The sequence below is a fragment of the Vicugna pacos genome, chromosome 3 (genome assembly GCF_048564905.1).
Source record: "Vicugna pacos chromosome 3, VicPac4, whole genome shotgun sequence".
NCBI lineage: Eukaryota > Metazoa > Chordata > Mammalia > Artiodactyla > Camelidae > Vicugna > Vicugna pacos.
The window spans coordinates 100,448,780-100,520,868 of NC_132989.1; the positions used below are offsets into that span (position 1 = coordinate 100,448,780).

A 72,089-nucleotide genomic window follows, 5' to 3' on the forward strand; every position below is an offset into this window, starting at 1 on the left:
TTCTAATTGGCACTTATGTGGAGGAGAAACAAACTTGGCAGTGGTGCAAGCTGAAACATGACATCCTCCAGTTAAGCTGTTATCCTCCCACAGGGCCAGGAGAGTGAGAATTACCTCCCTGAATGTTTGCATTTCAAAGAGACAGCTTTCAAGTCATTGAGGATACAGTTCTGGGTGATAAATTTACATTTCAAAGGTCAAAGGATTTATAATTGTAAAAAGTAACTGCTCTAAGGGAACTCAGGGGTTTGCTTATCACCAGGTTTTGGCTGGAACAAACAGTAAACTCTCCTGGGTGCATGGAGCATTCTCAAGCAAGCATGTTAGGGGCTGTGGGTTATTTTAGGAATATGGCTTTATGCTGGTAGAAGCCATGTTAGTGTTAGGGATAGTGAGACCCCTAAATTAGGAGGCCCACCAAAGCGTGGTTCATTGTGGCTGGCTATAAAAGAATTTGAAGCAAAGGCAGAGAGACAAAGTGAAAAATCTGCTTTATTTCGCAAAAGAGGAAAAGAAAAGAAAGTGATCAAGCAGGAAGAATGAAAGAAAAGTGCTCAAGCAAGGAAAGGAAGCTCTCGAGCAGGGAACTATCAGCCAAGATGGCCTGTAGACACAGCTCCCAATGCAACGCAAGCCACGTGGACTCTTATGGGAGGCTTCCACCATCATGTCTTCCCTCCTGGTGTCCTGGAGCCAACTGCCTTTCTCTTCCATTCTTGTATGGGCATTTCCAGTTGTTGTTGTGGCAATCATCAACCGTCATGATGCTGGTGGTTCTGTCACTTAGCATGCTAATATATTACAATGATCATATAATGTATAATGAGGTTCAAGGCCCACTGGAAGTCAAATCTTCAGCCATCTTGGGCTTTGCAGGTGTCGACTGAAATGCGCAGCCTAACAGTTGAGAGCTATGTTTTATTTTGCTTGAGGACTCGAGCCGGGATGACAGCCTCTCAGATCTCTCTGAGGGACTGCTCCAAAGAGGCAGGGGAGGAGCTAGGATATATAGGAGCTTTCAACAAAGACCAGGTAGTTGGAATAATAAAAGATTACTTGGTATCTAAAGAAAACCAGGCATCTCAAGTTAAAGAATTTAGTGCTTTTCTATGTAGGGAGGAAGCAAACATTTGGGCTCATTGAATTCACTCCTTTGACAAGCACCAACCTATCTAGGGCCAGTATCCTATCCTTTCTTATTCTGAGTCCGCTCAGGGTGCACCATTGTGAGTGGCTGCCGAGGCTGGGCTGCAGGCTTGTCTTCACTAGGGGTTAGCGGCAGCCGCTGATGACTTGATGGTTTCAGCATTCTTTGTTTACTGATATAATTTGTAATATTTTTCATTCACACAGGTTCTAACAAGCTCTGTTTCTTCTCTTTGCAGCTACCTCCTGAGTCTTAAATAAGAGTAATTGGTTTCTATTCGAGGGAAGGGCAGGGGTATGATCCTGAGGGCAATGGTCTTCATAACAAAAAGGAAAGTTGCTTTTAATCAGAATGCCGGCAATCTGCTGGATGCAGTTTTCCCCCCAAAAGCCATCTCAAAAGATTCTGCTCAGCCATAAATAAGAGACCGGGTTGGGTGCTTCAGTTCCTGCAGAAGAACTTAAAGGTATTATTATGTATATTCCTTGAGCAGAAACCAGCACTTTGCCCCAGGGTTGCGCTGTTGTTTCTTGATTGCTTCTCCCCTGTTTATCCATTCCTTCCCTCCCCTGATTAGCAACTGTTTAACTCTGCCCTGTGGAACTCAGGGAGGGGCAAGGAGGCTGAATTAAGTCTACTTCTTTCAAAGAAGAAATGCAGCACAGAAAGGACTTGTACCAGGGAGGGCCCCATAGGATCCTGCTTAGTATCACTAGAGTTTGGCTAAGTCCTTTGATGAAGCTGTTTGAATGGAATTATTTGCTGAGAGTTCTGTAGTTCGCATGAGTAAGCAATTTTCTGATTTTTCACTTAGATTCCAATGCATATTACTGTCAACTTACGGAAAAGGGCACACAACAAAAAAGTTGAGTTTAAGTTCTTTTCAGGGTCTTAGAGGACTAAAGCCTCAGAGATAGCCTCTCAGTTAGCTCTGAGAAAACTGCTCTGAAGAGGTAAGGAGAAGCCAGTGTACATGCATTTTTTTGGCTAGGAAGTCCCTGAGGATACATTTTGGTATATAATTTCAGATGCATGTGACAAAAGAAAAAAAAGATTACTGCTAATCATAAAGAACAGATGTCTCAGGTTAATATTTTTAGTGTGTTTCTATGTATGGGAAGATGTAAGAATCTGAGGTCATTTAAATTCTTCCTGAGATACACATCTAACCACCTTTGGGGCCTACCTGTTCATGTGCATCTGAAGCACAGAGTGCCTCATCTTGTTTTTGAGGCAAACTCTTCTCAGAGTGCAACTGTTGGTCAGCACTGCAACGGATTCCAACTGAACCCTTGTAGAACTCAGTTAGTGAGCAATGCTCTTTGTCTTAGTGACCCTAAGTTTTTCTGCATTCACTTTACCCTGGGAATATAATGTGCTGCCCAAAGAGTTTAAGTATTTGGTCATTTTGTCAGATTTACTTCCAGATTATATTACTCAATTGATATTCAAAGTGTTTTAAAATGATATTTGATAACAAACTCCTTATATTGATTAATTTACACTTTACATGAAAATATTCATGTAAACTATTAAAAAATTCCACCAGCAAATGGTGAATTAAAGAAGAAGTTCCAAGATGCACACAAACTGATGAAATTAAATTGATAAACACAACCACAGGCCTATTCTTGGTAATATGCCTGGAGACAGGAAGATCACGTGTCCTCCATCATGCTTTCCTTTTCCTAAAACAGTAAGAATCTTAACCAGCTAGAAAACGGATGCTATTATTGAAGTTTCCAGAAAAACTACTGGGCAGAAATAAAATGTTTTGACAGTTGAGCCTTCTTCTGGAGACACGTAATGCCCACAGGCTATGGAGGCAGAAGGCACTTAGGGGTCCCGTTTTCAGGGGCTTCAGCTGGAGACTGAATATAATCTCATCTCAAGTCCCTTCAGGCTCAGTAGGTGAAGCAGCATAACATATCAAAACTGGGCAAAAAGTGATGCAATTCCCCTGCACTCCAGCTACAGGTGTTGAGGAAGAGACTGACCTAATCCTGAAGATGAAGAATAACCTGAACTTCGATATCCCTTAACACCCTGCTCCAGACAGAACTTTCTTATGTCAGAATAAATTAAAGAATTGAAGAAGGGAAAAAAGAAAAGTAGAAGGAGGGAAAGGAGGGAGGGATAGAGGGACAGAGAGATGGAAGGGAGAGAGAGGAAGAGAAAAAAATATTGTAGACAAACACAAATAATAAATAAACTTGAAGATTCCAAAGACTTCCCCTTTAAACATGTGCTTTATAAAAACTAGGGGAAAAAAATCTTGTAAGGAAGACTTCCACGAAATATAGTATAGATTGAAAAGACAACAAAACAAGATAAAAATAGAAATGAATAGGATACAAAAAATATAGCATAAAAAACATAAAGTACAAAAGTGAAATAATATTTCAAACAATATGGAAGAAAACTTACAGTGTAAAATGTGTAGCAATGCAGGGGGCAAATCTGAGAAGAAATCCTACTTTTGAGAAAATAAAGAATGAGAAATAGAGTATATGACATAGAGGTTAGGCAATAATGTTTAATTAATATTACCATTAGATAAAATGAACAGAAGCTATACTCAAAGAAATAATGGAGGGAAACTTTTTGAGCATGGGAAAAATTAAACCTGTAAAATTAAGACTAATTTTAAAAATACAAATATGTATTTTCAAGGTCTGTCAGGGAAGAGCAATGAAAATAAATCAATTTTCCTGGAATGCCAGGAAAAGGAAGTATGTTCTGTTTCAATAAATTGTACCCTAAAGTCCTAAGTTCTCCAGAGTCTTTTTTTTTTTTAATGTAGAAAATAGCCTCTTTTAAAATTTTTTCTTTAATTAATGCAGTGGAAGTTGTGTTTCTTTAGTTTGAATAACAATGGAGGAGGTGTTTGAGGGGAGGCATTTGGAACAATGTGGGGTATAACTGCTGTATGCATGACCTTTCATTAAATTCCATTGTTTGGTCTCATTCCACTTCTGCCTAGGAGTTTAGAATTTTATATTGTTGTCATGATTCTTGCTTTTTCTTCAGTTGCAAATTCCATATATTCTTGGTTGCTGATGACTTGTTTCAAATTTGAGCTGTCAACAGGCTTTCATTTACTTTTTGTGTTTCATTCTTAAAAATAACCTTGAATTTTCTTAACTTCTAAGGGATTTTGTTCTATCTTTCTAATGAGATCTTGCAAGGAAATGGAGATAAGATAAACATTTAGTTTATTATCCTAAAATTTTCTTGAATTGTTAACTAAAACAGCATACAGATATAATTGAGGGACAAAGTATAAAAACATAAATCTTTATAACATGGCAGGAAAAGTAAGCAACAGAGCATATGAGAAGGAAAAGGGAGAAAGAGTGGTGGAGAGACATGTAAGTGTGCTAGTTGCTTAAACTAACAGTGCTAATCTGGAAATGTTTAAAGTCTTTTGGACAAAAAATAGACTTTTAAGTGTATGTAAGGAGAAAATTCTCCTTTAATGTTTTGTATATCTTTTGAGCAAAAACATTAACAGATTTTTCGCTCTTGACAATCTTTTCAAGGATGTTGGTATAGTAAGCAACCCTGGAAGATAGAGAATGTCTCCCTCTGAGCAGAATTAACTCTCTAGGATAATAAATAGAATAGCTCTCACAGGCACAAAGATTGGCAGGTTTGCTAGTAGCTCCTTACGCCTGGTGGGGCTTCCTAATGTCAGAGTTCATCTCCTATAAAGCACCTCTACTGTGTGTGAAAGCATTTTTGGGCCCTCACTGTGTTGCCCTGCAGGAATTGGCGCTAAGGGAACGGGCAAATATAATGTCTGGGGTTACTCTTATTACTTTAACAAATACATTTTCCTTTGTCTTTGGCAAAGTTATCTATGAATTTGCTGCAAGAGAATTTATTAATTCACAAGTAAGCTAAAATCCTAGACCCTTCATAGGGGGTTCTTCACAAAATGTTATTTAAAAATACAACAATCATCAACACAACATAATCACATACCAAAAATGTGAAGTGTGGGCAGGAAAGTGTAGATAATAATCTAAATGATTGTATCTCTCAGGAGCAGTCAGTAAATAATATCATATCTATTAATCAACACATAGTATTGCAATCATACTATTAGTGTTAGGGAGGTAACAGCAACAATAACAAAAGACCAAAGGAAGTAATATTTAAACATACTTGTCTGTGAGAAGTCTTAGATTGGGACAATAAGAGAACAATGTAGTTTCTCATGAGAAGATTTTCCCCCCTTTTTCATGAATTATATGATAACTAAAGCTGGAAATACAGTCCTTCATAGTATCCTGGTAGAGTAATTTAAAAATAGTTACTAAAAGACAGTAATAAACATAGTATGATGTAGGTCTTTTCCTCCGTATATTAAGTGCCAGAAAGCAACTGGAGTAACTTATGTAGAATTTAAGAAGAATTAAGAACTCCAAGACAACATAACTAGGATATTCCTTTCTTCATTCTCAGATATGAAGAATTCTGTAGCTGTGTTACACATATAGCTTTCTTGAAAGTATTTCTTAGATACTTAGCAAAAGTTAATCAAAACAAAAAACTTCAAGAATGGGGAACATGTAGTGTAAAAAATCTGACAGGTCACCATAAGAGATTATCAACACATAATTTGCAACATGTTTGAAGATTCCTTCGGACATCTATTTGCTCAAAAAACCATACTTAATCTATGCACAAATGATTATGTAAAGAAACGGACATGGTGATAGGGTCCCTTCATAAAGGCAAATTAATTAAAGCTTAGCAAGAACTGGTTCACTATGATTTCATATTCCTTAGAAAATTAATAGAGGAGATTGGAGAAATCTCTCCTCAAAGGGTTTGAGAACACATGGAGAACTCTAATTAATATTACACTGTTTTAAAGCAAAATTATATTCATATATGTATCCTTTCAAAATCTTTGTATTTTCTACAGTTAAAGCATTACATGTGCATTAATTTAACGAAATATGATACAGCAAATAAATATGAGGTCTTTCTGGTTTATAATTTCCATTTTCTTATGGATATCCTTGGGTTAAGCCAGATCCTTAGGTCCTAGGCATTCTTTATATCTGGCAACATCAATTATCTGGATGTGCAGTACGGAAGTCCTTCATAGAACGCATCACCAATCTTAAAACACCTGATAAGAATTATATTGTCGTCCAGTTAAAAACAAAATAGTTTTTGTAAAGTACTCTTGAAATAAAAATCCATGGTGAAATGGAGTATAAGTTTCACACAGAAGACACTTCAATTCCAGAAAATAGCAGACAACATTTTCTTCACCTCTCTTTGCTTTCAAAGATAACTGGAGGAAAATCAAGTTATTCATGTCTCCAATTTCTTCCAATTTGGTAGGAAACGAAAATATGATTTATTAAATTTGATTTGTGGCAATGTTTAGAATGAGGATTGTGCTCTAGGACATGGGCTTATATTTGTGGAAATCTAAAATTTATTAAAAATTTAAGGGACATTTTGCTTAAGGGGAAAAATAAATCACGTACTGTCTTTCATTGAACAGTTCATACTTATAAATTAGGTCACATACATGAGGAAATAGTTTTCCAAAAATATTTTTGTACTTGAATTCCAGTGATCACTGTAATGGCAAGAGAAGCAAGTGTGAGAATAAACTCTGTATTTCAAGATGCCCTAATAATTTCCTCAGGGTTGTTGTTCTCCATACTGAGGTACTATGCCACCATAAGATGTTCTATTTCCAATGCATAGTTCTAAAACTAGTTGATTATGAAAGTCTTTTTTAAGTGCTTTAAGAAAACACCAAAGTCATATATATGTATGTGTATATATGTATATATCTGCATATATTTATGATTTCAGATTGTTGGGGCAAATTTTTTGTGTTACATGTATGACTATACCTCTACAGGAGTCAATTCCCCACACTTTATATTGTGATGGCTTAATGAACATTTTTTAAATTGGCATGCTATATGAAAAAAAAAAACTCACCTTTTGTATAGTGAGTATTTAAACAAAATGTTGCTTTTAATAATTTCTCTTAAAAGCTGAACAATCATAAAGTTAGAATTTAACACTGGTGCTCAGTACAGAATTTTTATTATTCCGTTGTCTATTTGTAGATACTAATAACACCATATGGTCTATTGATGCTAACACCTGTCACCCAGCCAATTATTGACTAAATCACATGGAATTACCTGAGACACATGGGGTGTTAAAGGAGATATGATTACACATTTATATATGTTTGATTCAAAAATGTTCTTTAATCTAGTAGAACTTGAAGCAAATATTAAAACAGGGAGTGTTTTTCTCACAGGAAAAAGTATTTCTCACTCCTCTGCATTTATATACTGAATTTTTTTAACAGTTTAGATATATATGCAAGACATACAATTTCATTTTATCTATTTGAATACCTTTAGGCATTCAAATATAATCTTGCCACTTGTTGCCCAGGGTAATTTTAATTGGCAGCAGGAAGAGGATTTTCCATAGAAGTGAAGACTTCTCTTCTTGGAAAAATGCCAGGATTTTTATTTAAATTGCCCCAGTTCCCAAAATTTCCAAGTAAATATCATTGGTTTATGGATGCCTGCATGTTAGGTTACATGGAATTGTTGTATATTTCATCATTCATGGGTCTACATACCAAAGTAGTATTTTCACATTTGCCATGTACTTTAATGAGGCAAAAGTATTTAACTACCCAAATGTCCAACTGACAAATAAAAAAAAAAAAAACTTAAAGTTATCAAATTGCTAGGACTCAAATCTTACCTATAATCTAGCTGTATGGAATTCATGAATAATGGTACACACTAGTATAAATTAGCTTATGTCACTTATGCTGGCATTACCCTGAAAATAATAGGAAAAGTAGATTATTAGATATTTTTCTGGCCATAAATCCAACCATTTACTAATGATCACCAACTATATCACAAATATTTTCTATTGCTACTATAATGTGAACCTAAATAAAATTATAAAAGCATTATAGTTTTTAAAGCAATATACACATATTACATTTCTGGCAAAAATCATAGCATGCACTGATGTACAGATAATAATATGACTTTAATTCATTTTCAGGATATTATTAGTTCATAATTAATAATGATAGGAAAAAATGTTAATAATGGAGGTTAAGCCCAAATTTAGGTTTAGATTAAGATAAAAGTGTCTTGTCTATATTTGTTGCCTTCTAAATAGCACAACAACAATTGAGGAAATATTCAAGTATTTTAAAATTACTGTCCAATTGGGAAAAAAGTCATTGACGAATTCATGAAGATCTGACGTATTTCTGTTGTTTTCCTTTTGTCTTATTTGTCAACATAACCAAAACATACATGAAAATATCAACTAAAATTGTGAGGACAAAAATGCAAATATTTGTTTCTCATATTACTTTCAACAAAAAGCATCGATTGAAGAGGTGAGTCTGAAACACTGTAACTGTTTTGTAGATGTCAGTTAGTCTCTCTTATTGTCATGCCAATGTTTGCTTTCCCAGTGCTTCCATTAGCAGCGTGATGAGGTTAACACGTGGACATGATCACTCTTTCCAAGTCTGATCAAGTTACTACCCCTGCTGAACTCTCAAACTTCCCAAGGCATAGGCTGAATATCTGGCAACTCCATTGTCTTAGAAGCAGCAAGTTATCCCTCTAAGAATCAGTGCATACTCTGTGTATGGCTTGACTTTCCTCTCTGATACTAGTTTTCTATTGCTGCTTTTGCAAATCATCAACAAACTAGAGCTTTAAGATGGGATAAATGTATCACCTTACAGTTCTGTAGCTCAGAAGTGTGATGCAGGGCTTCAGTCTGCACCAGGTTAAAATCAAGGTGCAGCCAGGGCCCCATTCGTTTCTGCAGTCTCGAGAGAAGGACTAGGTTCCTTGCTTATTCAGGTTGTTGGCAGAATCCTGTCCTTTGTGGTGGTCACAGTGAAATCTCTGTTTTCTTGCAGGCTGTGACTTCAAGACTGTTCTGTACTTCTAGAGGTCACATACATTTCTAGACCTCCTCTCCCCATCTTCAAATCTTCAAATTTTATACTCAGATCAAAGCCAGCCACAAGTCAAGTCCTTGTCAAACTCTGAATCTCTACTCCTTCTTCTGTCTCATCTTTGTGACCTCGTTAGGAAAGGCTGTCCACTTTTAAGAAATCAAAGAATCTACAACAATAATAACCCTACCTCCAGTTCCTTAAGCTTAATCACATCCGCAAAGTTCCATTTGCCTTGTAAGGAAAGATAGTTAACATGCTCTGAGAATTAGGGCATGAGCATCTTTGGGTAGGAGCAAGCTTCTGCCTCGCACATGCTCGTAGTCTCTCATTAGCACCTCCACACATGTGCTTACAGGATTCATGAACATGGTGTCACACAAAAATGTCCTAGGACAAAACCACCACCTTCGTGGCAAAGCAGACATACTGATGGCATTAATATTGTGAAATATCCTAGTTTTACAGAATACCCTATTATCTTAATCCATTTGGACTGCTGTAACTATCACAGGTAGTGCTCATAAAACAGAGAAATTTATTATTTTTCACATTTATGGAGGATGAAGTCTTATGTCAGGGATACCACCAGCATTGTCAGGTGAGAGCCCTCTTCTGGATTTTTGTATCCTCATGCAGTGGACGGGGTGAGCTAGCTTTCTGGGGCCAATTTTGTAGAAGCACTATTCTCATTCATGAGAGCACCACCCTCATGACCTAATCACCACCCCAAGTCCTTACCTCCTAATACCAACACCGTAAGCATTAAGTTTTTAATATATTACTTTTGGAAGGGTCACAAATATTCAGTCCACAGCATCTGTATCTTGTAAGCAGTGTTATGCTGTTTTCCAGGATCATGTTACATGCAAAGTCTATACCTCATACATGGTGGTGTGTCTCCCATAATTAAAATACCTGAACCTGGGAAACAAAGGATGTAAGTAGAATTGATCCTCTTCACTTTCAACTACAGTAACTCATTTCTATAATTTTTTCTTTCTGTTCAAGAAATCTTAAGAGTTTGCCATGCTAAAGGAATTAATTTGCACCTCCTCCTATGAGGAGGAAATAATGGCATCTTGATTTTATACCAGATCTGTGTACCATAAGACAGTAAGATCACCAGTGGTCCTGAGTCATCTTTGACCTAGTTTATCTGTCCCAAGGAACTGTTTGGCCTCATATTACAATCCCACTCCTTGAATTCTTTTTCAGGATAGAGTGATCCTAGTAATGACTCAAAATCATTCCTGGGATTAGAAAATCACTCATTTTTCATACCACTGCTACTATCACAGATTAAGGTGCTCCCACGCTCTGCATCAAATGAAAAAAAGAGACCACCCTGCCTAAGCACTGGGTAAATGGGACTCATTAATATCTGGCTTCCAAGGGGATTTCTGGAGAGACATGGGGACATATTCAAAGATGCAGGGGAATTAATTCCAGTAGAACAGGCTTTGACCAATGAGACACAGAAAACTGGCTGCATTCAGTGGATCATTTTTCCATTCTTTTTCCTTCTCAAAAGACCATTCCAAATTGTCATGGTTTCATGCAGTACAGTCACCCTTCCCCTTGCCCCTCATGAGAGTCAGCCACCAGTTGTGTTTACTGCAAAGTAGCAGATGATTTGGTAAAGTATCTTTGTTGTTTTTGCTCTTTCCTACTTCACTTCATTTCCCCTCGTTCTTACTTCCCTGAGATTGTATCACTTTCCATAAAATATTAGAGCATATGACTCTTTTCTAGAAAAACAAGAAGATTGGTTAATGTGGTAAAAGATATGATGCATTTGATACTGAACTATTCAAACAGTCCTGTAATGAACACCATTTGGTAAAACATACACTGTTTTATTTTGTTATCTGATTTACTTTGCCAATATTTAAGATTTTGACACATATACACATATTTGACATATATATATATGTCTGCAGCTTTTTGTTTTGTTTTTTTGGTGGTAAACCTGACCACATACTTTATTTTGTCTGTGGTGATTAGCATTTTAATTCTGTTCTTCTCTACAGTGTTGTTTTGGTGAAACTAAGTTTCCAAGAAAAAAATATTTAGTTAATTTATATTTTCAAATTAATTTGTCTTTAATACTATGTGTCTGTATATATCTCAACTCCAATGGCTATTTTACTCATGTTATATTTATGTTATATTATTTTGTGTGCTTATTGTATTACTAATAATAGTTTGTCTAGTTGTTTCTCTATTTTTTATTCATTTTAATTTTGTTCAACTAAAATTTTATATATAATTATAATTTTTAATTAATATTAAATTATTAAATTGAATCAAAAAATTAAGTATTAGGCCTGCAATTTTCCTATTTTAACATCAACTTATGCTTTTAACTCTATTATACTTTTTATGTTTTTAGCTTATCTTCATATAATTAATTCTTACTATTTTTAATTTATATTAACAAGAATTTTTTCCCTTGAATATTATTTTATTATGACTTTTTTCATATTCCACAAATTGATTGTAGTGTTTTTATTATCATTCTTTGAAGAAACTACATTCAAAGAATTTCTTCATTAATGTAAGAGTTTATAAAAAGTTTCAGTATTTCCATATGGAAATTTTGTTATTTTATTAATAGTTTTCAATTGTGCTCTTTGTAATCACATATATGTATATGTATATACTATACTATATAAGATATATGCATTAATTTTAAAAGTAGTATTTGTTATCTGATGTATGAAGATTTTTATAAATGCAATGTCAATTGTGGACAAACATTTTAATAATTATTGATAAGCTTTATTTTGTGTAGTTTGAATTTTTATAAGTATTCTAAAATTTTCTGTATAGATTTATTAGAGATGTGCAAATGTTATTATTCACGTTTTCCTAGTTCTTCTTTCCAGCCTCTATTATCTATCATTTATTTTCTGAAAGTTGTATTTACTTGCACATAAATATTTATATCTTGATAATTATTATTTTTAGCGTGGTAAAGTGTCTTTGATCTTATTTATTATACATTGGCTTGAATTACACCTAGACTAATATCAAGATCTTTACTACTTTTCTTATTTGTGTTTATTTTTTATAATTTAACTTATCATCTTATTTTTCACCATGTGAATAACCTCCATGAGTACGCACACACACACACACAGACACACACACACACAAGCATGTGCATACATGGTACCATAATTACCATAAATGACAACATTTTTAACAAAATAAATTATTCACGGGCTTTTATAATCTAATCTTAATTTATTTATTATTTTAAGTCTTTTGGGGTGTAGACTGGCATAGATACTTTGCCTTCAAATGCTATTTTGCATCACATTTTCTGCTTCCTCCCAAAGTTATTGCAGATTCTATGAAAGGAATTCTCAGCATTCACTTTCTTTCTGCTCACTGATAGAACACCAAATTTGTTCATAAGTCCCACTAAAATATTCATCTTTCCAGGCTTCCATGTATTTAAAGTAAGTGATTCAACTTTGACAAATAACATGACATTTGGTAGGCCTAGGGACAAAAATTTTAAAAGTTTCCCACCCATTTCTCTTGATCGTGAACCACAAGTAAATTAGTAATTTACTACTGTAAGGAAAAAGAAAGAAAGAAAGAAAAACTAAAACAAAACCAAACAAAAACAGGCTTAATTAGACTGTTGGCGCAGAAACTCTAGAACAAACTCTATTCTTTGAAGACTTCCTTTAGTTGCTGTCCCAATCACAGAAAGCCTAGCTCCAAATCTAACCACGTGGGGGAAATAGCCTCCTAATGAGTTACACCACTATTGTCAGATGTTTGTTACTTGTGCTTCAGCACCATGGTAACTGATACAGAGCTGTTGAAGGTACTGAAATTGTGTTCTCCTTTGACTGTTGGACACCACTGACTGCATTATTTTAATGCTTTTTGTAACAAAATTACCATTTACTGAGTACTTGCTCTGGGCCAGATACTGAGCTTACCAAAGACTTTTTACATAGGCATTGAGGATTATAAAAACTAAGTAATTTAACTAATTAAGATTACACAACTGAAAAGTTTCAAGCAGGAAACTGAATCCTGTTTGAGTTTTTCAAAGTCTGCTTATAAATATGTATCTCGAAAGTTCTGCGCTATTTTTTCAATTGCAGACAAGAATTTTTTTTCTAAAGAAGCAACTGATATATTTTCGTGCAAGTATGATGATAAACTATGTTTTTCAAATCATGACAGCATAGCAAACATAAATACAAGAAAATCCAAAAATATTATTCTTAAATTAATAACTAATCTTTATTCAAATCTGTTTTTATTTAACATAGCATTAAAAAAACAGACAATTTAAAAAATACAATAAAAGACATACTGCTTATATTTTACATGTAGTTAATATTCTATCATTATTACTTACATCTTTAAACCAGTGGAGTTAATAGTATATTATCAGTTCAGGTAAAAAAAGATATGCTTTTGTGATTATTTAAGAAGTAAATTTCTGATATTTCATTTTATTATTTCTAATCTCTGTTGAAATTCTTCTTATCTGTGATTAAAATGTGACCATGTATAATTTAAACATCTCTACTTTAATGATTTAGTTCAAATGGGCATTTAGTTAAAGCTTTACAACTGAGAAGAACGATAACTAATCAGATTTTATGAGCTTAGAAGAATGGGATGTGGTTGAGCCTCACCAAAAAGATCTGCTGGAAACAACAGATGTATCAGTGAAGTCTAGATAAAAAAGGTGAGCCAAACTTATAAAATGCAAAACAAGTGTTAAAACTTGCTGCCTTTATAAGCCAACAAATATGACCTATTATATGTGACAGATAACTATTTTTTCCAGTGAAATGTGAACAACCAAATCAGCAGCGCATAAATTTTATGTTGTGTACGGGTTCACAAGGGGCTAGCTATGTGATTTTATCTGAGAATTGTAAATGCAAATGCATTTGTTTTATTTTATAAATATAATTCATTGAATTTATCCAAATAATTGGAGCAGATTCACTGTTTTGTTAAAAAGGGGAAAAAAAAAAGACTAGGATGACAAAAGAGGGTTGCTTATGAGGAAGAAGAGATGGAAACTAAACTTGGTGATGAAAGAGTCAAGGAGAGAAAGATAGAGACCAAGTTTAAACAGTTGCCCAGAGGCAGAAGGGATTCTAGGGAGTATCAGATACTACATCAAACTTGGGAACATGTAATTCTTCTAGATGTTAAAGCAGTCACTCATCTTCATATTATTGCTGCTATATGGGTGTGAGAGCCTGGTACTGCCAATTATTTTAATTTTCAATAGGTTTTCCATGTGTCATATTTCACTAAAACATGGTGGGTGTCAAACTAACATGTCTATGGACCAACTGTGTGTCTGCAAGTCTATTATGGAAATATTATGTATCCAGTATTCAATTTCATTTGAAATAAAACATTAACTTTTTATGATTGTGTATTGAATTTGAAATACAAGACAGTATCTTACCTCATCAATTAAAAAAAAGATAATGGGGATAAAGTTTATAATAGAAAGAGAGGAGACAAGCATAAACTTAGGTTTTGTCGTAAGCAAATAAAATAATAAAATAGATCTGAGTGAGTGAGGGAAAAGAGAACAGCAGAGAAGTTGGTTCAAGAGGTTTGTTTGTATCACTGTCCTCATTCTTGCAATTTCATATAAGATGTAATTTCTGAATTATAACTTATTTCATATCCTTTACTTGTACTATCAACATTAATGTATTTTAAGAGTTACTTATTTAAAAAATGACATCAGAAATAACGTACTCATTTCAATAATAAAACCCTCTTTCTATAATTTTTTGGACTACTTTTTGAAGTTTAAGTCTGCTTCAGTAGTAATTAAAGAAAATACATTCATAATTGTCATATTATGAGATTTCACATGTATACTGGGTGCATGCTTTGCACTGATTTGCATTTGAGTGTCTTTAGGATTTATATCTACCTTATCCATTAGAAAGAACATGTTGATAAATCAAACGAAATACTAATGTTCAAGTAAAATAATCTGTATCTAAATTTTTAAATCTTAGACATGATTAAATGACTTACGCATCTCCTTTTCATCTTCTTTCTTACTGAGTGATTGCAAAATGACTAAGTTCTGGAATTAAAAAAAATCATGAATACTATAACATATTTGTGATAAAAATTGATAAGACCACTCACTCACAGGTAATAAGCTATATTTTTAAAGCCTACATCCAATAGTGTCTATTAAGCTTTAAAATGCACACATTCTATGAACCAGCAGGTGAACTTTTCCATAGCTACTCCTATTTCTTAATAGCATTCCTTCCTTGTGTTGACTTTTTGTTTTCTAATTTAAAATGCTCTGAGGACACAAATGTCAAGTAAGTTGCCTATAATTGCATTCATACTTGTTGTTAAATGCAATTAATAAGTATACTCTAAATATATATGAAAATGAAAGTATGCATTCAGGCTTTAATTTTCGTGCTAATCTTTTGCTTATTTTTTAATCAATGTTGAAAAAAAAAAAAAAGCCTTAGGATGCTCTTCAGCTTCAACTTGGAGGTCAACAAGGACAGTGAGAGCAAAGAGCTGATAAAACGGAGGGTGCCAGGCAGAGCGAGCCACTGTGATTATTTCCTCAGTGTCTGTTTTGCAGAAAGGTCTTGTTATCTCAAAACTCAAGAAGATTATAAAGGTTATTTTTTCAAGGCAGAAGGTGTGTCAAAGAAAACTACTCAATCATGCTGTCCAAGATGTGTGTAGTTGAAATTAGAATTTATATTAGAAAATATATTTCTCTTCTATATCAGATAAAACAGAGGATTCAAATTGATAATTAAATCTGTTTCCTAAATTTGAGACAGCCAATCAACTAAGGAATCTAAACACAGTTTTGAACAAGATGTGTAATTATTTTTGAAAGTAATGAAATAAAGTAAGAATGAACATACCACATCACAGAAACTAAAACAGAATGGAGAGTTAGTTTCATGTTTTGTACTAATTTCTAATTAATTTCTAATTATTAATAGCATGGCTCTATCACAGATTTCTAAATCTGAAACATATACTTACTACTATATAGTATCTATCTGAACCTATCTCTCCACATAATTAAAGACATTTAAAATATCTGGGGTTCTTGCAATGTATGTGTTTGTGTGTATGCTTTAAAAGAGAAAGGCATAAAAAATGTTGATATATCAGTAGCATTGTAAGCAACTCTTTGAATTTCAAATAAGGGCTTCCATATTACATTTTTAAGTAATAATTCAAAATTCATTTGCATTTTTTCTTTCCTAAGATTCTACTTCATGATTCCAAACTGTTGTGGAAGAAAAGACTCTAAGGGGCAATTTATTGATGAACTTCAGTAGTGAAAAGTTATGATAATAAAAAACAAGAAAGGGCACTTAACATTCATCTTCTGTTACTTTTCTAATAAATAAAACATATACTGATTGAGCTATCTATAAACAAGTCTTTCAAAGAGTAATTTTTATACCACACACAATATTAGAGATGCTGATTACATATATGGATTAAAATATTTTAAAAAGCACAATAAGTGACAACTGCCATTTGAAAATACTTATAATTCATTTTGGATTAAAATATTTTAAAGGAGTATGTAATTGACAATCACCACATGATGCTATTTATAATTCATATATGTTCATATTTACCTGATAATTTCAGGCAATCTAAAATTTTGTAACTTATACATATTTCACAATTACGTGCAGTCACAAAGTCCAGAAAATCAATAAAGCGATCCAACATGCTCATTTAAAAATAAAAAATTGTTCCAAGAATAGTTGATAAAATAATTACTGATATTAATGTTTTCATTTATCTCTGATAGTTCTATATTTTCACATCTATTCTCAATTTAGATTTGTGAAGAGTTGTATCACTTTAATTGTGGATAAGAGGAGCTATTCCAGTTCTTCAATTGATATAATTTTCTGTTATTACCTTCCAGAAGTACAAAATGAGTTTCACTAATGTAGAAATCCAAAAATAATATATTGGACAATGTCATCTATAACAGGGGTACACAAGAAAATAAGCTTTTCTCTGGAACAGTTTCATCTGGATTTTTTCCCCCTTATTTCTATACCAAATGTTAGCTGGATATTTAGCACTGAATAATTTATTAATCAAATACTTAGCAGAATTACATGCCATATACTGTGCTAGATACTGAATAAGACATGTATGTTTTGTCCTTTTTGAAGGTTTTTCAAAGCTTGAATTCCCCACAATAACGCAAACTTCAAAAAGGAAAAAACATACATGTGCTGAATGTTACCAAAGAGAAGAGTATCACAAATTGACTTAAGAAAACCCAGAGAAATGGATCCTCAATATGGTTTGAGGAAAGGAGACTGTTTGCCTGTAACAGGTCAATTTATGTCCTTTATCCAGAAGTAACTGTCAGTAATAGCTCATTTCACTATCAAAATTGTCACAATTGTATAAACCATAAATGATATAGTTTCTCTGCTTAAGACTATCTTAACTATAACTTTCTCTCAATTTCATTTTGGCTTCTATTAAATAACAAATATTCCCAAACTGGGTTTTTCAGAAATTGACCAAAACGTATACTGTTGATTGAAAAGAGTAGCTTTGAAAAGAAAAATCAGACAATATAATTAGGAGGCAAAGCTATGGTGATCTTATGATAAACCCACCTGGATAGGTGGTTAAATTTTGTTACCATGAAATGCCCTTTGGGAGTATGCAAAAAAAAAAAATCTAAATTACCCTGTAAAGTGGGGATCATTTTTTATAAAGTGATTAGATACTTAGTTGTGATTTACAACTAAGGAGGAATGAAAATAAGATCAATCTGGTAAATTACTTAGCAGCAAGTTGTACTTAAAATTGCCTAAAATACAGAATGCTTCTAAATGTATTTGAGCTTTTGTTTTCATTTTATAGAAAATTTCCAATGTCATGAAGAGAAATCCAACATCTTAAATTTTCTGATTTCCTTCATAGGAGTGGCCTCTTATTTACCCAAAGACACACTTTCTATGAGAACTACTTTCCAGACAAGAATTTGTTTAGAAGTTTCTCTACTGTTTGCCATGCATAGCCCGATACTCATCTCTTGATCTTCACTCTTTTTAATGCTGCAAACTCAGATGTCCACTCCCAGGTTTCCCTATTCCTATTTCTGATCTATTGCTTCCATTCAGTCCAAGTACTGTCCCACTGTTACTTACTGGTTGCAAGCAATAGAAACCACTTTTGGTTAAGTGAGATTGGTGTATTCAAGAGTTTCTAGAATCAATGGGAAAGCAGAAGCAGTAGATCTGGACAAGAACTAAGAAAGACAGGGCACAGCCAAAGTCTTTCCACAGGAACAATCAGCTTAGGCTAGCATTGCTGCCATCATTGTGAGTTAATGCCCCCCGTCCTCATGGCTTTAGGACTCTGGCTGGCAGGCAGCTACACTGTGCCACTTGGGTTCATTTGCTTTCCCTATTCTCTTGTGTCCCACTGAATGTTACTTACTTATGCCTTTGAAAGACTTGGCAAATAAATAAGAACCTATGAAAAAGCTAAGAAAGGACAATTTATAAAGTACAATGAGGACAAGGAGAGGGGGTCACATTGGAAAACTGAAGTGAGAAACTGAGGTAGAGTTTATGTCAATAATATCCAAAGAATTATTAAAAAAATTATATACATATATTAAATATGCCATATATTAAATAGTCCATGACCTTCTGAAACCTTTATCCTATCGGTTGCATAGTTCTATTTTTCTTTTTCATCTCTACCATTTTCCCTTTAAATATGTCTTCCTTCTTTTTTTTATTATCTAATATAATGATACTTGTCTCTCACCCATAATGGTTTTGTTATCATGCATTATGCAGTACAGAATATTATTTTCACGTGAGTAAAAGCATGTTTCATGTTATAATTTATTTTGTTTGTAAATCATAAACTGATGGTGTAATATGTCCATAATATAACTGTGAGTTGTTTATTGATCCTTAACAAACCATACCAAAACACAGCAGCTTAAAACAATGCCATTTTAATTGCTCATGATGTTGTAGGTAGGAAACGTGAACTGGGCTGAGATGAGGGGCTTTGTAAGAGGTTTCTCCTAGGGTGCTCACATGGTTGCAGTCATAAAACAGCTTGACAGAGGTTGAATGGTCCCACATGTCTTCACTCACATGTGTGACTGATGTGTGTTACAGATGGACTGTGGTTCCTCAATTCTCATTCATGTGTTTCCCCGTCTTCTAGTGGTGTGGCCTTATATAGTGGCCTCATGGTTAAAAGAGGAAGAGAATGGAAGTTAAAGGATTTCTTGAGAAGTCATGAACTCTAAAATGTCATCTGTATACCATTCTATTGATCAAGGGAAGTCATACTTCCCGCTCAGATGTAGTGGATGAGGAACTAAACCCTACTACTTACTTGATAGGAGTATGGCAAAGATATAGCCAAATAGCCTACACATGGGGTCGGAGGAATTATTGAGGCTATTAAAATAAATCAACTCCAACCCCTAACATAAAAAGAATGTAGACAGCTAGTTTAGTTGCAGAGATAATATTTTAATTTATTCTGTTATGGATACTACATTAAGTAGAAAAACATAACCTAGATGAATATAGTAATAAAGGAAAAGTACCCTTTTGAGTGTTTTTGCTCTTTCATAGGGCTACCTTATTCCCAACTCATTCAAATGTGTTTTCAAAAATAGAGCAGAATATTTTCTGAATGCAAAGTATCTTTTGATTCATATTATCTTCTTAGTACAAATACTGAGATAAAAAGAAATATTAAGGGAATAATACATAATTTCAGTAAAATACAATATTCAGAATGAAAAATACATGGCATATTTTAGTATTGAGAGAAATAAGAAATAAATTAATTCAATAAAAATGGTATCATTCCAGCTCCCTTTATATCTTTTATTGGGGTATAGGCGTTTATTGTTCATAACAAAGCACTGCAGTGGGAACAAAGAAACAGTGAATTTACACTGACATTGTCATTAGGATTCATATTAAATAAGGGAGAAAAAAAGAAGTCAAGTATGTGAGAAAGGGAATGAGTACAATAAGACAACCTCTATCCTCCAAGTACAGGGCAATAAGATTTCTGGTTACCTTAACATTTCATGGTTCACCTCCTTGACCTACTTGCAAGAATTCATGGTCACCACAGTAGTTGTAGAATCTAATTTACTTGCAAAGACCTGTATGGAAAAGGAGTTTACAAGTCTCCCTTGGTAGGAGATCTTTTTTAGGGTCTAGTATGAATTTCTGTCAAGTGTATCTTCCTGGCGTCCAATCTAAATCACTCCTGCTGTGATTTAAACATATTTCCATGTCTTCTACTCTCAATGGAAATGAAGAGCAGCTGGTTATAATACTCCTTCATGTACTTGAAGGTTATAGTTTTAAGACACTCATTTAATATGCTCTGAAAAATCTTATAAACTTTGGAATATTTCCTTTACAAGATGATTGAACGGTTTTAAGTGATCACATGCCATAAAAACTCTTAGCTTGTTAACACAGCAATATACAGTAGTCCCTCTATGTATTTCTCTCCTTGTTCACTGCATTTCACTTGTTGGTAGTTTTGACAGCTTTTTCATCCTATGGGGATCACAGTCAGAACTCTAAGTATTTGTTTAAAAGTTGGAATATCAGAAGAAAAATGTATGTATGCAAAAATCTTGACCTATAATTTAAAAAACTAAGAAATCTTTCTAAGTTTAATATATTTAATGAAAGCATCTATATATTCTTAATTTTCAAATGTGAGCAGTGAAAACATGATAATCTAAGGTGGTTTAGGAGTTGGCTGAGTGGTGATGTGTAAAAACTGTTGAATTCCAGGACTGAATTAGATAAATAATTGTGAGTAAACAGGCGAGACATTGTTGGGCGAGATCAAAGTTTATCCAGGTGAAATATGGCACAGTAGTAAATCTTCAAAAAAAAAAACCATGACCAAATGCATAAGTCTTAAATATCTCTTCTCTATTCTGCCTGTTTAATACAACATCCCAGCCTGAATGCCATTTATTTGCAATAGTGTTAGCATCTTGAAGGATTTCTCCCTGGCATAGCCTTTTGATGCATTCAGAACACCCACAGTTCTACATTCACCAGGGTCTCTTTCTATGGATTCAATCCATGTCTTAGCAAAGCTCAATATGGGAATATACTAATGCTACCAAAAGATTATTTTCTCTCTTCATTCTTAATTCACCCTATACACCAGTTAAATTATGTGAAACAAAAGTTGTAACAACCAGGCTGTTAGCTATCTGGAGGATGCAGTGGTTAGGCAATAAAGTAGTATCTTCTCTCCTCTTGGCCAATGGGTGAAACGTTTATTACTTACGAAGTTGTAGCAAACCTGGTGGGACTTGGGTGTAAGAAAATATCTTCATGTTGGAAATCATGTTTTTACCACTTTTTGGATTCTTAATAACTACTTAAGGAAAAGCAGGAAAAAAAGAACTCTTTTGGATATGATACTGTGTCTATAAAAAAAACTGACAGTCAGTGAGGTTGGTGGTGAATTTTCTTATATATTTCTCACGCCATAGGAGAACTATTTGTCTTCCACGAGATTCCACAGATAAAGGGCTTGGTATTAACTTCATCATTTTTTTCAGGCATGAAGTAAGTGCAGTTCAAACGTTGCTGCCCGCAACTGTGATTGGCACACTCAGGTAAAGTCAATGTTCTAATGTTTATTGTTAAATATCCTTTTCCACACTAATTAAGTGGTAAAGAATATTTTAATTTATTTTATCACTGTCTAAATCCACCACAAAAGTCAGCAGCTGTAAACAACAATAATATATTATTGTTTACGCATCTATAGGTCAGCTTGATTGATATAAGATGTTCTCTACTGGGCTATGCTACCCAGTCTGCGCATCCTGGGCAAACTTGCTTGTGACTCTACCAGTCAGCCAGGGAAAAAATGACATATGTTGCTCTGGATTTCATTCTCCTGAGATCACAGAAGTAAGTGAGACACAGTCACATGAGATCAAAGAACAGCAATAGGGCAATAGAAATAGGTCAAGATTTTTTTAGGCCTAAGCTCAAAATCAGTACGATGTCACTTCCATCATACTTGGACTGTGACCTCTTGGCTAAGTCCAGAGTTAAGGTTCAGACGTGTGTGTGTGTGTGTGTGTGTGATGTTTTTTAAAATTTCTGTATCTTCTTATATAAGAATACTTTGTGTTGGTTATAAATATACACATAAATACTTATATATGTCATACATACATATATTTGTACAAAATCAAAATAAACTATTTATTATCAGCTTTGGAACTTTTTTTTTCCATGGTCTATCTTTGTTTTATTAATAATCATAGGAATTACTTTAGCTTTCTCAAAAACTCAGTTTGATTTCCAATTCAGAAGTTAAAAACTATTTCTTTTTTAAATTTGTTTTTAAAAGTGTTTTGCAGTATGCTGTATTATAATTATTTAAAATTCTAGCTATTGGAAAATTATTGGTCAAATATCAGGAGATAAACATTTTTTAGTGCCAGGCCACAAATAATAGATATACTGATTTTTTTTAATGAATTAAAGGTACAAACTCCAAATATAAACATCAGTCAGATGGGTCTGTTTTTTAACTAGTGGTTTTATATGCTATAACAGATACCAAATAAATATACATGATATTAAAATAAATAATAGCTCAGCCTTTGAAACGTAAAACCTTGTGATAGTTAATTTTGTGTGTCAGCTTGACTGGATCACTGATGTCCAGATATCTGGTTAGACATTATTTCTGGGTGTATCTGGGAGAATGTTTCCAAAATAGAATAGCATTTGAATCGGTAGATAGAGTTAGCTAAACTTCCTTCCACATGTGAATGGGCATCATCCAGTAATTTGAGGGCCTGAACTGAACAAAAATTTGGAGGAAGAGATAATTTTCTCTCTCTCTCTCTCTCTGCATGACTGGCTGCCCTGAACAGTGATTTTTTCTCTTCCCTTTGGTGCTCCTGGTTCTCAACTTTCAAACCTAGACGTGGAAAATACACCATTAGCTCCCTTGTTCTCAGACCTTTGAGCTAAATCACTGGCATTCCTTGGGTCTCCAACTTGCAGAAGGCAGACTGTGGGACTTCCAAGCCTGCATAATCAGCCAACTTTATAATAAATCTTTCTATACATACATCTCAATTGTGTTTCTCTGAGAAAACCTGGCTAATACAGATCTCTACTTGATGTCTTTCAAACATTTAAGAGGAAATAGAAACTTCCCAAATTCTACCTGCGTGAATGGTAGGGCAGAGATACACCACTTGTTAAACTCTGTGTATGAGCACCTGGTTACTAATACTCTCTCTGAATGTGTTTTGCCTCCCTCTTTAATATCTATGAAGATTGAAAGTAAAGATATCTTATTACAAATTTTATTTTTTCTCATGTTTATTCATAAGAATCTAGTTACTGCTATTCTCTAATTGAGGGTAACAGTAGGAAGCTTGTAACAGTCCTCATAATATAGTTCAATATATAAATACCACTTAACATTAGTTGTGTAAATGTATGTTAATATTCATTCAGCTTACAAAGTAATTTTTTAATGATTTTTTTTAGCTAAGTGGATGTAAAAGTCCACATGAAATGGCTTAAAAAGAGTGTATGGGAAAGCAGAAAGGAACAGAAATATAGACATCACTTTTAGGTTACAATTTTTGCAATGGACAGCAGAGAATTAGAAAATTCCTAGAAGAAAAGGTTGGGTCAAGGGAACTTTTTTTCTAATATCGACTTAAAAAATAGAACTTTACAAATGATATAGACGAAAAAGAGCTTGATGATAAAGGATGACAGAGGAAAACTGCAGTACTGAAATCCTTGAGTTGATGGAGAGTGTGGCAATCAGATCACAAATGAAAGACTTTTGTCAACCCAAGCTTGTGTGCCTTATACACAGTAAGGCCAAACAACCCAAAATGTCAAAGTCTGGAGCAGAAAGAGGTTTACTGCACGAGCCATTCAAGGAGAATGGCGACTAGTGCTCAGAAAAACCCTGAAATCCCCAATGTGTTTCAGGGAAGCATTTTTAAGGCCAAGTGAGGGAGGGGAGTTGCAGGGTGTGTGATCAGCTTGTGCACAATTCTCTGATTGGCTGAAGGTGAGGTAACAGGGCTGTGTCACAGGGGTTAACATTATCAATCCTTAGGTTCCAGTAGGTCTGAGGGCTATATGCTCATGCTTATTACATAGGTAACTTTTTCCATTTGGTGGGGGTTTAACATCTGTAAAGCAATTCAAGATATGTGCATCAGATACTGTTATTTAGGTACTTCAGGGAGAAACTAAAGATTCTGTGCCTGCCGTACGGCTGATTCACTGTTTAAATTGTTACCAGTTTTCCTGGCCCAATGGCTACTTTTGTCACTACATGTTCACATCCTTTTAACCATTAATTCTTGAGTCAGGATTTGTGACTCAGGAGAGGCCTGGGAGACCATAGCTTTCCTATGAACAACAGGCAGGAAGAGGACACGGTGTCTGGGGAGCAGGGGTCTGTCTCGGGAATGTCCTATTGAGTCCTGGTCAGTTACAAGACCTTAGATAGAAGTAAGGGCATTTCTTTATTTGTCATACGTGTGAAGTCAGAACATAAGTGTTCAGATGAAGAAACACTGTTAGATATGGGAGTAAAAATATGAGGTTTTCTCTTCCAATTGCTTTTTTTCAAACAAAATGTTGGGAAAAGTTTTCTGCTGAGTGTGCAGGGGAAGGTAGATAGGATATAAAATGGCCATACCAGAGAATGGGAATGTGAAGTTAATAGATACATGTAGTAGTACCCATCTGAGATTTGTGTACATACATAAGGTGGGACTATGTAACATTGTTATATTATTTTTCTAGTGATATTCAAGCACTTAGGTGCAAACTCGGGATAGATCAATAACTGCTACGAGGTTTGTCCAGTTGCATATGACAGATGGAGAGAATAGCCTAAGACTTTAGGCGGCGGTATGGTTAAGAAAGGAAGCAAGGAAATGACTGATGCATAGTGAAAACTTGTGGCATCAATGGGTGGGAGTTCTCAGTGCAGTCAAAGGAGTGTTGGAGTCCAGCACTTAGAGTAAGTTAACGTGGGGAGAAAAAGACATAAATAGTTAAGGGACAGGACCCTTAAAATGCAAATTTCATAGAAAAGGCATTTACTACTGCTGGCAGTCAATCTTAAGTGTAACCATGTGAGCAGTTAGCTCAGGTAAAGTAGGAAAATGATCACTACAATTTTTATTTTAGTCATGTGACAGTTTGGATTTCCTTCATTGCCCTAAAAAATTATTCCTTAAGACTTTCTGCCATTGAATACTCTGGGGGAGAAGTGTGAAATCATTCTGATTTTGTCCCTTTAACTGACTTAAATTTCACCCATTCCTGGGGGTGCTTCAAATAGCTGTAACATAATACGTGAAGTGTTGACTGTACTTTAATTAATTCATATTGGCAAGTGATTTTTCCTTTTAGCTGTCTTCTTCATTTCTCATTAAGTGTTATAAATTTATATTCTATTTTAAAATATTTTTCTCTCTTCCATATTTTGTGCTTTACACTTCAGGTGAATCAATCATCCATTTCTTGAATATTCTTGAAAATTTTACCTCATAATTATTGTCTTTCTTCTGGTTGATGTTCTTTAATTTTTCCCTCTGATTTCTCAGTTATTGTCCTAAGTCTGTCTTCCAGTCTATTGCTTTAGGCACTGATACAAGGGAATTCTGCTACTGTATTTTTTCCTTATTCATGTTTGTTTCCATAATAATTTTGCTTTTGTCCTTAGCTTGTTTAGTTAGTTCTGCATTATCTGTTAATTCCTTTTTATTGATATTAAAGTTATTTTTATTATCCTTAGAGTGAAAAGTATGTTTGTGGACTTTAAACTTTGGTAAGCCATAATTCCCTCGTTCCCTTTTTTTAAAATTTGCTCCACAATTTTTGCCATATTTCCTTCAATCTTATTAATTTTTAACATGGACAGCCCTAACTAAACTAGATATTTCCCTAGTGAAATATGTAACCATTCTCCCTGGCTTCATATGCACTTTGTCTGAGACTGGATTTCCTCTCCTCATAGATCAGACCTAAGGGCCAGGTTTGCAGGGTTCTGGTCTTTATACTTTGTATCTACTGTTGGTAGATTTAATCTTTGAGACCTCAAATCACGTCTGCTTTGAGGCATGTTTTATTCTTATCCAGTGTATCTTAAGTTTCTGAATAGCTTTTTCCACTTCAGGTTTACCCCAGGAACTTCGCGTTTCAGAGACAGCAAGCTCTAAGGAGTTTCCTTCTCATTCCAATCTCCTTAGCAGATCCTCAATTCCCTCGAAATGGAGAAACATATGGTCAAAGTGTCAAGTGTTGTTCAAGGAATTGCTCATCTAGAGTAAAGGAGGAAAACTTCAAAAGGTGCACAATGTTTATTTTTCTTTTTCCAGGAGCCACTGACCATCTCGTTTTTATTTTTCTGTATTATTTCCTGGTTAATTTACCCTTCCTAGTAATACTTTAGTATTAAAGAATAAGGTTGTCTCAGGATTAACCAATCTCTTTCCAACTGTCACATAGGGAAAATAAAATTAAAAACTATTGCTATTTTCCCCTTTTATTGGTGTTGTCAGGATTACAATAGGTATTGCAGTTTGGTTTCTTCCAGGAGATGGAAATGTCCTCTGAGATGGAAATTTACATGCTGGAATTTTATGATAAAGATTCTCTGAATCAAAATCTCTAAGGGAGTGAAGAAGGAGGATTAAGTAGTAGGGGAATTGAACTATAACGACCCTATTGGAAGTGACAAGGACCCCACCCAAAGGGGGCACTGGAACCAGAACGGCCCCTCGGAGTTGTGCCATACTGGAGTAAGGGATCCGGTCTTTATATTGCCAAGTCAGTTGTTCTTGCACATGGGTTGCCTGAAGGAGTGGGTGATGACTTTGGGCAAGCATCTCTCTTCAGCCCATGGCAAGATATGGAAGTGACTCAGTGGAGAACTCTTGTCTGTCTGTATTTCCACACTTCCAGCACCAGAGAATGAATATTTCAGGCTAGAAGTGTCGGGGAGAGAATGAGGAATCTGAAGAGTACAGGAGAACATTTATTATAGTTTGGAAACACTTTTGGTCTTAGAGTCATTTGGTGTTTCTCTGAATGATTCCTAAATCCCCTCAGCCTGCTTCTCTTAAATGAATACTTTCTGTGAAGTTTTTCATACTGTTTTTCTGCCACCATGCCTATGACTGTTGAAAAACATGCAAAGGCAAAACAATACATGATCTACCTAGTATATATTTTTAATTGTGTTGGTAAAAGAGCAGCATATAGATTCTGACGTATATTCTTGGAATATAAATTTATTAAAGTTTCTGCAGCATAATTTGGCAATATATTTTCAAAGTGCATAAAATATATATTTTGAGATAAACAAAACCTTGAAATTTATCTTTTCTAAATAAGCAAGTACTACCAGTAATTTCCTGTTATATTCAAAAAATGCAATTTAGAAACTGTAAGAGATTAGTCAAGGAAAATATGGAGCTTAATATGATGGAATAATATCAAGTTCTTAAAATCAAGAGAAATTCAGGTTACACAAATATGGAAACTTTATGATTGCATTGAATATTTATTTATGTGTGAATATAAGTATAAAATAATCTGGAAGGAAATATAGTAAAAATGCTATTGTCTAAAATTGAATTACAGATTACTTTGTTTTTAGACCTCTCTTTCCTGATAGTTCTTCTAACATATCATGTATGATTTTATAATTAAAATAAATAAATTATGTTTAAAAGTCACTATGAATCATCTTTACATTATGTGTGACTACTGATAGAGAAAGTTTTCTCTTCTATCCAGTGAATTTAACCCAATGATACAGCAGTTAGGTTAATGAGGGGAAAAAACATGAAAAAACAAATAACGAAGCAAACAAAATAAAAATATGTGTCAGTAATTAGACACTAGAAAATCTAACGCAAGTTTGAAACAACACTGTCAACATGCTGACTACTTTGATTATACTTACTGAAACGTCCTATTACATACATAAAATGTAAATGAGAATGTATGTATACACACAAAAAATTATATGTATGTGTATTTTAGATGAGTAAACAATATGTATTTAATCAGTAAAATAACACTTCATTGTATTATGTACAACAGAAAATGTAATCGCCAAATTTTTCTCATAAAAAATTGATTATGATCAACCAGAATCTTTCTAATCTGAAGCAGATAATCTAAAGAGTCTAAATAATATTTGTTAGATCAAGAAAAATTGCCTAAACATTGGGTAGATATATTAAATGTGGACTGTATTTACCTTAGACAGCTAGCAGCACAAGATTTTTTTTTCAATATATTTTAAGGCCCAAGATGTACATTTACATTTATTTTGTAGGAAAAATATATGGGCTTTATGGTATGACAACTTAACCTTATCTTTATTGTTCTGTTTTGTAGAATTGTGTAAGTTAGAAAATAAAAGCCTTCTTAAACTTATACTTACTTCAGTGGTAGGTATTTGACTTTAATTTTTCACATAGACGAAGTGAAGTACTGAAGTACACTGAAGTAGTGAAGTACAGAGTGAGAATCAGAATCATTTTGTATGAAAACATAGTTAAATGCAACCTCACACGGGACTACAAGTCTGAAGCTATCATGGCATATGTCTTGATAGATATTAGAAATATCAATACTGAGATAAGCTTTATTATGAAGTTGTAGGTTGTGATGGAGAATGATCTTTTCACATATACTCTTAATACTATGTGAAAAAAGTGAAGTTTGCGATGCAAGTATGTGAAAAGTATATGCAAAAGTGAAAATTATTTTTTTAGAAGAGAGCTATTATAGAAATTTTTATTTTTAAGTACTAAATATTGTACAATCTTAATTTTAAACTTCAGAGAGTAGAAACTGCTTAAATTTCATGAGCAACTAAGAATCACTGGGTAGCACTAAGTTTAAATCAGAATGGGGAAAGGTATTTTTTCTTGAAATATATTTTAAAGACACTTTAGAAGGAGCCATGGAGCAATGCCTGTCATTATCATTCACTGTGCTTTAGGAGCAAGGAGAAATGAGCACAAATCTATCCCTTAGGCAAGAGTAATCTCTGCGACTTCTCTAGCCCAGAGAAACAAAGGAGTCATGGATCAATTTACTATCTATGGTGCAAAGTCCTAGATTTCTCAGGAAAAACTCTCAGATTACTTTAACTTTGTTTTTAAAAGATACATAGATAAGGTCTGCTTCTCTCCAAAATATCTGGAGGTTGCAATTGTAATAATCACACAATTTTTTGTGTGTCAGTTTTCTTGTGCCTGTTCTAAAGATTTGACAGTTTCTTAGTTCCAATCCCTTTGGATTTAATTCCAGATTGTATACAGTGTATTGACTGTACATATACAGAGCGAAAACAAAACAAAACAAAACAAAAAAACACCAAAAAAAAAAAACAAAACTAAAAGAAAAGGGCACACAAGGATTGCCAAAAATGAATCAAATAAAGATGCAAATTGGTGATGGTGTGTTTTTATCTACTTAGTTGCCCACATTAACATTAGAAATATTTGGAGGCATTGAACCAACCAGAAATATTCACATCAAATACGACAAAATTTTAAGACCCTAATAAAGATAGAGATTAGAAAATAATACAAGTCAAAAAAGAGGAAGAATTTGTACAGTTGATAAGTGGCGAATACAATTCACAAAATATAAACAAATGTACTTATAAAAAGGTGATCTAGCATTGCGGAAGATGGACCATTTATATTTAACTCTCCATAATACTCTAATTACAGAGCAACGGATATAAATGCCACAGGGGCACTCAGGAGAAAAAAATAAAAGAACAGAGTCTGCATAAGTCAGAAATCAAACAGTAATTCAAAGTAAAAAGTTCAGGATGATCTTGCTAGCATCCTGGACTTCTGGTTGTGGAATGGACCATGGGGTGGGAATTTCATTCTTTGGAATAACTGAGGGGAAGCATCACTAGTCTAGCTAGGAACAAGGACCTATTTAATTTTTTCTTTTAAGGATTCAGAAAATGCACTTGACAAAATTCAACATTCATTTATGATAAAACCTCTCAAGAAAGCAGGTTTAGAGGGTATATGCCTCAACTTAATAAAGGCCGTGTATGATAAGCCTACGGCTCACATCATACTCAGCAATGAAAAGCTGGAAGCTCTTCCCCTAAGATCAGGAACAAGACAAGGATGTCCATTCTTGCCACTTTTATTCAACATAGTATTGGAAGTCTAGCCAGAGCAATTAGGCAAGGGAAAAAAAAATAAAACCCAAAATGGAAAGAAAGAAGTAAAACTGTCACTATTAGCAGAGGACATGATATTATGGATTAAAAAAAGCCCTAAATATTCCATCAAAAAAGCTGTTAGAACTCACAGGATACAAAGTCAATGTACAAAAACAGTGTTTCTATACACTAATAATGAGCTATCAGAAAGAGAAATTAAGGAAAACAATGACATTTACAATTGCATCAACAAGAATAAAATACCGAGGAACAAATTTAACCAATGAGGTGAAAGATATGAATACTGACATTTTTCTAACTTTTTAAAAATTCAGATGGGAAGGCTATCTTGCCTGTACACTTATGTGTGCCCATAGTTTATGTTAAGGCTACACAGTTAGGGATTTAAAAGAAATACACTCAGCCTTATAGCAAGCAGCACCACAGCAAAGCCCGGTAGATCAGTAGAATGTCCGAAAGTCAACATAGTGAAGGATGACTGAGCTGTGACTACCTGAGCTGTGAAGTATTTGAGGGTCCTAGTGTCTGGGTGAAGCAATCACAAAACCAAATAAAAAAGGAGATGAATGGAGAGGGGGAGGGAAGATAGAGGGAAGAAGAGAGAGAGAGAGAGAGAGGTAGCTGAAGAAAAGAAAAATGTGGACTGGCAAAAATGGCTAGACCAGTTTTAACTCACGTTTCTGTCCATGGCAGACACCTGTGACCAGAAAGCAGTTGCTGAATCAGGTTCTGCCTTCCCGGAGTCCCCTGTACCTGCGTGTGGCCATGTGACTTGTTTCCCTATTGGAATATGAAGAGATGAGATCATTTTCATTTTCAAGATAAGATTCTAAAATATGGATGTGCTTTTCACATATTATCTCTTTTCTCTTCTGTCTTCTGGATGCACAAAATGATGAGGTTCCTACTGATAGAGGTACAACAAGATAGCAGGAGGCTAGGTTATCTACCGACAAGAACCACCATTTTATTGCCATATAAGCAAAAAACAAAACAAAACAAAGCAAAAAACTAGTGTCTTTGAACTGGCATGAATGAGGGTCTATTCATCAGGACAGCTAGTATTACTCTAAGGGAAACAATGATAATTTGTAGCCTAACAAACTCAAAAAGCAGGAGATTCATTCTAAGCAGATAAAATAATTAACTACAGTAACTATGATTAATTACCTCACATACAAATAAAGTAACAGAATTTATATAATTCCATATAACTAACTCACCAGAGCATATGATATAAAAATGGAAGACAAAATAAGAGGAACATATATTAAAAATGAACATACATAAGATGAATATGTAATTATTGGAGGAAAAACAAATTACATTTTATAAACTATAGCCTGGGCACATTCTAGTGTATTTCATCAACTGGAATTTAGGACTAAGGACCCGTCACTCTTCACAGAGAGAAGATAAAAACTTGAAAAAGCTGTTAAGAAACGTGTACATTTTTAAAGGGCATCAGCATGTTCCTAATGATTATTTTAATTATAGATATTTAAGAAAATGGTAGCGATAACAATTAAATCTAATGAAGGTTAAGGATTTGTTCTAACTCAAAGAAAGCCATAAATCTTACCTTAAATGTTGACATTAATTACTTAATAGGAAAAACAAAATAAATGCTCACCAGCTAGAACATAGTGAAACTGAAAACACCAGCTATGAAGAGAAAAATCTGAAAGGATACTTTTAATAGTGTATGTTACCTACAGTAGAATGGCAATAGTCTGAGAGCCCGTTCTTAACAATAACAGACAAGAGGTAAGATGGAGTGATACCTTACAAGACCTAAGGAAAGGGAACTGTTCTACAGGTCTACAGTGGGGTAGCCTATCATTTGAGAGTGATGGTGATAAAGGCTATTCCATGAGTACAAGAACCAATAATTCACTACTCATTGAATTTCTGTTACAAAATTAGCAAACAGAAATTGTGGAACAAAATGCCAATTATAAATATTACTAAAATATAGTGAACTATTTAAATATTGTCTATAAAATTTAATTATTACTATTTAAAAAGTAGAAATAAGATTCTAGCCAATGATATTTTGGATGATTGAAACTAGATGCCTAATTGGTAGTTATGACTTATAAATTTCTTTTTAAGAGAGATATAAAAATATGGACTGATAATAGTATAATTAAGGAGATATTTTGTGCCAATTAAGTTGATAAAAATAATTTAAAGTCATTATAAAATTAGATATTGGTACAATTGTAGTAAACATGTCAACTTATTCTGACAGTATTATAAATTCATACTAACTTTAATTTAAAAACAATTTTTCCCTGAAAGATCCTGAAAGTCAGCATGCAGTTTTGATTAAGTAATTCCTTTAGCAAGAATATGCATTTTCCAGAATTTAAAAAAAACTAATACATTGTGAAAAAAGCTACCCCAATTATTTTTAGGATACAATTTTATTATTAAGATATTATTCTTTTCAAAGAAACTGGGACAATATGGTTTACATTATAATACTGAATAACTGTTTAAGAGTCATGATTTCTGGGAGATAAAGCAATCATGCAGCAAACACAGGCAAAGTAGCTTAATTCGAACCAACCCCCTTCTCTCTCAATATTCTAACCATATATATATATATATATCGAGAAAGAGTTTGATTATTTAAATATACTTTAAAGTACTTTGGGAATGTAGGTATTGCAGGTTAAATGTTTAAGTATGCTGTGTCTCTGTAAGTCAATATACTTTTTATTAACATGAAAAAAATTCCATACAATTGACTTTTATTGGCATTTTCTTACCTTTTGCCCTGACAGTGATAGCTAGTACTGCTATTAAATCATTAATAAGTAGCTATCTCTGGTTATAAATCTTAAGCCAGTGTTTGTTAACTACACCATACCACTTGTCTTAAAACCATCAGTTTCTTACATAAATAGTCATCACATCTTTGGAAACATATTGAAAGGTTAATGAATTCTATCACACATACAAGCAAATCACTTGCACCAAAATTTCACAAATCAATAAATATTTCACAAGCTGGCCTGAACACTCATTTGCTTTCCAAATTGAAAATATTACTTAAACAAGTAAGTTATTCTTTCTAAAATTTCCATAAATGCTTGCTATTATATTTAAGTTTTTGTCAATACACGTTTAGTACATAAATATCTTAACTCATTACTATTTTAGCAAAATATCAATTTCTACCCTATTTTTATTTCCAACTTGATATATAACATATATAAAATATTTTATTGAATTGTTCCTTCTCAATTCAGGAATATACCTTCCTGCTTCTTTGTTTTCTCTCTGTTCAAAGACATACCTATATCAATCTCAAAAAATCTACAGAGTAAATTTTTAACATATTCCACTGATTTTTAGGGGGTTTCTTCATCGTCAGAGAATATCCAATCAAACTACTGTCTATAGTTTCAAAGATACAGAGTGTCCTTAAAGAAATTCTTGCCTGTTCAATAGCTGTGTCTTTTAAACACTACAGTGTTTCAACTACTTTAAAATGTTAGAAATCCACTATTTCTTTAAAAACAAAACATTCTAAGTAATGATTATGTTCACATTTCATATTTAAATATTCAAGATGTTTCTTATCTCTATACTAAAGAGATTTCATTCATTCCTTATTCTTAACAATATCCTAAGGTTATTTTTCTTACACAATGAAAAAAATTAACAGTAATTTAAAATTCATCCCTAGTGCTAAATATTGGAATTTATGGGGGTTAATGGATCTGTTCTTTTACTTGCTGAATACAATGTGTCCCCTTAGATGATGGTTACCATTTCTTAATTAAGAATACACCGAAGTGCCATCCAAATGTGCATAATTTATTCCCTTTGTATTATTGGACTGGGAATTTTTCCAATGAATAAAACATCTTATTCTGAGGCAAAATGAAAACTAATATTTTAAAACTTGGTGAAGAAATATCATTTCTTTAACTTGTTTTAAAGAAATCATTTCTTTAACTTGTTAAATAATAAATCTATATTATAATGAAGAGCAAATCAGGATAGTACCTAATCTGACTTTCAGTAAGGGCACGAGCTAAAATCCAAAATAACTGCTTCTAAATGAAACTATAGAACAATTAGTGATGGAGGAAAAATGTGCATATATGTGTGTGTATATATATATATATATATGCTGTATATATGTATGTGTTATTGCTGTTGCTTATTATTCTTTTCTTATATGAGATAACTGGTCTTGCTTCTAGCCATCCTTGTCATAACAGATGGAATATCTATATATATAAATGTAACAGACAGTGTTATATATAGAAACTTTAATTTTTTGAATGACAAAGGATGTCAGGAGCTTTATAAGGGAACAGCATTTACATGAGACAGTAAGAACCAGATGGCAGTACTCTATAGAGGTTAACATAACAACAACAACAAAATAGTTTGATTTTAAAAATTTTTATCTCTTTGTTTGCTTCATAAAGATTTCCTTTGGAAAAAACTCTGAAATGTTTAGAAAGTCTCTCAGAAGAAACAACTCTGAAATTTTCAGTAGATATGATTGCCAGGGTTACCTACTAGACATGTACAGAATGTCTGTGTCTTAACTTTGCTTGGTTCCTGAGTTATGGTTAGTCTTCAGATATTTTATTTTTAACTCATTTTTATACAATATTTTATACATATTATTGGACTAATGGTAATTGAAAAGTACCTGGTAAGAAATTGTTCCATTAAAGTCACATTTAAATAATTATTTTTATTTATGAGAAATGGTTTAATTTGAAAGTTTAGTTTGTTCTAAAACAATCCTATATTTGGTTTGAGTTAAGATTTACAATAAATATGCTGCACATCATTTCTTGTCACATGTCTCCCCAAAATAATGACTTAAATATACAATTATCAACAAATACACTAGAGACATATAGAATATAAAAATCAAGATTATAACTTCTTAAAAATTCAACTGAAGACATTCCATTGGCAACTTTTATTCAGATGATAATTTAGATAGAGGTTCTTCTTTGGGAAGGTAATGTTTATTACTGCAGCATTCAGGACTAATATGAAGATAAATATAAATCTTCTCCTGGAATAACTTAGTCACCTTGTTTAATTAAACACCAAGCTAAAACTTACTTGCCTAGAACCCTAGCATCCATGTCATAGTTAAAATATCTATTTATTTGATCTCACTAATCACTGATAATCCACAAGTGACCTTTGCTTAAATAAATTTGACATACCAACTTGAGATTTCAGACATAATTGCTTTCATTGTTGTGCTATTGAGTGATCACCAAAAATGGCAGAATATAATTTTCAATTTCTTGTTTCTAAAATTTTAATTTATACCTATTTTTCAAAATTTATAAACTCATATGTCTGAAGAATGTTGCCTAAGAATATTGTCAGATGTAGGAGAAATTTATGAAAATTATTTCATCTTGTTTCAGTTTTGCACTTGCTGAGTCCAACAACATTTCAAACATTGAAATACATGTATTCATGTTGAATTATTAATACAGGGATAGAATAAGCAGTGGGCCAGATACAAAAGCACAAATGGTGAGACTTTCCTCCTACTCGCAGTTGGCAATGAGAAGGTGACCACCATTTTGAATCTCTGAAAGAGCTGTCTTATTTTAGTAGAATTTTAGAAAACCCAATTTACTGTAGTTTTCTAAAATTTTTCTAGAAAACCCAATTTACAGTAGTTAACATCTTTCTTATCCTCTTTTATACTGATTTTACAGTTCTATGCGTATGTATGCAAAGAGAAAAAAAAAGTAGGGAATGTAATACAGAAATGTGATTTCTTTGCAGCAGGAAGAGAAATTATATGACTAAGTATTACCTGGAACTGAAGGCTGGAGTCCTAACATCCCTGAAATAGCATTTGTTGACAATACACTGATTAGATTTTAAAAGATTAATATTGATTTTTCTATTAAAATTTGTTCATTCCCATTCTAAATTTCATGTTTCAAACCACTTTTATAAAATTAGGATGCAAAAGCATGCTTAAGAAACTAATTAAATTACACAAAGCATACTGGCTACAAAAGTAGTAGAATTTTATAACAGAAAATGTCATGTTTTACATAACAGCAAACTATTTTTAAACAAATTGCCTGTCATTTTAGCTTTTTTTTCCCTTAAAATGATTCTTATAAAAACACCACATCCAATTTTTAATTAAAAATACCATGTACCTGTCTGTGTGTATTAGGAGGGAAGACTTATTACAAATCCTGATGTCTCCTTTCATGAGGAGGGGTACCCATCCGTGTAACACTTCTGTTCTATTATCTACTTGTTCATTGCTTCCTCCTCTAGGCAGAAGGAAGTGCTTGCCTTCAGTTGAGTATTTAGAAGGGAAAGTGGGGAGTGCCTTCCTCCCTCAGGTCTATCTGGAGTTAGGCTATCCTCTGGAGCACACATTCTTTGTTATTCCACACTAGAACTTACAAATATAGGCTTTGTCCAGAAAGATATTAAGGTCCAGCACAGGGTCTTACCAGGAGGGTAAGTTCATCCAGTTCTGGAGTGTGGCATCAAAGCCCTATTGTCAAACACTCAAGGCATACTTTCCAGTGTCAGCATACCAACAATATGGTTATTTCTCTATCTGCTCTGTCTTTTCCTTCCTTTGATTGAGAACTTGCATGGGGAAAGATCTTAATTTGGGGGCACCTTAAAATTCTCAAAGTATCTGTCATAGTATTAAAGCATTAGGTTACTAGCACTTACTTTGCAGTGAATTCCAAAGAGCTTAGGAATTCAGTAGCTTTTATAAAATCAGGAATTTATGTAGCTTGAGAAATGACTAGAACTACAGAGTCGAGCACCATCTCTCCTGTTTGATCTCTCTCCATTCTCCCTTGTGATATTGTTGTGTTTTCATTTCTTTCTCTAAGGCCAATTCTCTCTACATAGCAGGAGCTATGGATGAAGATACGTATGTGCTTCTATTTTTAACAGTGTCATAAACAGAAAGAAATAAATGGGCTCTTCCTTATATACCATTTGTGAAAAACAAAAACAGGAACATGAACAAACGTAGGAGAAAAATACCTGAAAAACTTTTCTCATTGGTCTGGCTTAAGATTTTACATGTATCCCTTAAATAATTCTATTGGCAGGGACCGCAAATAGAATTGACTTGGCCTGAGTCAATGTAACAGAACAGACTAAGGATTTAGCATGTTACTGGAAAAAACATACAAATATAGCATAGATGTAGTTCATGAGATATAATATCTCACAAAACAAGAACAAAACATGTTGAGAGCTTCTACAGAAAATGTACGTGTGGGACAGTGGAATACAAAAATGGATGTGATGTACCTCCTAATACTTGAGAATATATGAGGGAATACATAAAGTAAATACTTATTTCATTATTAGAACATTTAATAAGCATTCTTTCTTCCCTCTGTCAATAAGATTAAAATAGGATTTGGGGATGTGCTATATGCAGATGACAGAAAATGGATAATAGCATAGCCATGTCAAATCATAGCTATTAAAGGGACTCATATTTCAGGTTTTTCAGGGTAACACAAGTAAGTTTTGGACAGATGCATCTCCGAGGGCAGCTGTCTGTAGGAGTAAATGTATTCATTTCTTTATGTACAAATGAGCAAGAAAAATACGTCTGCCTTAATTATCTGTGTATTGTAAGAATAATACAGCTTCAGTAAATTTAAAAAAAAATCTTTTATGTTTCCTATTCTTAAGGAACCAGGCAGTCATGAGGTTACTCTTCCTGTGGGGGTGAGGGAGGTAAGCCATCATAAATCTTGGATTCAGAAGACTGTAGATTTAGTTGGATCAAGACAAGCAATGGAAAACTTTTGGATATGTTAATAATACCTGGCACAGTTCACTATCATATTGAGATGGCTAAGGAACATATTGGACGTTAATTTTATTTTTGTATTTTGAGACATTTAAATAAGCAAAGTTTGGGATTACTAGAGAAAAAAATATCTATCTAGACAAGTCTCATTTAAAATAAACGTGATTTGAATAAAATATAAAATCTGCTTTTGCTTTCCAATATGAAAAAAAATGAACAAATTAGCATTTTTAAACAGAATTACAAGAAGGAATGCTTAACTTGCTTAAGAGGAAGAGTTGCACTTAGAAACAACAAATTACATGTAAGTGGTTTATTAATATATGTCCTTTACCCATTTTTAAAGCTCTGTACGGCAAGAAATCATCAACTAGTTCATGGCAAGGTATACTTTTAAATTAAACAGCAGAAACTGTTAACATGATACAAAATGAAATATTTTTATGTATTTAGATAAAACTTTATTTCAGTTAGATTGAATTAGTAGAGATTGGCTCTTAATGTGTGATTATAATTTACCTTAAAACATTTAAAAGCTTATAAAATTCAGAAGATGCTGTTTTCTCTATGCTGAGCCTAGATTTGGAAAGAGTATAAACATTCTCAATTATCACAATCATCTGTTTAAGAGTTAAATCGCCCATATGATTACAGAAATTCTAGTCCTGCCTGCCAAAGAAGGAAAGATCTCTGACAAGGGTTGAAAGGAGAGGTGAAATGTCACCAAAAAGGATTGAAAGAAGAGTTTTCCAGATAAATTTTGTGCCAGCTTTTACATAAGAACACTGTAATTTTTCAAACAACCTAAAAATATATCTCCATTTTACAGCTGTGGAAACTGAGGTGTGGTCAAATTAAGTGATTTTGTCCTTTAAAGTCATAACAGAAAACTAGGGTTAGTGGTTCCCAATTGTATGTTATTTCTATTGTGCAATAACATTAGGTCGAGTTATGAATTCCATGAAGTTTCCAGGCATGGTTACCCAGTCTGGTCATTTCAGGCAAGAAACAGAAACACAGAATATGGAAAGACAACAGCTAAGTATTTTATCTGCAGTTACTTCCAGAGAGGAAGCAAGATGAAGTGGAATCAGGGATCAGGAATAAAACTCTGATTTGGGGGAACATTAAGGACTGATTTATGATTTATATTCTACCATTTTTTTTGCCAAAATTAATTTGCTTGATTTCATAATTAACAACTTATTACACAAATTCAAGTTTCATTTGCATCCCCAAAAACTCCATTTTTGAGAATCTAAGACATTTTTACAATTACCAAACTTCAAAACATTTCGTTTATGGGTCAATGAGAGGACTGGTGGTATTCTATACTGCTCAGGAATTTGTTGAAGGAACTACCAAGCAAGAAAAATACATTAACTCCTTAATTTCTCTAGAGAAGCTTGTATAGGATAGATGATTATCTGTGTGATTATAGAATTCATTTAGAGAAATCTAAGAGTAGCTCAGAATGATCTTGAGAATTTAAAATATAAAATACATTAAAAGCTATGATAAATGATACATCTACTGCAAGATGTACTAAAAATAATTACTTTTACATCATGTGAAATAATTTCATATATAGAACTTAGCATTTCATCGAACATTATTTCTATGAGGAAAATATGAAAGGTAAGTCTGTAAGCAAATACTACACTTCACCCTCTAATGGTAATTAATTTTCTGAAGATCTACAACAGTATCCACAGACTCCAGTGGGATTGTTTTATTTTAGTAGTTTTTGAAAGTTTATTATATGCCAGGCAGAATTCCAAGCCCTGTAAGCACTAGGTCAAATAAGAAACTGCCCTATTGAAAATTTAAGAGTCAACTCCTTGGAATAGTTTATATAGATTAAATGCATCTTATCAGAATTCTATTTCAGTATAAAAGAAAAGAAAAAAAGAACAACTGTGTATGCTCTTTTATACATCTTTGCATTTTAGCAACTAACCATGTGTAGAAGGAAATTAGAAGATCATTAAATTCTGATAGTAGGAGAGAGAGAAAGAGAAAGGGTGGTGCAGAGGAGGAATAAAGGGAGGGAGGAGGGGAAATCCTTGGTAGTATTCATGCTATCATTATTTATGCTATTATGTTTTGAATTTATGCTATTATATTTATACTATCATTAAAAGATTAAGAGGCAGATTTTTGGAAAATGCATAGATAGTAAATTATCTCTGATTAGGCAAGTGATTAAAACATTTAAATTATGACCAAAATAATTTGATAGATATTATTTTTATATTAATGACACTTTTGTTTCTATACAAAAGATTAAGGAAATAAATTCTATGACAATAAACTAAACTAAATATGTGATTCTGTAATACCCTTGTATTTCTGGGTATGAAAATTGTGGATAATGCAAAATTAATATCTCATGTGGGTAAAACTGTAAATGCACAGGTTATTCTCACATGTTACTAATAAAAAAAAAAAAACACTGTTTATGTCTAGCAGTTTAATTTCTTTGTTAAGCTTAATCACTATTAATCACCTAGCTGACAAACAATAAAGGGGCAGCAGGTCAACCCACTGGAAGGAAAGCTTCAAATTTGCACAGCTGTACCCCTAACAGCAATCCGTGTATATCTGAAGATTCATTTTCTCATTTCTAATATGCATATGGTTACAGATTGCTTTTCATATAAATCTGTGAAACGCTGTGTGGCATGTGAACATTTGCCCATCTGGAGGACTGGTCATAAAACTCATTTTCTATGATTTAATGGAATTAGAAATCCATGAGCAAGAACAGTTTTAGCTTTGTATTCAAACGTTCGTAGGTGTTACGATCACTCGTGTTTTCCATAATATGTTCCTAATTTTACAAATGATGAATTTATGTTTCAAAGACAATAAACCTGGTAGCATGACCTTTGGATGTCCATTCATGGCAATATATATCAAAGAAATATATGTTTTAATATTTTTCAAACCTCTTCCCCAATATCTCTTCTCTTCTTCAAACCCCACACTCATAAAATTTACTAGTTCAGAAAAACTGAATGTCTTAGAAAACACTATTATGTAGTTTAGTGGAAGCTGTTGCTGGCACTGCATAAAATGAAGCATAGATATGATTCAAATGTACCAAAACAAATGATATTTTTGGAATTAAATTAGAATTTTATTGCTTTCTCTGATCATTTTGGAAACTATTCTGTAATAAAAGATTATTACCATTCATGCATGTGCTGTAGAATCTCTCAAATGCAGACATTGAATCAGAAATTGTCCACTACCATACTCTCAGAAAACAAAGTAAACTTTTTTCTGGAAAATGTTAATGATAATGAAAAAATAAGTATTTTTTATTTTCTTAAAAATAATCTAAGCCTACTCCAGTCAATCTTGTGTTTTTGAGATAAAGAGATGAGTATAATATGATCCATGATCCCTAAAATTTTACAGTATTTTCTAGAACTATGTGGTCTAGAAACTTATTTTCGCAAAAATCTAAGAAAGACTTGATTTAAGCCACTAATATCAAATTGTGTCTTAATGGTTTCTTCCTTTACAGGCTGTTTATTTTAATAAAATAACCAGTTTTAACTCAAAATCCCAACTGCAATACATCTAGATTTATAAATAAGGAGGGCTTGGTGAGAACTACCAACATATCCTAATTCTAACAGCTATGTGACATAGAAGGGAATAAAATGCAAAAGTTATATGTATCTTGACATTAGAATGTTCTCCCTTTTTGATTTATGTTTTTCCTTATCAAGTACTTTTACAAATATTAGCTAGATTATATTAGAGGAATACTTAATTGATTACTATGCTCACTTACTGATGAGTCATAAAGACAATATTAAAATGGAATTAGAACTGTGCTTTCAAATATGCTGGCTGTTAGCCACATGTAGCTAATGAGAAGGTGAAATGTGGCTAGTTTGAAATGAGATGTGCAGTTATACATACCAGATTTTGAGGATTTAGTGTGAAAAAATATGTAGTGTATCTCAATTATTCTAAGAAGATTCTATCTTCTTTATGAATCATTATTTTCATGAGTGGAAAAATACACAGGTGTTTAATTTTCTAATCAGGGCTTATGTATAATGATGTGAAATCTGGACATACAAGTCCAATTTGCTATGTTTTGAAGATGAGCTAAAATTATGGTAAAGAAAGGAAAAGAACGTCAACTTGTGTATAGGTGTATGTGTGTGTGTGTTTCTTTGATTTCTGGGTATAGTCATTTTTGTTGACATAAATATATTAAAAAAGAGATTTAGAGTTTGATTGAAATACATGACTTCATATTGGAACTGAATGAGGCAGAGAAATACAATTTACTTCTTGTAAACGACAGATCAGTTTATCATAGACCAACAGATTTAGAGGAAATAATTAGAAATAACTAGAAAATTGGGACTCAGTTGACAATAACAAAACAGAAACATGTTTGAAGGCATGTTAAAGCTATCAAGTAACGCAGGGTTTAAGGGGCCGAAATCCCAGAAAGAAGAAAAGTTCAATGAGATTAGCTAAAACTCATGCAACAATGCTTTATGTCTTGAGGTTTTGCAGTTTATAAGTGACTCATGGGGAAAGCCTAATAAATGGAAGCTAAGAAGCTAAGAAGCCGAACAGAGTTTGACTATTGTGGTCTCTAGGATTTGACAGGACATAAAATGGAGTTCATGGACTGCCAAGGAGAAAAGGTAAAATCTTAGGGTTTCAATTATGATCCACAGAGTGCTATGCTCTAGAAATAAGCAATAGGCCATTCTTCACAAAAACTTAATTCTAGTCTTGAATATTTTCAGTCTCATATGGATTAAGATGATCTGACCCTAAACTGTTTAACAGAAGAAATTATAAGCCTCACTTGGAGGAAAAAAACTGTTATTGAGAAATTGGCATTGTTGTCTAAATAATGACCAGCATTCAAATGAGTAACAAATAAATTTATAAACAAACAACAAGCATGCCAAAAGACAAGAACAAATACCCAAAAGCAGAAAAAAAAAAACCTCACAATTTTGATATCAGAGTGAGAAAAAATAGACTTTTTAAGCCACTGATATACCAATATGATATAACTGTTAAATATGACTGTACCATGACTGACTGTTGCTATCTTAGAAAAACTGACAAAATTCTTTGTTCAGAAAACTATGAACATTTATCTATTTGAGAATGATTTTTAAATGAGTGTTCATATAAAGATTCATAAAAATACTCAAAATAAATAACAATTATTACCACTTAGAGATAGGCTGCTTATGAAAAAGTGGATTATGATTAATACATACTGTAACAGAATTATTATCATAGGGTTATTCAGTGTTTTAAAAAGAGTATAATTATATGTTTGAAGTCAGAAGCAAAAAGTGAACTAGACTTTAATAAAAATGTCATATTTGTACAATGTATTGAGACTATCTGTTCCCAAACAAAACACAGTCATTTTGCTTTTTTCTGATATAATTAATAACTTGTATTTAGACTTTTCCATTTCCCTAACAACCTCTGCTCCCTTTTAGAAAAATAAAATGACTAGAGTACACAAACTATTTCTGTGTTTTCACATACTGCTCTACAAATTGAAGGAGCTTACTGAATGGAAAATTGTAAGATTTGAGTGTTATTCATGTTATATAGATAAGGAATTTAATTGCATTAAGACATTTATCTTACATAATTCTATTTCTCTATGAAATAATACACAATAGTTAATATTGCATGCTAATAAATTCACAAAATCAAGTACAATGTTTATCAGATAATACATTTTGATAAATTAATTCTGAAATGTGTAGACATTGATTGTAAAAACAGCATGTTGTTTTGATTAGAGCTGCTGTTGGTGAATTCAGTGGTTTAGAGTATCACAGGAGTTATGTTCTAGCCTAGATCTACTGCCTTGTGCTCCATCATATTCACAGACAAGCTATTCTAGAAATGTCTTCATATAAAGCCACTGTTTTGTTACATCCTGGTCAATATTTAACCCACTTCAGCCTGCCGTCTACATCCACTACTACCACTCAATCAAAATCCTCTTGCATTCACCATTGATTTCATTTATACCAAAGCCAATGGAAACGTCATAGTTTTCACTTTATCAGACTTAACAGACTTGCCAGCATTTGTATCTTTCCTACAGTAACATTCTTTTACCCTATATATTGTAAAACCACACCCCTTTCTCTTTTCTCTTTTACTCAATCCATCTCTCTCTCTCTCTCTCTGTTTCCTCTCTCCCTCCTCCCTTATACTAGGATATTTCTTCTTTCTCTGTGTTCTTTACCACTCTCTCCTTCTTGAAACACACTTGGGACTCAAGCTGGGGCTCTTCCTGTTCCATTCTTTCTGTAGGTAGCACAGTGCAGTACAGCAATTATATTTAAAATGCTAGACACATTAGGCACTGTGTAAGTGTTTGTTTATAAAATATATTTTAAAAATAGGTAAGCCTTATCTTTTAACCGTTGTTTTAAAGAGTATCACTATGGAAAAAGAATAACAACTTCATCCCAGCCTTCTGTTGTTTTTTCAGTGCCAACCTCACCTTTCTTATTCTCTGTTTGATATTTCTTTGATGTCTCACAAGCCTCTCTAGTGTACCCTTTTCAAAACTAAACCTTTGGTTAGTCTTTCCCTTCCTCTACATACCTTGTGTTTTGTTTGTTTCCCTTTTCAAGCCCTGACATGTAACAGACTTCACTGATCATAAAGACTAAATTATCCATGTAATCTCTTTTTGAGCAAAGAATTTGGTATTTTTTCCATCATAATAACTCCATTGTTTGAATCATACACACTTATGCACACATTTGCAAACACACACATACATGTATGTATACATACAGTTTTCAAATGAACCATAACCATTATTAGTACAGTAATTGCACCTGTGTTATCTACTCTTTTATAATCAATACCTTACAAAATATGTGACATATACATCCTATTTTCTTTAAAATTTATAACATCCTAATTTGTTTTATAACTGTTTCTGTGCGTGATTTCTCATCTGTAATGAATTTCAAAGCTTTAAATATGGAGTATAACAAGTGGTAGATATTAAATGCAGTTTTTTGAATTAGTGAATAAATGATTAAACATTATTATTATTATTGAGAAATGAATGCATATGTCCTTCAGTGTTTTAAAGGCTATTTCATTTTTGCCTATACATTAAGCATGCAATTTGTTCATATAATGAAAGGCAACTTTCCTAATAAATCATAATTCTCTGACTCTCTACTTTGGTTATGTAAAATAATTTCAGATACTTTCTTAGACATATAAGCAAACTATATGTTAAAGCATTATAATTTAACTTGTTCAAATGTTTCTATTAGTATTAAAAATATGTCCATTTTTGAAATCTATCACTAGGACTATGTTTTTAATTAATTACAAAAAATATTTCTTGTCACTGCGCATCCTGCATCTGAATCTCTCTATCCAATAGCACAAATTTATGTTAGAATTTCTTTAAATTTTAGAAATAGAAATTCATGCCTGCATTTCAATGACACCAAAACTCAGGAGCTAAGCATATTTGTATGTTCCCTAAACCCTGAACACTTGTGAAAGCTTGCTAAATATAGAGCCTCTTGTGTAGCTGGTTTTCTCACATTTACATGCAGCACTACTATTTCATCTTATCCTCCTTCCACAAGCTCCAGAGATAAAAAGGGGGTGATCTTTAGTCCACAGCACCATTTGGAATCCTATTGTCCAGACTATATTATATTTTACATCTTTCTCATCACGTGGCTGGGAAGTGAAAAGGGTTAATGGAAAGACTGGAGTGGAAGCTGGTGAGTAATACTGAAAGAACAAGTACATAATAACCAGTTCAATTAAAATAGGTACATACATGTAAGTATGTAGTCTAACTGAAATACACCTGAACATCAAAAACAATTTGATAAAAATAAGGTTGCTCATTATTCACTTTACTGTAAATACCAATTTATATAAAACATGCAGCAAGCATCATTTTATTTGATGGAATATAATTTATTTATCTTAAAAATCTTTTTGACATTTGTATTCACTGATTTAATTTTATTTACCTGACTTACTGAAGGTAACATTGAATTGAGGAAACTTCATATTCACCTATCTTATCTGTCATCTATTTATCTACCTATCTAATGACTACTTTGCCTAATTTAATTTTTATTACATATCAGCAATTTTTATAATTTGCTTTGTTCATATATATTTTGTGATTTGATTTTCATCATACTCCTTTTAGATATACAGGCCTGTCCCCTTTACTGTAATCTTAAAGAAGAAAAAGTTGAATCTCAGCAATTCAAATTCATCAGCTCAAAAGAATTGCAAATAATATGAGAAAGAACCTGCAGTTCCATTTGGGAACTATTAGTGTTCCATGAAGAAAAATGCTTGTGATTCAAGAATTTATTTTCAAGATTCAAGTCTTCCTTTTGAGTTGGATGACATGTAACAGTAACATTAGCCTTCCTGGATATGGTTTTTTTCTACAGGGTTATAAGCTTTTCTTCTTCTTTACCTTCTGTGGCTTGTTAGATACTATAAAAACGGAATGGTTTCCATAATCCAGCAATCCCACTTCTGGAGAAAACTCCAATTTGAAAAGATACATGTACCCCAATGTTCATAGCATCACTATTTACAATAGTCAAGACATGGAAGCAACCTAAATGTCCATCAACAGATGACTGGATAAAGCAGTTGTGGCATATATATGATGGAATACAACTCAGCCATAAAAAAGAATGAAATAAAGCCATTTGCAGGAACATGGATAGACCTAGAAATTATCATACTAAGTGAAGTAAGTCAGATAGAGAAAGACAAATATCTCATGATATCACTGATATGTGGAATATAAAAAAATGAGAAATGAACTTATTTACAAAACAGAGACAGACTCACAGACATAGCAAACAAACTCATGGTTACCAAAGGGGAAAGGGGAAGGGATAAATTAGAACTTTGGGATTAGCAGACATAAACTACTATATATATAAAATAGATAAACAACAAAAGTCCTACACCTTAGCACAGGGATATATATTTGATATCTTGTAATAACCTAAAATGAAAAAGAATATGAAAAAGATGTGTGTGTGTATATATATATATATATATATATATATATATATATATATATATGTGTGTGTGTGTGTGTGTGTATATATATATGACTGAATCACAATGATGTACAGCAAAAAGTAACACAGCATTGTAAATCAACTATACTTCAATTAAAAAATAGAATGGTGTCAAATTCTCAAAAAATTATGATTTTGAAATTTATAGACACTGTACGCCTACAGTCTAGAACATCAACTTGTAGGTCTACAACATACATTTATTCATGGATGAGATGTCATTGCCTATCATTCCTTAACCACTTGTCCTCCTGCCTAACATACAGGAGCAAGAGTAGATCAAGACTTTTTGCTTCATTCCATAATCAAGCTGGAAAATAATCTCCTAAATATCAAGCACCCTGCTTGAGCCTTGTTTTCTAGAAAAATGTTCTGCTTCTTTCCTAGAATTAGCCACAATGCTGGAGATATTTTCTCTCTTCCTTTCACTCAAGCTAAATAGAATGACATAGCTTGAAGGGCAAAGAATATCCCAGCTTTTCCTACAGTTTCCTGTCAGAAAAGATTAAAATGACTTTGCTCTAGGTGTATGTCCTTAATCCAGTATCTCTGACCTACATGACTGAGATATATGTTAGTCCATTCAGGCTTCTCTATCGAAGTCCCATAGACTGAGTGGCTTATGAACAGTAGACATTGATTTCTGTTTTGGAGACTAGGAAGTCCAAGAACAGGCTGCCTGTGTGATTGGTTCTGGTAAGGTCTCTCATAAGGCTTGTAGACTGCCTGCCGATTTCTGGTTATATACTCCAAGGGCAGAAGTAGGGCTAGAGAACTCTCTGGGGTCCCTTTTATAAGGGCACTAATCCCATTCTTGAGGGCTTCCTCCCCATGACCTAATTACCTTCCCCAAAACCCTAGCTCTTAATACCATCACTTTGGGGATTAGGATTTCAATTTATGGATTTGAGGGGGATACAAACATTCAGTCCATTGCAGGACACTTGAACTAGAATTCCTGCAATGAAGTGTAAATACAAAATAGTATTTATGTGACCCAGACTAGTTTTCCAGGGCCTGCAGTTGGACTTGGGAGCAATTCCTGGTTCAGAATACTATGACCCTTTCTGAGAATTCTTCTTTGTGAAAGATCTTTTCCTTCCTTATTTCATGAAGAGTGCTGGTTGAAAGAAGAACTTGTCGCTTTGTAAAAAGCATGGTTCATATTATCTAGCTTCCTGTATCTACAACTCATGGACTCACCTAGACCCCTACAATCACATGTACCATCAAAACCATCAGTCTTTTGATTCTATTAGTTTCACTGTTCTTTATCTCCTCACAGCCTTGCCACCTCCCTTTTCTCTCTTGAATTCCGTGGTCAAGTACACATACTTAATATCTGTGCCCCTCTTATGCTTCCTCAAATTCAACTGGCAAAACCACACTCAAATCCAACTCTGCAGCTACTATTTATCTGCGTCCTTAAAGATGAACATGAATGAAGATTAATATACAACTACTTTGACTGATTACACTTTAAAATTATGACGTGAACCTCAAGTGAGATCTTAGTGCAGTTTTGCAATCATACTGTGCTTCCCTAGGACACTCATTCTTCCAGCCAATTATCACCCACTATCTCCTCTTTCCAAATCTCCACATCTTCTGTTCCTCACCTGCAGCTGATGAACTTGAGTCTTACATCATTAGAGGCGATTAGAGACAAACTTTGCAATTTCCACTATCAATTCTATCCACTTAGAGCATTTGCACAATGTCCTTTAATTGCCTTTCAGTCCCTGTAGAGCAGGTACTAAACCGGCTGTCAACAGCCCTTAAATTCCCCATCGATGAAAATTACAGGACCCATGAACTTAGATGGCAAAAAGCTATTTTTTCTATTAATTCCTAACTGACATTTTCTATTTCTTTAAAATACAAATTCAGGCAAACACTGAATTACAATATTTATAACTGTCATCATTAGAAATCACAGATATTTTCATATTGCATTATAATTCATGTATCATTCTAAAATATTCTTGACACCACTTTGAAAACAATGAAAAACCTACGACTTGAACTTTTTATTTAAACCATTAATAGGGGAACATATATTACTATGGTAAAATTTTATGTTTTGAAAAGTATAAAGATACATGCATTTATATAAAATTGATTTTGTTTGAGGTCTTAAAATATTACTTCAATAAGGGGTCTAGTCTTCTCCAGCCTGCCAAGGTCCAAGGCATAAAAAAAAAATTATGAATTCCTCTATAAGAAGCAACTGTATCTTAATTACAGTAAATCTCTTTATATATACACTAGATTAGTTCCCTTCAACCTACTCAAGGACACGATCCCAGTAATTTTTTCTGTTTCCTTCCATATTAGTCAGGGTTCTCCAGGGAAATTGGGGCAATCAGAGTTGGACTCATAAAGAGAGAGACAGAGAGAGTGAGAGAGACAGAGAGAGAGAGAGAGGGAGAGAGAGAGGGGGAGGGAGGGGCAGGCCTAGAGGCAAAATTATTTTCTCATAGGGGTATTTCAGAATGTTTTCCTTTTAAAGCCTTCAACTGATTTGATGAGGCCCACCCACATTAGGGAGTATAATATGTTTTACTCAAAGTCTACTAATTTAAATACTAATCATGTCTGAAAAATACCTTCACAGCAACTTCTAGACTGATGTTTGACCAAGTAACTGGGCAAAACAGACCAGTCAAGCTGCCACCTTAAATTAACCATCATACCAGATTATGGTCTTTAGCACAAACAATACTGAAATTTCTCTCATTTAAAAATATAACTGGTTCTGATCTGATTCTATTTTCCTTACCAACCACAAGTCCATTCCTCTGCTTTCCTTCTCTGGTAAGCTCCTTGAAAGAGTTGTGCACCTATGCTGTTTCCAAATTCTCTCCACATATTCTGTTATGAAGCCACCCTGGTCATGCTTTAACCTGACTCCAGCAAAAGTGCTCTTGTTGATGTAATCAGTGACCTCAACTTTTCTAAATCCCGTGTGTTATTATCAGCCTTTATTTTACATGATCCATCAGCAGCATAAAATTTCACTGATATTTATATCTTCCTTGATAAGCTATCCTCCTTTTGCTTCCAGGACACTGTTTGTCTTGTTTGTTCTCCTAATGCTTATCTTCCTTCTATTTTTTTTTTTATCTGTGACCTCATCATATTGACTTCTGACACTTTCAGACCTTTTCTCTACTTCTTCATTGCAGTGGTTATCACATGCAAGCTCATGGTTTATAAGCCAATGACTCCCAAATATAATCTCTAGTCCTTTTCACCTGAAATCCAGATTCATTAGTCTAAGTGCCTACTGTCTCATTTGGTACCTAATAGACTTTTAAAATTCTACATGTCTTAAAGTGTACTCTTCATACTCTCCCTCCAAATTTACTCTGCCTACCAACTTCTCTGTCTCAGTTGATGACAATTTCATTTTCCACATCTTTAGGCATCATTCTTCAAATATTTGGTGTCATTCTTTATGGTACTTTTCCTTTATGCTAGACAATTTGGAAACATTTCTGGCTCTCCTTTTAAAATATAAACAGGATCCCATTACTTTTATCTCACTAATATCTCGCTGATCATCACTCTGATCCAAGTCTATCCTTGTTGCTAATCTGCATTACTGCATTGACTTCCTAAATGTTCTGCGTTCTACCTTTGCCCTCATTCAGTCTATTCTTAACCAAGCATCCAGTGTGATTCCTTCAAGGTATGTAAAAATCATATTAATCCTCTGTTCAAAATCCTGCAACAGATTCTCATTTAACTGTGAGTAAAAACATAATGTCCTTAAATTGGCTACAAGTACCTCTATGTGATTTGTCACCTGCTTCCTCTCTAACATCATTTTTTGCTTTCCAATAGCTCATTCCTTTCAAATCTTACGGAGATAGGTCAGTGGGAGTGATATTCTTGCTGTTCCTGGAAAAGCCAATAATACCTCTGCTTAGGGCATTTGCCCTGGTAGTCCATCTGCCTGGGACATATTTCCCCAGATTTCCTCATCACTCTTTTACCTCCAAGCACTGGCTCAAATATGCCCTTCTTTACAAGCCTCACTTCAACCTCCTTTTTGAAATTATAACCCACACCTCCACCTTCTACGTGTAACATAATCTTACTATGGGTTTTCCTTTGACAAAGCATTTATCACCCTCTAGCACACTAAATAGTATACTTAATGTATCAACAGTGTAGTATATATCTCCCACTGATATAACACAAGCTTCACAAAAGTAACAAAATTGTCTTTTTTCTTTTCTTTCTTTCTCTTTCCTTCTTCCGCTTCCTCTTCTCCTTCTCCCCCTCCTCCTCCACCACTTTCTTCTTCTCATGTTTTCTTCACTGAATTATTTCAAACATTTGGAATATACTCTGGTATAGTCAACAAATATTTGTTTAATAAAGGGAGCCATTCAACACATTTCCTCTTTCTATGAAATTATTTAGAACAACCTTCCCTGTTTTAGTTAAAGAACTTAGTACTACTCGAGTGAGAAAGAAAAAAATTAAAAACTCAGCTGGATTTGGCTTTAAGTCTTCACTGTGTTATAAGCATTCATCTTATTGTACAACGGTGGTTTTAGCCATCTTATTCAATTTTTCAACATTCCTATCCTAAATTCAGATTGGTTTAACTTGACCAGAGTGAAAATGATTAAGCTCTAATCAAAATAGCTATTAAGAAAAACGTCCTCCACACTTTTTAAAAAAGAAATATTGATTTATCTCTAGGTAATCAGATTTATTAGGATACAAAACATATTAATATTTTTCTCATTTTCTTGTTTTATTTTTTTTAACCTCTCAACTGCTTCTCTCCTATTCTTTCTCATTCTCATCTCAACTCCAAATGTCAGGTACATTTTCTTCATCACTAGAAGTAAACTCTCTGCTTCATCCTTCTTTAGGCCTTTCTTATTACAAAAAATTTAAAACATCATTTTGGAGACAAATAGCATTGGTTCAGATCCTTAATGTGGCACAAATTAACTGCTTGGGAATGTGATATGATTAGTCTCTGCCTCAATCTCCTCATTTTCAAATTAGGAAAATAAGAGTATTTTAGAGTTTTTGTAGAAACTGAATTATTTTACACATCCAGTGTTTATAAATCAAGGTTTTGCACATGCTAAAAAGTAAGTATTAGCCCACTTTACTTCTTACATTCATAATTCTAGAGGATATTAATAGAAGTTATCAGTACATGGAAAATGTGTTAAAGTTAGTAGTTGAACAATTAAAATTCAATGACAACATTTGGAAAACTCATTTTCTTCTGTATTTGTTCAGATAGAAAACTCATTGCATTAGATAGTTAAGGTCATTTCTTGGGTTAAAGAGTACTATATTTTACCATGAGCTGACAGTTTGGAAGTTTATTTTGATCCTGAAAACCCATGTCTGTTACCAAAACAAATCAAAAACTTAATATTTTTTGCTGTACGTTTTTTCTAAAAGTAGAATATAAGCTTTCTTTCACTGATGTTGGCTTTTACATTTCTTCAAATTTACTTTTCTCATTTTTGTCACCTTCAGATTACAAAGTAATGTGAACTTGAAAGGTGAAATTTTTTATTGAGTTTCTCTTTTACTATCATGGTTTTAAATAAAGAACTTTTCTTTGAAAGGGGGCATTTTTTAAACTAAATTCACTTTTGAAGTGTTTGATAGCATCCATTATTTGTGTTTTTGAGAGTTCACCAGAGACAACATGTGATGAGGAAATATCTCCCCTCCAAGCCCAGAGTACACACTCAGCTTCAGTCACCACATTTCATCTTCCAACTTAAAGGGGGCTAAATGTCATCTAAAACTACTCATACATTTGGAAAGACTTTGGAACTACTAAGATTTATCACATATCAGTGGCATCTAGCATGTTATAGGACTTCTGCCCAACTTGCCCGTGTGCCGTCCAGCGGGAAAGAGCGTCTGCAAATATCTTGGCACCTGTTTTCTAGCTGCAATAAGCAGGGAATTAACATCTGCAAGGCAGAGATTACTCTCATGCATCATATTGAGATTTTTCACACACTTCTGTTATTGCTTCAGAAATACCTCCCTTGTGACATATTCCATGAAGGAGCTAATAAATCTGCAGGCAGAAGACAAACTTGAAACACAGCAACTGCTGTTGAAAAGTAATTAATGATAACATCTCCTTACCACTAAGCTTGCCAGATATTTTTAGCTCTTGATCAGGACACTCATGTACTATTTTTAAAAATTAGAGGTTTCCATTCATATTATCCCCTAAATCACCTTATTCTATGTTATTAACCCCAAAACATGTTAGATCGTCAAATTAGAAAATGTTTGTAAATATTAAGAAAAAAGAAACTAAGTAGTTTATTGGAGTATAAATGACACTTATGCTTGAGCTTCCCATTTAAGAATATATGGTTTCATGTATTTTAAAAAAAAGTTTTTTTTGGTGGGGAGGTAATTAGGCTTACTTACTTAGTCATTTTTTAAAGTTTCATGTATTTTTAAAATAATTGCTAAATTGATCTGTGAGTCTTCACCTGGTACCTTTTATTTTGGGGCTGGGGGCTGTTGAGTTTTAGGAGTGTGTGTGTATATGTAAATCAATCTGCATCAGGATAACCTGGCAATTTCCTTATTCCTTCAATGACTTCTTTGTATTATACAGAAACTGTATTTTAGAAGCATTTGCCTTATTGGTGAAAAATAAACAAATGCCTTGCTCCACATAGTATATAGAAAGGTGTTTTATATTCTTATTCTTGAAGGTAAAACCTCTTTCCTTAAGGTTAGAAAGTTCAAAGCCCTGGATCACAGGTGGTAAAGTGAACTAGACACATCTCTGAAATTTATTACAGGTCTAGTAGGTATATCTCTAGTTACCGAACGTAAATGTGTTAGGTTCATTTTAAATACTAAATACCAAGGGGGTTATGAACACGTATTAGCATTAGTATTAGACAGCCAACATTCACTGGGTGTGTATTAAGTGTCAGGCACTATTCCAAGCATTTTATATGTTAGCTCATGCAATTTTTACATCAATCTTAGAAGGTGAGTCCTATAATTATTCCTTTTTTACAGTGCAAGGAATTGAAGTTCAGAGAGGTTAAATAAATTGCCTTAAAGTCATAAAGAAAATAAGCAGCAGAGCCTGGATCCAATGCCAGGAAATTTATGGAAATTTCATCACTATTCTAATTGTCATATTTCTTTTAAGTTTTTTTCAAGTAATAATAATAACTATAAAAATAACCTAAAGTAATATCACACATAGATAAAAGTGTTGGAAATCCTTAATCTTTTCTTTTCTCAGTGGAATCTCTTTAAGTCCCTTATTATCATAGTATGTGGATTTGCTAAGGATTTTTTAAATTGTTCATTTCATCGTGTCTTTGTTTTTGTTAATCAATGTAATTAAAATATATCATACTTAAAAAAGGGGGGATAGGTCAATACAGATAGCAAAATTATTTATTTTTATATTCATTTTATATAGAGTTTAACTGTGGGTTTATGTTGTACAAAATAGTAATGTAATAAGTAATGAACTGTATTTAAATTTAAATTAAAATAATTTACATTAAATATATCATCAGTCTCTAGTTCCCAAAAGAAAAGCCCTACACTGTGAACAAGAATTATTAATATAGTTAGCATTTCTGAGTTCTTTGCATTAAAGAACACTTAGAGAAACCAAAATTTAAAAGTAAAAAGGTTTTGACTCTAGAAATTAATTTTAAATTGTTGTCTCCTAATGTAGATTCTGAATACAAGCAAGAATTAAACTATTCAGATTCAATAAATTTATCCTGTAATCTGACAATCTGCTAAACTTGCCGCATCAATGCAATGCAAGTTTCCTTATGTTGTAATTGCTATAAACTCAATCTTCGTATGTTTTGCTTTCTCATGAAAAAGCAGGTCGTTGATGAATTTTAACTAGCACCATCTAAACTATTTAACAGCTTAAATTAAAGGGACAACTGATGCAAGCATTGTGTTGGTCTGCTCAGGCTGCCATAATAAAGTAATGTAGACAGGATGGCTTAAACAATGGAAATGTATTCTCCCCAAATTCTGGAGTCTGGAAGTCCAAGATCAAGGTGTCAGCAGTGTTAGTGCTGGTGAGGGGTATCTTCCTGACTTGGAGACGGCACCTTCTGTCTGTGACACATAGACTTTCAGAGAGAGAGAGAGCGAGAGAGAGCAAGAGCAAGTGAACTCTGGTGTTTCTTCTTCTTATAAGGACACCAATCCTGATGGACTGCATGCTCTGTAAGGCTCTAGGCCCTGAAGATTCAGAGGGAAACAAGATCTACTGCCTTCAAGATGCTCACATTCTAATATGAGAAACACAGAACAAATAAATTACTTGTTTCCATAATGAAAGTATGGCAAGTTGGAATGTTAACCAAATAGCAAGGATGTTAGTTATAAACTTTATGAAGAAAATGACTTAAAAGTCACAAATGTCACAGTGATGGGTCATATAGATAAGCCAGAATTCACAGGCAGATGAAAGATACGAGTTCATGTCCCACTGTGTATTACAATTCGCACAAACTTGCATATAAATACAAATACTTCAGTATGGCTGGAACAATGAAGGGGATAGGAGAGAAAAGGCAGGAAGTAGTAAATGCCATATTTAGGTGCTTGTACTCAGTACAAGGAATCAATGAAAGGGTTTTCAACAGAGGAGTAACATTATCAGCCTTTTATATGTTGAAAATAACATGCATGATATTATCTAAACATGTGTTGGGGAGTGAAGATACTGGAAGTTTGGAGCCAAGAGGATTTTGCAGTAGTTTAAGGGTCATAAATTAAGAACAAACTAACACAATTATATACGTAACAGGGAACAGAGGACAGAGTGAAATAATAGCTTGAGAAGGTAGATAAGCAACTTTTACTTAATAATTCACATGAGTTGAATCTCTTATCTGTGAGTGGTAGTTGTCGGTGTTCTTGTTATTGTTGTGTACATGTTTGTTGGGAGTCGGGATGGTTGTTTGTTAGCAGTTGTCCAAAATGGTGCACACTGAATTGCCTGATAACATACACTATATGCACTAGTTAAAGGAAGAAGACTGGTTGGTATTATAGGTGCCTATGGATATGGACCTCAGAGGGGAGGTATGAGTCTGGTTTGAGGAAGAGGTAACACTAGGTAGATGATTATGTACGAGATTGTTTAAAGAGTGATTACTGTATCATATGAGAGCTGATGATCAAAACCTAGAGCCAAGCAACATTTCAGCAGGAAACCGAGGAATAGTTGGCTAACTCAACACCCATTCCCAAATGACCTTTCTCTTGTCAACTTCACTGTTTCCACTGCTGCTAGGAATGGCTGATAAAACAACCCTTACCACAGAAAAGAAAACCAGAACTTCTGGGAAGCTTCAAGGAAAGCTTTTACTTTCCTTGATGCAATGAAATGTTTTGCCGGTGCCATCTCCTTCTCCCTTCCTCCTGTGTTGATTATAAATAGGATGACTGAAGTTACAGGACAGACATTGAGAAAAAAGCCACAGAAATCATGAGATGCTGCCCTCATAGATGTGAATTACTCAGTTATGAGGATGAATGCATTCTGGAGATCTGCTATCCAATATAGTGTCCATGTTACAGTTAATACTGTACATGCACTTAAAAAATAACAAAGAAGGTAGATCTCACATTGTGTTCTTTCCCTTCTTGTCCTGTTCAGAAGGGTGGGGGCCTTAGGAATCTTTTGGAGGTGATGGATACATAGATACGTATTACCTCGATAGTTGTGATTGTTTCACAGGTGTATGCATATATCCAAACTGATGAAATTACATATATTAAATATGCGTAGCTTTTAAATCTCAATTATACTTCTGTAAAGGTATTTTTGAAAAGAATGCAAGCCACATACCTCATATTTTATTATACTGAGAAAATATAATACTTCTTTTTAAATCGCTTAGTGAAGTTCTCAGTCTCTTAAAGAACGATGTTCCTTATCTGCCATAAGAAGAAGTGAGAGGGGCGAAGAAGGGAAATTCAGAAACAGTCAAAATGTTAATATGCATTGTCAATTTTATACTAAGAAGAAATCAAGAAACAGCTACTCCAAATTGTTAACGGATATAAAAAGGAAAACATAATTTAATTTGTGAAAATTTGATGTTATCCTAAAATTTAGAAAAGATCCATTGACTATTCTAAATTTATTACAGATATCTCCTGTAATTACATAATAATTTCCAACTACTTTAAAAAGTGATACTAAGATCAATCTTTAATAGGTCAATCATTGAGTGAACATTATTTTTAAGGTTAAAAAGATACTCACTTTATTTTCCTTCCAAATTGGAAATAGACCCTTGAAGTTATAAAAGTAATATATGTTCCTCAGGAAAAAAAAAAAAAACTCAGATCATATAGTTAAGTGAAAGTAAAATGGTAAAATATACCTAGCATTTCCACTACCAAAAAAAAGTCTGTTCATATTTTGGTACATGAACTTCCAGATTTTTCTCCTTTGGTTTACACATTATTTAACATACGGTGACACAGACATGGTATGTAGAAATTAATGGGATACATGTAAAATAAAATTTTATAGAGAGACATTTTTGTTATATAGTCAGCTGAGCGAGTAACATATTAGCTTTATTCTTATTTTTCCTCATTGCTTCCTTTTAAAATATATCTTTTTTATATTAATATATTTGGGAAACAAGAGTCTATGTGTTTTGGGTTCAAATTACTGAAGAAGGTAGATATACTACAGCATATTTAGTGGGGATTAGGTAACATTAAGTTAAATGATCAAACAAAAACAAATCCTGGCAGATATGAATAGACTGAGTTTGCTTTGAAGAAGATATATGCAACCTCAAAACTAAAGAGAAAAGCATGATTTTTATTTTCTTTCTTTTGCTTGCCACTGACTTATTATTTTAATACAAATTTATCTTAGAAATTGCATTATTATTTAAATAATTTTTTAAAAAATTTCACTATGGCTCATAAGGAATTATGGTTTTGTTAAAATAATAAAAAATAATATTAAATTTTAAAAACTACATATGGAGTATGCTAAGGAATTTGAAATATAATGGGGTAGATCTATGTATTTCATAATTTGTCTCTAGTGTGGTTTTTCCCCATCAACTTGGAACCATATAATGTTTATATGCATTTAATATCTGTATACCTCTGTATTTCTGATTTTACTGTGATCATGTAACAGTAAATATGGATCCAAGTTGTCAGCTCTTATGACTATGTAATGTTGCATTTATAGACATATCTTAACTTAAATAAGTAAAGTTTACTGCTCCATTAACATGACTTTATTTACCTTGTCAAGAGATTAGATATGCATTTTAGTTGCTTTAATTTTTGAAGATTACTGATATAGGTTACTTTACAAATAATATATTTTGTTAACATGTCCTCTTATTACATTGCTTTTTTAGATGTTAGAGTCATATCTGTTTTGTTTAAACAAAATAAGTAAATGAGAATGATCATTTGGTGATTTCACTCAGTTTAACAATTCCAGTGTCAATTTCTCCATATTTTTTCATATATTCTTGCTTATAATCTGATTTAACAAAGTATTGACAGAAAGTTCCATGTCAAGAGAGTAGACAGGTTTTGTGAGTAAAGAGAAAGATTAGTCTATAAAGAGCTATATGGTTTTCAATTTTGTACCTGCTCTATCAAATACTATTAGAAATAAGACATGACTTATTTTTTTAGAACCATCTCATTTACCAAAAAAACCCATAAAAAACAAAAAAAAAACCCTTTGGTTTCATGGTAATTACTATATAAATAGCAGGTGAAAAATAAAAATGTAAACTGCAATACAGTAATGGATAATACTTCATTTCAAATATAAAATTTTATATACATAGCACTTAGCAGTTTAATAAAAAATAGAAGTAGACAAACATTTAGAAACAATCAAGTTACAAGGGTATTTAATAAAATAAATGAATTAATCAGTCCAAGTAGAACATCTGGTTACCTCTGTTTAGAAACCATTACGCAGAGTTAATGCCTTTCCATTTTCTAATGTACATACTTAAGCTGTAAGTCCATTTGTTGTCAAAGGAAGTCCTCTTGGCCTAGCTGTGGTGCTGGATAAGTGTGGTCTTTGCTCTCTCTACTGCTGCGTTTACAGATAGTATATTGATACATACAACTTTGACTCACCAAGGTCACATCTTACAGCAGGTAATAGGACTTTAGTTGGGTTTTCTCATGACAAGAAATGGATTTTTTCTTTACTCGTTTAGAAAAATCTGGATCAGTGTCACCCAGATCTCAGAGGCACTAAACAGGCAAAAGTCAGCAGAAGGGATGGATGTCAAAAGCAAAAGTAGATATTTTAACAACATCTGCCTAGATTCTTCTGGCTATTCATTTACATGGGCAGTTAAGACAGCTCACATTATCAGTGCCCATGAAGTTTCAGAGAGCCAAGAAAGATTCAGTTGCTGGCTTAAAACAAATCATCCCCTGTGGACTGACTTCTATTCCTAGGCTCTAAAAGCCATTTAAAAACATTCAGTGAAATTACAGAAATTAGGGCATTATACTTAAGTTCTAAAGGGCTTTGCTCAAATTTCATGCAACTAAAGAGCTACTCATTAGAAAAAATTGAACAAAATATGATGGAAGTGAGGAAACAGGGTCTGTCACTTTTCAAATATAAACCTGAAAAATCCACTAACATTCTCTGTGCTTTAGTTTCTATACTCAGAAGATGATATTGTGAAATCAACCTGTAATGCCCTTTCTAGCAACAATATATATATTCCTCTGTGATTTATCTGTATTTCCACTAGAATTATCATTCCTATTGTTTAAGGTGACTTGCTGAAAATAAAAATAATTGACTTCTTGAATTACCATTTCTCAGCTATCCTCCATTCTTATGATTATCAAAATAAATTACATTTCTCTAAGTTTTGAACAAGATTGTATTTTTGATCAAAGTATACTTTTTCTATTTATGTAACACTGATAATCTTGGTATACTATATATGCATAATGTAACCAAAGAGGTATACAAACTAAAGAATTATTATTAAAAATTTTATATCCGCCTTGGAGGGATGAAGTTGAACTTTGCTGAAAGTTTGGGTTTGTTGTTTGATCTATTCCTTGAACTATCTTTTGAAGACAAAGATATGCAAGCTATTCTACTGCTATTGATACCTACAGTGCATGTGCAATGCACCTATTAGATTTTACACTTTGCTTTTTTACCCAGTTACATTGTGTGTTCCTCCTTCTCTCAAAATATTTAATAGAGATTTATAAAATATCTGAATTTTTATATATCTTACTAGCTTAAATTCTGGGTTATTTAATCTCTGAATACAGATGTTCAGAGATTCAATTCAGTAAATGATGTAGGATTAAGAGTGCAAATCAAACCAACCAAGGCTCAAGAAAACATTTGTATGTAAGTAGGAGATTTAAATTATTTTTGCAGACATAATTTCCTATACATTTTTTGAGTTTTTGTTTGTTTTAATATATCAAACTAGTATCGAATAGTTTCATTAAGGTGTCCATGGGCATTCCTAAATTGCTGCTTCTACTAAATGGAAGCTTCAGGAAATTAAAATGCCAATTTTACCATAGTTATTAAGCAAGTTTTCTAAATTATCCAGGAGACACTGTGGTGTAGCATTGAGTTAAAAGTCTAATGAAAATTAAAGAGGTTAACTAACAGTTTTGCTCACAGATTCTTGCTGTAGCATAGTAAACAGAAAGTTGGAAAAAGAGCAAACATTTTGTGTAATCAGCATCTATTTAGTCTGCTTTTCCAAGAACTTTGACCTTTCTATAGTATTATTGCATTACAGTTTCTTCTGTTCAGACTCCCTGACTATTTATATATATATATATATCTTTAAACTAATGTAAAAATTGTGTTTGAAAAATTTCTTTTGAAATTCTTAGTAAAAAAAAATATAGCTAAAAAATAGAGGGATGGTTTGTGAAGCCAAGGTGGTGCTACAAATTCACCCACTGATAATCATTTTTGCTGTAAATATATTACAGTGATGAACAGTATGTAAAATAAAAGCTGCAGAGCCAGGTTTATAAAAAAGAAGATCTACAACTGATAAAAAAAGAGCATCAATTTAAAAAAATAGTGCACACACTATGCCATTGTTTAACGGAGCTTTAGTCCATTATGCAATGACGGCCAGAAATCTGGCTCCTGCAGCATAACAGGTACTAAATACACTCCATACACAGCAAAGAAACTGGATTTAGCCTCACAGGTGGAAGTTAAGAGAGAGAAGCAGAGAGAAAGAGGGGAAAAAAGAGAAGGAAAGAGGAGAGGAGAGGAAAGAGAAAGCAAAGGAGAGAGAAATCTAAAATAATAAGAAAACAATAAAACTAAAAATAAGAGATAGCCAAGATGGCACAGTAGAGGGACTACTAGCTCACCCTCCCCTGCGAATACATCAAAAACTACATCTACGTATGGAACAATTTGCACAGAACACCTACTGCACTATGGCAGAATAGCTCTTACTTTAGAATACAAGAAGAATTCGCACAAAACAGGTAGAGAAAAAAATAAATAAATAAAAAGGAAATTGGTGCAGAACTAATTGCCCAGGGAGGGAACAGCAAAGGAAGAAAAGCACCCTCACCCTGGGAAGCCCCTCTCCAGTGGGGAGGTCAGTGGGGACATCAGCAGGGACAGAAAGGGAGCTTCAGAGGCTTGGAGGAGGAAGTAGCAGCAGCTTGGCAGACAGAACTGAGGGAAACCAGTACAGAGGGTACTTGTGATCCCTAGCCCAAGCCATGAGCTGGCAGGGTCAGGCGGGACTGGCTGCTGGAGCCAGGGCTTCTGCGGATGAATCCAGGGAGAGAACTGGCTTTGGATGAATAGAGGCAGCCTCAGGTGGCTGGGGTGTGGTGTAGGCTGAGGCGTGGTGCAGGCTGAGGCTGGGAAAAAGCACGCATCAGCCTGGCTCCCTTCATAGAGAGCACCACTGCTGGTGCACATGGAGGAGGGGCACAGTGTAGCCCAGCCTGGTAGCCATCTCCACTAGCCCAGAGGGCACTGCTCAGCACCACTGCTGGTGCACATTCTCGTGAGAAGGGAAGCAGGGTTCAGACACAGCCATCTCCTTGGCTTGCTCTGGAGAGGCACAATCACTGGTGTGTGGTTCCCGGGAGGAGACTGACAACTGAATGCAGACCCTGAGGTCCTGCAACTTCCCAGGCAGGAATGAGATCTGATTCTAGCCCTAGGCAGCAGTGGCAGATTTGCTCCCCTGGTGCCTCTGTGGACCCAAGCCTCTAAGACAAATGAGCAGAGTTCTGTCACATGGCAAAGGAAGGTTTGGTGTTAACAGTGGGCCTGCATACTGTATGTGGATGTGGAGCTGGCCCTGTGGCGCCCAGTGGATCCTGGTATGTGACTGCACGTGCATTATGGCTGGTTCTACTGCTTGACATCAGCACGTCTGCACTGGTGCCTCTGTGGGTGCTGAACTGGGGGGACACCAGAGCGGGTTGCTGACATTCTTGTGGCTGAGGTGGGGACAAGGGCAGCATCAACAAAGTGTAATTTACAAGCCCTCATAACAAGTGACAGACAGCACCACAGAGGGCCCTTCTAGGTGGACATCTCTGTCAGAGGAATACTAAATAGCTACTCTTCCAGTAGAAGTGCTCCAGTCCTGCCTACCACACACTGGAGCTCAGAAACAGGTCTGGAAGCCTCTATTTCAATAACAGGGAAGCAGACCCAGCACTTGTCAGGGCTATAACAACCACAGAGCAAAGAGGAGGCCCTGCTCAACAACCAGGGCAGGCTCTGGTCACAACACCAGCCACACCCCCAGGCAAGGCGGTAACAGCCAGCAACATGGAAGAAAGGCGTGGCAGCCATCCATACTAAAAACAGCCCTCACAAAAAAAATTATTAGATGCACAGTCTACACAGAGACACTCCCACATTAAAAAAGAAAGCCCTTGCACACCACGGTAGACAACTGTGACTCCTAAACTCACAGAGTCAAAGAAATATAAGTAAAATAAAGAAGCAGAGGAACCACTCCCAATTAAAAAAACAAGAGAAGTCCCCTGAAACAATAAAACAGACCTCGACAATCTACTAGATCCTGACTTCAAAAAAGAGATGATAAAAATACTGAAGAGTATAAGAGATTATCAATAGAAATGCAGAATATTACAAAAAGGAAACAGAAACTATAAGGAGCCAATTAAAATCAGAAAATTCAATTGCTGAGACAAAAGCTGAGCTAAACATAGTCAAAAACAGATTAAATAATGCAGAAGAACAAATAAGTGATTTAGAAGACAAGGTAATGGAAAGCAGCCATCAGAACAACAGACAGAAAATCAAGTGAAAACCCAAAATGACTACCCACTGAATGGGAGAAAATATTTGCAAACAATGCAACTGACAAGGTTTAATTTCCAGATTACATAAACAGCTCATACAACTGAATAAGAAAGAAACTAACAACCCAAACTCAAACTGTGCACACCTAAACAAGCAATTCTTCAATGAAGACATACAAATGGCCAATAGGCACGTTGGGGAAAAAAAAAAGCTCCATATTGGTAATTATCAGAGAAATACAAATCAAAACTACAATGAGGTATCACCTCACAACAGTCAGAATGGCCATCATTCAAAAGTTCATAAAGGATAAATGCTGGAGAGGGTGTGGAGAAAAGGGAACACTCCTACAATGCTGGTGGGAATGTAGTTTGGTGAAGCCATTATGGAAAACAGTATGGAGATTCCTCAAAAAATTAAAAATAGACTTATCATATGATCCAACAATCCCACTCCTGGGCATATATCTGGAGGGAACTCTAATTCTAAAAGATGCATGCACCCAATGTTCATATCAGCACTATTTACAATAGCCAAGACATAGAAACAATCTAAATGTTCATCAACAGATGACTGGATAAAGAAGCAGTGGTATATTTATATAATGGAATACTACTCAGCCATAAAAAGAATAAAAGAATGCCATTTGCAGCAACATGGATAGACTTCGGGATCATCATTCTAAATGAAGTAAGCCCAAAAGAGAAAGAAATATATCATGATATCACTTGTATGTAGAATCTAAAACAAACTAACAAACCCACAGAAGGACTTACTTACGAAACGGAAACAGACTCACAGACATAGAAAACAAACTTATGGTTACCAGAAGGGGAAAGGGGTGGGAAGGGATAAATTGGGAGTTTGAGATTTGCAGATACTAACAACTATATATAAAATAGATAAACAATAAGTTTCTTCTGTATGGCACAGGGAGCTATATTCAATATCTTGTAGTAACCTATAATGAAAAAGAATATGAAAAGGAATGTATGTATGACTAAAACATTATGCTGTACACCAGAAATTGACACAGCATTGTAAACTGACTATACTTAAATTTAAAAAAAAACAGAGATAAACCTAATTCTAAGAAAGATAACTAACAAATTCTATAATTAAAACACATATTCACAACAGGAAATAATTATGTTATCTAACTTGGAAAGATATTAAGAATATTGAAGACATTCATGGAGACAAAATTAAGATATCTGTCTTTAAAATGTATGGACAAAAATTATTAAACAAAAATGTATACAGATATTATGAGTTGGTGCTAAGGAAACAGTATGAAAAATTAGTAACCTTTAATAAAATTTAAGTTATGCATATACTATTAAGGGTTTGAGACACAACAGAATGCACACAAAGCACATTTAGCGAATTGAAACATGACCCTAAGAATTCCATTCCAAATGAAGCAGAGAAAAATTCCACATCTCAGTACCATGTGAGTAGTCACAAGAGAACTATGAATCCCCTGTAACAATGAAAACAAGCTAGAAAATTAACAGATTATTTAAGCATACAAGAGTGCTCATGCCACAAAGAAAACCAATGAACTAATGTCCAATTTGATGAATACTCTTGTCAACAAAGAGGCCCACATATGCTTTCATCTTTGGTGGGGCAATAGGAAGAGGATGAAAAGCAAAGAAAGCAGGTAAGAACCTTAATAACTCTTTTAAAGGCAAAGTGAGGGCTAACCTAAGAGTATAAACCTTGAGAGTAAAAACAGACTTTAACAATCAGACAGTTCTTTTCATCAGTCTTTACTAAGTACTCACAAAAAGGTTGGAGGCAAAGAGAGACTTCCCTATGACATATAGATATATCAGACCTGAAAGTATTAGGAAAAGGTAGGAAAATCGGTAATGAGCTCTATAGGCACTTCAAGCCTTTTCTGGGTCTAAGATAGCAGCCCTGTACCATTGGGAGATAGCAGAGGAGGTAACTGAGACAGCTAAATTCCAGACGTGGGACCCTCCGATGACTGAGAAAAAGTCTCCCTGAATCTTAGAGGGAGTATCAAACACTGGATTTGTGCATTTGGAAGAGGGGCAGGAGAACTGAGAAAGAGAGAGATCTCTTCTGCTTGCAATAATGCAGGACTAACAGAAGATGGAAGAAAGGTAATTGAAATCTGACTTCCTGCAAAATAGAAGCTTCTGATCCTGAACTGAAGTAATTTGAAGTATGCAATGAACTGACTCTAACAAAAGCAAGATGATTAAAATGATAATAATAGCAATAATAATAAACAGCTATTCCATCATGGACTTGATTGCCTCAGAAAGTATTCTGCTTGACAGAAGAGAAAGTTTGCCATTTTCTGTATATGAATATTACTACGTAAATCTCTAATGATATTCTACCAAAATATCTGGCATTCTATTGAAAACAAAATTATAAAGCACAAAAGAACATGATAATACAGCACATCATCTAGAAAGGAAATAGTCAACAGAACAAGATAGACATATAACAGATTTGGACATTAGCATATATTTGGACATTAGCATATGAAGATAAATGCATTAAGGACTCTAATAAATAAAGGGGAACAGCATTCCTAGCATGGCAGAGAGGAAAGTGAAATAAAACAAATAAATAAAAGAATAATGGAAATGCTTGAACTGATAAGTGCTATATATTTTTGGTTTAGCAGGAGAGAAAAAATCCAATGAATTCTCAAACAGGTCAAAAATACAAATATAGTTGAAATTACAGCAAGGAAAAATCAAACTAAAAAAGCAACAAGAGAACAGATAAATCTGAAATTTGTAGGAAATATAATACCATCTATCAAACTTAGCATTGGGATGTCATAAGAAGTATGAGAAATAATGAATTAGACATTAAAAATATCTAAGGGATAATGATTTAGAATTTTTTTAATCAATAAAAGACATTAACCCAGATATTCATAAAGCTCAGCACATGTCAAGCAGGATACATGGAGAGAAGAGTACAACCATGCACACTGTATTTAAGTTGCACAAAATTATAATAATATTTATAATATTTTAAAAGATGGGGAAAAGGAAATATCAAAAGGGAAAACAATTGGAATAATATCTTGCTGCATCAAATAAACAATGGAAGTCAATAAACAATGACATGACATATAAAAAGTTGTGAGAGAAAACAACAGTCAACCTACAATTCTACAATCAGTGAAAATAATCCTTTATCAATAAGGTCAAAATAAATACATATTTAGGTAAGAACAGAAAGAATGTTTCTTGAATAGAATTGCAGTATAAGAAATGAAAACAAAAAGGAAAATGTATTTTTTGTTATTTTTTTTAGCCAGTAAAATGATATCTAATGGAAAAAGTCTTCTACAAAAAAAAGAGAAAAACATACAAGTAGAAATGATCATGATGTAGATTAACAATTAAGGGTGTTTTTTCTTATCAACAAATTGCTTAGAAAAAATCATCAAATACATGTTTAGAGCTGATCCCTAGGCAAATTTTGTCTCACTGGGGAGAAATTCTGTGCCCTGAACATGGAGTCATCACAACAATCAACTATAACAACATCAGTCATTTGGCATAAGATTTTGACTCACATAATTCTGAGTTTAATCCATGCTCCAGCCGTTGCTTTGTGAACAAGTAAATTTTCATGACTGTGCAAGAAGTCTTATACTCCTCATTTGTATAATAGGAGCCATCAGATATCCTTACAAGAATGTGGCAAGAATGAGAAATGAATAAACAAAATCATCAAGTACAGTGCTTTACATCTTAGACCTTCTCATTGCTTCTACAGTTAATTTTTTGTTCCATGGACAGAATGAGACAACTTGGCATGATTTATTTTAGGGAGTAAAGTGATGAATGGAGCAAAGTGAAGGAAGAGAAGAGAAAGTAAGAACATCATTTGCATGACAGCTATAAATTTCAGAGAAGAATGGATATGCTGACAATCCCACTGGAAATCTTGCTTGGGCTCAGAAGTTAAGTGAAGGAATCATCCAAATGAATATCAATGATATCAATGGTTATTTGGCATATTCATATGGTGAAATACAACCCAGATGTATCGACACAAATAATGAAAACTCAAAAGTAATTTGACTAATAATCTATCTATAGTATGAGATAATTGTTTTATATTACACAGATAATATAAATTTTTATTTTTATGGTGAAAAAATTAAAATACATAAAAATTACAGCAAAAAAATAAAGGCCAATGTATCCACCCTTACGCCATCAAATTAAAGTGTACTGTCATACTTATAAAGTTTTCATAGAACAATAAAATAACACATGTATATTTGAAGTCCCTTCCCACTTTATTTTCCACATTCTTAATCATTTTCTCTCCCAAGAGGGAACCACTACACCACACTTGACATATATTATTACCCTGTGTTTTCAGCACATTTTGTATGATACGGATGGGGTTCAAGACACTACTCTAAAATATGGCACCTTGGTTTATTAAATATTTAAGGCTGAAGGAGTTTGAGAAAAAAAAGCAGAAGCAAGAAGGTCACTCTGACTTTCTGCCCTTTTCTTCTGAAACAGGTCATAAAACCCTCATGTGAGCCCTCCCCATATGCAGAGGAAAGGAGCATCCTTATCTCCAAAGACAAAGGGATACGGGGGAGAATTCTAACAAAGAGACCTTGCTGTGTTTCCCTCATTTTCCTACATTCACCTCACATTTTTATGCAATCACCCACTCTTCATCAAACCTAGCATAAAAATACTCAGGTCTGTTTCTTCGGGTCCTCATTTCCCCAAGAGTTCTTCCATGTCACATGAAACAAATATTAAATCCATTTTCAGACTCGGCCAGGGACCCTAATAAGGTCAAGGGGGACTTTTCCTTTCCCTAGCATGCTCTCCATAAACAACATTCTTAATCTGTATTTTAATTCTTTATGTACTTTAAAGGTCATTTAAAAACTGATTTTTAAGAATGATACATTTCATGATTTAGCACTTTGGGTACATTTCATTCTGGTTCATGACATTTAATTATGTTACATACTTCTCTGTCTGAAAGGAGTTTTAAAAATAATTTCTAATATCTGAGATTTATATTACATAAAGAAATCAAATATGTAACTTAAAAAGTATGCAGAGGCAGATATATAATCTATAATATAATGTATAATCTATAATGTATAATGTACAATCTTAGTTATATGTGGAATCTAAAAAAAAAAAAGCCAAACTTATAGAATCAGACGGTGGAATAGTAGTTGCCAGGGGCTACAGGGTTGGAGGAAATGGAGGAAATAAAAAATATATATCCCAATGCAAGATTTAAGAGTGTAATTAGTTGAGACAGGATATGGAGGAGAATGCATCAGAGATTTGAGGAGAAAAGAAAATCTATGAAACGGTCATCTAGGATTGAAGAATGGTTTATGATTTCTGCATAGTAAGATTCCCCTTAAGGTTCACTGTCAAAAACTTTGTGTGAGAACACTTGGCCAAGTATTTTTTTCTCCAGTTTCCTTCACTTGCATCAGAGTGTCATACATGGGATTTAATGAGATCTGTGGCACTCTCAACCAAGTAAAACAGCAGGGTGGTGAAAGAAATTGATCACATATTGAAGGGAATAATTGTTATGATTCTGCATGTAGTTAGACTCAGGGAGGAAGTAAAACAGGCCTTGAGCTGGATGATCGTCAGGGAAAGGTGGTCAAACTGTTGGGTGTTGTGTCTGTTAGCGTCAAAAGATCAAGGAAGGTGGGATTTTTAGAGATTAAGATGGAAATCTAAGGGGTATTGGTCATAGATTGGGGTGCTTCAAATTAAGTAATCACACAGTAAATATTTTAAATAGAAAGTTATACTCAGAGATTTTTCAATTAACATAATATAGCAATACTGGAACATCATTTGAACAGGTGACATTTATTTCCAGGATAGGTCACGTGAATAGTGAAGATAAGCCCCTTCACATTTTCCTTTATTCACCTAAAAGCAGGATAGCATTTATTGGAGGAAGTTTAAGGCATCTCATCCAGCACTGCATTGCTGCACATGTACACAGTAGTGTTCTATAGTTCACCTGGAACTTAGCTCTCTGCAGTCTAAATTTCAGTCTTCAGACCTTCCTGAACAATTAGGCTACAGTCACAATACATATTTCTAATCTTCAGAATATGAAATGCTATTATTATGGGAGACTCTTTTCATCTATGTAAATCCTTGCTTCCACCATGCCAGCTTAGCATGAATAAATTTTCTTATACAGTCATGGTCAGCTACAAAGACCATCATAGTTTTGGTTAACTAGGGATTTTAGGTATCCTATTGAATATCATTTTCTAACTCTATACAATGAAGCCTGTTATGGAGATAAAACACTGGTGATCTTCAATGACCAGCTATATAAAAACCCTTCCCAGCCTGTGTTTACCAAAATTAAAATCTAAAGACACGCATGTGGGCTGCTTCAGACTACTCTATGCGAAAATCTTTTTTTTTAAGGTTTCAGGCCAATTCACTAAAAAGTTAAAATTTTAAGGCATGCACCTGTTTTTTATATATATGTATATATAAATTTTTATATATATATACATAAACATAAATTTTTCCCCTTTTGAGGTCGAAGCAAATTGAGAAATGAAACAGAAGACAGACATGTGAATTTAAGTTATGATTATAGTTTTACTATTAATAAATACATTTATATAATATAGATTTAGATTGGTGGCCAAAAGAGTGACTCGCAGTTTATGAATTGTCATTTTTACTATCTAAACTATGGGATTCCCAACTTCAGAAAATTGGGGAAAAGGAGCAGCCTCACCTACCCAGGATTACTGCTTCCTATCAGTTTCAGATAGAGTGAAGAAGAAGAAGAAAAAGAACCCCTAGTTTCTTTCAGCCTTTTCAAGATCAATGCCTCAGAGTCAAGAAACATGGGCCAATAGATGTCACACACTCACCAATGAACATCAGCTTCCTAGGAGGGATGAGTGAAGGTGAGGGACAAATTTTCATTACAATTTACTAGCATGGAAGATGCTCCCTATGGAGCCTTAAACATAGAAGAAACACTACTCCTTGAGAAAATTAAAATTGTAAGATATTTAGACTTGAAACACGCTGATGCAAGTCAAAATCTATGTCAGGCAGCAAACCAACAAATATTCAGTGTAATTTTATAAACTTCAAAGTACTTAACTAGAAATATATAAAAATAACTGTTCTAAATAACATGAACCAAAAGAAAGTGTAAGGAAGAAAATAATAAATATATAGATAGGAATATCAAGCAGGGAACAGAGAAAGAAGGAGGAGAGAGATTAACAAGCTGAAGAAAAGTTTTAGGTAAAAATGTCAGCAAAGTATTAACATTTCTTAAAAGTTCTATCTGATGAAAAAGAATAAAAAGAGGGCATCAGTGACAAATCAAAAAACTTAGAAACTGGAAAATTATATAAGCACATATGGGTACAAAGGGCATTAAACTTCAGAGTAAAGATTGAAATAATCGTTAGAGAACAGAGTATAAACAAAAGTATGCCAAAATTTTGAAAACGTAAGAATATTGAACTTGCCTCTGAAAAAATAAAAAAGTAGAATTTATACTTCAGGAAGAGCTAGAAAACATCACACATCAGTTGTCATAAAAATAAGGTGGTAAAGTATCATGAATGAAAAGAAACTAGGGCCAGAGTCCTTCAGATCTGTTAAAACCAGTATTTAAGAAGCACATAATTAGCACTTTATATCAGTTTTTCAAGAAATTAAAAATGATCTATCCAATGTATTTTAGAAGAATATAATTGTGTCCATACATACACAAACACACAAATCTAGGAATGGAGGGAAAGACTTGTGTTCAGCAAGACTTCTATGCAGATAGCACATTCTGCCTCTAGGACAGGTTGCCAAAGGTCTAGTGAATCCCTATAAAGTTCACAACCTGACCCCCAGAGACACTTCCCAAAACAGGGCATTATGTGTATGGTATCAAAAAAGAAAAAATCTTTGACTTCACAGATCATTTTATTTAGTAGAAAAGATAATGTTTGTAATAATGTGGATGTAATAATAATAATAATAACAATAACAATAATAATAATAATAATAATATGGTTATAAAATACAGAATATGCAAAGTAATGTAATAAGATTCCCCAAATCTGTATAAGTAAAATAAATGATTCAGTGGAAAGAGGGTACAAGGAGAAATCAAAGTGTATATAGAAATAGTCAAGA

At 33.7% G+C, this 72,089-nt stretch overlaps 1 long non-coding RNA gene across 1 annotated transcript; it reads right to left on the reverse strand.

The window, feature by feature from the left end:
• Positions 1 to 19,187: 19,187 nt before the first annotated feature.
• LOC140689967 (uncharacterized) lies at positions 19,188 to 57,458 on the reverse strand. The gene is made up of 4 exons (XR_012065112.1): positions 57,385 to 57,458; positions 31,195 to 31,298; positions 20,297 to 20,385; positions 19,188 to 19,443 (listed from the first exon to the last, which is right to left on the reverse strand). It is a non-coding gene; the product is annotated as an uncharacterized lncRNA (long non-coding RNA).
• Positions 57,459 to 72,089: the final 14,631 nt, after the last annotated feature.